This window comes from Phoca vitulina, unplaced genomic scaffold (assembly GCF_004348235.1).
Source record: "Phoca vitulina isolate PV1807 unplaced genomic scaffold, GSC_HSeal_1.0 scaffold39, whole genome shotgun sequence".
NCBI classification, from domain to species: Eukaryota; Metazoa; Chordata; class Mammalia; order Carnivora; family Phocidae; genus Phoca; species Phoca vitulina.
In genome coordinates, this window is record NW_022589742.1 from 1,043,423 (window position 1) to 1,115,511 (window position 72,089).

The following is a 72,089-nucleotide window of genomic DNA, read 5'->3' on the forward strand; positions in this document are numbered from 1 at the left end:
GTTTTCTTTCTATAGGATTGAAACGCATTCTGTAAAAATAGCTCATGATATATTAAGGCAGTCCACCACATCCAAGTTAAAATAGTATGGGGAGTGCTTGATTTCAGGGATAGAAATATAAAAACCAGCAAAGACTACATTATGTTGACTAGACTGGGGTGAGAGCCAAAGGAAGTTAATATGGAGAAAGTTTTTGAACAAAGACCATTCATTTAGGGTCCCAGACACAGCTCCCCGCCACCCCACAAAAAAAGGCAGTTCTACATTTCAAATCAGTAAGAAAAACCATACATTAAGAAAGATTTGGCTGTTACTCAAATGGATATTTTCCCAGACAGGTGATCTTAAATTACACTATTTAACTTTAAAATGTTCTGGCAGCATAGAATGAAATATGTGTTTCTCTTTGGAGAAGTATGAGGATGGTCCTTTGGGGTCAAAGTTCCTAGGAATAGGGTAGGGAAAAAGTTCAGGCTGCTGGTAACCATACTGTGAAGAGAATTCTAGGCCATGGTGTTGTCAAGAGCTACTCCATAAATCAGTAACTAACCCAATGTTAAAAGGCAAGAAATTATTCTGAAATAGGCAGAACTCTGTTTCCATCTGAAAAGAATACTTCATCATCAATTCCCTCTCTGGCATCCCAGCTCTCTAAAGAACCCATCATAGTGGCTGAGAATGAAAGTCTAGGATTTATTTTTGTTGGTGACATCTTCGGTAATAGAGTAAACCCAGAGTGTGCCAGTTACTGCCATTTCTCTTTAGTTAATACCCGGCACCCTGAGGTTTCAATGAGAAACCAAGAAGCATTATCATTTTGTAGCAGAAATCAAAAAATCAAGAAGCTAAGAAATGTGTTCAAATTTCACATTAATTCTCTGCTGAGGCTGGAAAAGCACTTGACTAATGACTCTGTTTGAGCTAAAGGGTTCTGACATAATCACATTCATTATTTAAAAAAAAAAGTATCTACCAATAGGTTCTTGTTGATATTTATCTTCCTTCTGTATGTCTTCTTCTCCAACTGAATAGTAAGTCATTTAAATAAAGTTATTTCCTTTACAACATCCTTAAAAAGTGGGTGCCCTTCTCTGATTAAGTACCTCAAATGACATAGAATTCACTACCACCTCACAGAGTAACCCAAAAGGGGCAGCTATAATTGTCAATCCCACTGCAAACACCATGCACACACTCTTCCTTATATCAAACAAAATCTGTCTTCTGGTTTTCCCTGAAGATCCTAAAATTGGCTAAATGTGTCTCCATGTTTGATGCCCAAAACTAAGCTTGGCATTCAAACTCATTTGTTCATTTATTCATAAATTTATTCATTTAACCAATATTTCCTTAGTGGGAACTCTTTGGCATTGTAATATGCATAAAGGATATAGCAACATGAGAAAGAGACATGGTCCTGCCTGCAAAGGACTTATAAAATGTGAGGAAATAAACATTTGACTATAATTATGCAAATAATTATTTAGTAGCAGTATTAGTTTTCTGTGTTGTGTAACAAATTACCACAAACTTAGAGGCATAAAACACACACTTATCTCATAATTTCTCTGTGTCAGGAGTCTGGGCACAGCCTACCAGGGTCCTCTGCTCAAGATGTCTCTCAAGGTTGCAACCAAGGTGCTGACCAGGACTGAGATCTCATCTGAAAGCTCTACTGGGGATGGATCCACTTTCAAGGTCCCTCAGGTGGCTGACAGAATTATTTTCTTTGTAACTGGCCATAGGATTCATGGTACTTTGTTTCTTAAAGCCATCAACAGAGAGATTCTAGGAAGACAGGCTAGATATACAATCATGGACATGTGATCATGTACATCCTGTCACCTTTGCTATATATTCTACTGGTTAGAAGCAAGTCACAAGCCCTGCTCATATTCAAGGAGAGAGGATTATAAAACAATGTGATCACCAAGAGGTGGGGATCATGAGGACCACCTTAAAATTCTACTTACCATAGTGACAAAGTTAAATAGTGTTATGAATGAAAAGCTCAGAGTGCTATGATGGTAAATAATCTATTTTAGCGAGGAGGAGAAGTCATTAAGTTTTGAGTGTATAGCTTGTCGCACCCTAATCAGATCACAAGGTAATGTTTAAGTCAAGACTGTGGAGCTAGCTGGGCAAATGCAGGGATTGTTGGGTATTAAGAGGAAAAATCTTCAAAAACAGGGCAACAGGAAAACAACAAGTACAAAGACCTATCATGGGAAGATCCCTGATGCAGAAAGTGAAGCGACAAGAACCTTAAGAAGTAGGTGAGCACCAAAGTCAGGATCCAAGGCTAAGTTTGGGACAGCCATCTCTTTATTCCCACCACACCCTCTGCAATATACAAGGCTCACTCAAGTTTTCTCATTGTGGCGACTCTTGCACAGAAAATTCAAAGTTGCAGAAATTAACAAACAACCAGAATGAAAATCTTCCAGGGTATTAAACTGCCCACCGAGCAGCCCAGCACATGGAAACCAATTCTAACCCTTCTTAGTGGGGGCACTGAGGCATGTCCTAAATCAGTAAATATATTAGAAGGTGCCAAAGGACCTAATGAAGTAGAAAGTCCCTAGAGCATCATTAGAAAACTATACAAAATGCATTCCACAGGAGTCAACATTGGCAGGACAGCATCATTATGCAGCCCTTCTGGTGCTTATGAGAACTCAAACTCCTTGCGTATTCTATTCTAATGAAGGATAATAAGACTCTTGTGAACTCAAGCTCACAGGCTGATGCTTAGTGTTGCTACCAATTACCATGACATTGTAAGTATCTGGGAAGGTTGTCCTCTTTGACTGAGCCCAGAGCAGCGAGGAAGGAAGGGGACAGCCTTCTCATCAGCTAGAGCAGCTGAATCAACTCTGGTGAGAGATGTCACAGCCCTCACATCTGAGCCTCTGTGAGTAGAATACTGGCTGGTATTTTGTTAACTCAAATAAATTAGGAGAGCAAGAATCTCATTTAATTTCCAGTGAGACACAGCAAGGTCTTACGAGTCTCAACTCTACACCTGTCCTGATATTGGAATAGGCTATCAAATGTTATTATAGAATTTTCCACCCCTAGTGAGCAATCATCTATCATGGAGAATTTAGGAAGAGAACTTAAAAGCAGAGGCTGGGTTCAATGATCTCATGAAATTTCCTCTAGTTCTGGGATTATACAAAAATCAGTGTACTTCAAGGTGGTTGTACATTCTGGAGGGCCAATATTCCAACAAGGTTTCTCTGCGATTATACCAGGGTTTTTAAAAAAGACTTTGAAAAGGTAATGAAGCAATGACCAAATAAGATGACGTCTTTAAAAATGATCAATCCCTTCAATTGTTTTAAATGAACCTTTTTTACTTGCAATGATCCAAGAATCGGTTTCAGACCTAAAGGTGACACTTCAAATCCAAAAGTAGAAAGGGACAGATATTGGCTAGCAGCCAAATTAAGAAACCAAGGGCAATGGTATTCACTTAATGAGAGGTCACTTAATCCAATCTCCTAACCAGAGCTAGTGTGAGCAGAGAAGAGCCCAGGGAGATCATAAAACATGTTAACACTGGAATAAATAATTGGAAAATTCCTAAGACCCTCTAGGGTCCAACTTCAAGGTTATGTCCAAGGAGAATCAGCGCTCTCCATCTGCATTCTGCACTTCCTCAAACAGAGATAAGCAGAGAGTGAAATGCAACTGAATCCCAAGTTAGGACAGAAGAGAGTAAAAACAAGGCCCATTACTGGCTGCAGATAAAAGTATTGCAATATGTGAAGACAAAGGGGGCTTTGTGATAGACTCACCAGGAAAATGGGAATCTTTCAGTTTATAATTCAATATCCTCACTCATATTATATCCACTCAGCTCAACACAGGAAAGTACATTGGGATTAATTATAAGGTTGTTTTGTTTATAACATAGCAAAATTTTAAAAAACTGAATGACTATGGCTATGGTCAGAAGCAAATGACCATCATTTCCATCCATTTCTTGCATTAAAATGTAAATGAGGGGTGCCTGTGTGGCTCAGTCGGTTGGGCATCCGACTCTTGATCTCAGCTCAGGTCTCGATCTCACAGTCATGAGTTCAGGCCCCATGTGGGGCTCCATGCTGGGTGTGGACCCTACTTAAAATAAAATAAAAAATAAAATGTAAATGAGATAGTTTGTCTACAGTATTGGAAGAAATGCTGACTCGTTCCCCTTGCAGGATTTCCCAGAATGGAACAAGTTCACATGTAACCTAGCAGCTTAATCTACTCAGGACTGCCCAGGGGGATGGGGAGTGGGCAACCGTTCCCTCCTGGAGATGATGGCTCACCAGTGAGGAACCTTCTTTCCTCTCTTTGGCTTTCATGGTTTCCCAACACAACTTACTTCTTCCATTGCTTCCCCACAAGAGGAGTAATGTTCTGAGTGTCTATACAGGGCTGAAAAGTAAAATAACCTTCCCAAAGTCACACAGCTTGTGAGTATCAAGACTGGGCATTAAAAGCATCTGTGACTCCAGGGTCAATGTTTCCATAATTAAACAATGCCCTGAAATGGGTAGAGGTGCATGAATACATATCTGTGTAGGTGCCCACATGCACATGTGTGTAAGTACAAGCACACACGTATACTTCTCACACTGGGTTTCCTCAAGACACAAAACAAAGTTCACTGGTTAGATAAAAAGAAAATGAATGCCAGGAAGTTCACCAGTTAGATAAAAAGAAAATGAATGCCAGGAGGTCATTTTAAGATATTTAAGAAGAATAATGTAGAAATGACATTCAAGAACAAAAGTGGTACTGTAGAGATTAAGCCATATGTAAATTAAGTCAATGGAGCATCGGGAACTTGTAGGTGAGGCCTTGTTCTTTTTTTCTGACTTTCAAAGTACCCTATAACAGAATGTCCTTGTGTTGGTATCCATAGGAGACTTCTGGGGGGCGAAAGTTAGCCCAAAATGCACATGATATAAAGGTAGAAAGCAACTTGTCACAGGTCATCCATTACACCAAGAGTCATGATGGGATGTAGAGTCCAGTGTCTTAGAAGCCAGTGGTCTTCCCACTGACTAGACTACGAACATTCAAGAAGAGTCAGGACAGCAAGAACATGAATGACAGAAAAGTCTTCGGTGGGAAGTACATAGCCTAATAAGAAAAGGGAACAGTAAAACAGTGTTGCTTGAGCATAGGAAAGATGAGCACACAAAAAAGGATGAGCAGACGGGGAGGTGGACCTCTGGGGAAAGAGGGCTGTGAGTGCCATTTCTGACATGATCTGACTCTCTGGAGTCAAGGGCTGGGAGGGTGAAGGGAAGAGACCATCTGCTCCACCCTCAAAACATCTGTTATAAAATAAGACTGATGGCATGTGTCATGTCAGGAGGATCTTGTGAAAGAAACTGCTGAGCCGTACATGATCTGAGCTAATGGAGAACTCCCCAAGGTTTGGAGACCTAGATTCTAATCCCAATTCAACTGCCAATTTACTGTGGAACACTGGGAAACTGCTTAGCCCTATTCTGTCTCAAGTTCTCCATTGGTAATGGGGCGGTAAAAGAAAATGCTTTTGGGGGTACTCCAAAATCACATTCCTCTATCCCTGATAAGTACAACATGACTACGAAGTCCTAACATTGTTCCTCTCTTTCCAGTTCAAAGGGGTCCCTCCATTTCGGCCCAAAGAAAAGAAACTGAAATCTTTCTTTCTCTGTCAACTCTTGGAGAAAAATGCAACAGATCAGTCTTCCATCCGAAGAGAGAGTTTTAAGGAACTAAGAGAAAAATCACGAACATAATTACATGGTTATGCTTACACAGGGAAGAACAATATCCATTTTGTCATATCTATGATCTCATATTGAATATTCCCTACTAAAACACAGAGACAGAGTCCATGCCAGAGGTTATACAGTTTTAAAAGTTGTCCAGTTCTTCAAGCCATAAATCCCCTTAGAAAGAATAAAAAAGGGGACCTATCACCTGCCCCTAGATTCTTCATGCTAACAGGTTGTGCTCAACTGAGATTGGATGTATTTTTTGGAAAGCTCACAAAAAAAATAAAGTCAAATGAATTGACTGAACACTTATTTGGTATTTTCAGTTCTAGGCAGCCAACCCTAAAGGAGCCAGCAGTCTTATTAAAGGGAAACTGCTCATCATTATCATTTCTAGAACAAAGAAAGAAATTAAAGGCATATTAATTTTTCACATTTTGCCTCTGAATGGCCATAAACATCCCCACTCATCAGTATGAAACAGATAAATTTATCTAAAGCAGAAGATCATTTTTTCTGTCAATGGCTACTTATTCATAGGACAGGAGGTGGGTAAAGGAAGAGAATCTTGAGGAAGACCTGGGCTTTTGTTTGTTTTGTTTATAACTAGAAAACTGGATCAAGAAGGTCCCGCTGGCAGAGTATCGCTCAAGTTTAGAGGTCACAGTATGGAAAATGTCACCCTTAAATCCATCCCTTTGAGTTAACTGTTGCTCCCTGCAGGCAATAAATTTTAAAATGCAGATATTTCTGAGAGGAATAACACATTGAACTAAGATCATTTTAGTGTGAATTACTCTATTGGATGGCTTTGTCACTCAAGTAAAGCCTGTGGGAACATGATTTGAGAGCATCGGACAGGGTCTGAGAGGGAAAGGATGCATTTAAAAAGAGGGCTCTGAGAAAGTCCCAGGCGTAGCTTCACTTCTTGGCCATTTGCTTGAAGTCAGCCTTGAGAAGCTTGGCAAGGTGATGGTATCCTTGGGAGTTAATGATGGAATAATAGAACTCCAAAGGGGAAGTTTTATACTAAATACACTTGCATTAAATAGCATTAGATGACCCTGGCGTTCTTCTAGAGCCGCACTATCCAGTAGAAAGACAACGTGAGTCACAGAAGCCATTTTAACTTGTCTAGTAGCCACATTTTTTAAAAGTAAAAGGAAACAGGAGAAAATAATTTTAATATTGTTTTTTCTTTAACTCTGTATATCCAAAATATTATCATTTCAAATATAATTTATAGAAAAAATAATTAAGGAGACCATTTACATTCTTTTTTATACTAAGTCTCTGAAACCTGCTGTGTATTTTACACTTACAACACACCTCAATTCAGATGCTAAATGTTCATTGGAAATATTTGATCTAGATTTAGATCTCATAACATTTACTGTTGGTAAAGTAGTTTCACATACCCAAATTGTTCTAAATACACTTAAAAGCTTTCCAATAATTGAATCAAATATCAGTTTTAAAATATGAATTAATCACAACTAATTATATGGAAATGAAAACAGGATCTGAAAGAGATATCTGCATTCCCATGCTCATCGCAGCATCATTCACAATAGCCAAGACATGAAAACAACCTAAGTGTCCTTTAACAGATGAATGGGTAAAGAAGATGTGGTGTACATTGACCAGATAAATAGAACTATCTGAATTATCTATGCAGCATGGGGTTTTTATTATTTTTACCTAAAGACGTCTCTCTTTGGTAATGACAAACGTGTTTTGTTTTTTTTTTTTTTTTTAAACTGTTTTTTCTCAATACACCTTTAAAGGTTTTTAAATTGTTTCATATCTGGTCAAGTTGAGATTTTTAAGGACCTCATTTTTAATTTGTAATAAAAAGTTTACAACTTGATTTTTTCAAAAAAAATCAACAAATGGCAAGCACCCGTTAATAAAGGTCTTAAATAATTAAAAAAAAAAAAAAAAAAGAAGATGTGGTGTATATACACAACGGAATATTATTCAGCCGTGAGAACAAAGGAAATCCTCCCATTTGCAACAATACGAATGCACCTTGAGGGCATTGTGCTAAGTGAAAGAAGTCAGACAGAGAAAGACAAATACTGCATGGTATCACATATATGTGGAATCTAAATAAAAAGTCAAACTCACAGAAGCAGAGTAGAGAATTGGTTGCCCGAGGGTGTGGGAGTGGTGGGGAAGATGGAGAATGTGGGTCTAAGGGTACAAACTTTCAGCTCTAAGATGAATAAGGTTTTTGTTTTTGTTTTTTTTTTAAAGAAAAGCCGTAAGATGAATAAGGTTTGAGGATCTACTGTATAACATGGTGACTATAGTTGATACCATCCATTATATTGTATAATTGAAATAAATGTTTTCATTAATTAGAATTCCAAATCCAGTTCCTCGTTGCCCTAACCACATTTCAAATGCTCCAAAACCACATGTGGCTACTGTATTGGACAGAGCTGTTCTAGGGTGTAAGAAATGGGGAGCCAAAGCCTTCGTGTATGAGTCACAGCTTCACAGTGAGTATTGCTAAGTTCATTTTGCCTTTTTTGGGGGCACAGACTATATTTGTATACCTGGCCAGTCACTGAACACATGTTCTCCACAACTCATGAGGCAGCCCTAGCAGAAGATAATGTGGATACCCATAACATCAGCCCTACCTACTGCTTGTAAAAACAACTTCTTGAGGGGCACCTGGGTGGCTCAGTTGGTTAAGGGTCCAACTCTTGATTTTGGCTCAGGTCACGATCTCAGGGTCCTGGGATGGAGCCCTGTGTTGTCGGGCTCTGTGCTCAGCAGGGAGTCTGCTTCTCCCTCTTCCTCTGCTCCTCCCTCTGAGTGCGCACTCTCTCTCTCTCTCTCTTAAATAAATAAATCTTAAAAAAAAAACACAACTCCTTGAGGGTAGGAGCTAGCACAGATTCAACCCATCGTGCCTTGCCCAGTGCCTGGCATAAACTAAGCATCTGGCCAATTCTTATTAAATGAATGAATGACTGCTCTCCTGACAGGTGACCATTAGACTCCTTTTGATGTGCTTTCTGATGAGAGCCTTGTTCACACTAGGCATCACTTATTTATCCAGTCAACAGACTAGGAACTCATGAACACTGTGTTTAATAGCTGCTCAAAGCAAGCCTACTGTCTACTCTCTGTCTCCTAAACATGTGCCTACTGACTGATGCCGGAAATTTCAGAAGTCTAGTTGGCCTATTAAAATTAAACGTCCCCATCGGGAGTGAGATGCTATAAAATTCTCTTGATGTGAGTAAGTCAGACCTTGAGCAAGGCAGAAACTAAGCACTTGAAAAAAGAAGAGAAGAGGCACTACTGAAGGTGGATGAAGGAAAGATACAGAATGGGGACGTAGAGGCATAAAGGCCGAACAGTGCCTCCTTCCCCATGTGGCCCTCGGCCAGCAATGGCGCTACAGAATGCCTCTGCACCCTGTACAGTACTGCAGACTTCCAGAGTGGGGCTTTGGGAAGACATTTAGAGTAAAAAAGAATTACACCCACTAGGATGGCTACAATTTGAAAAGTGGAAAATAATCAGTGTGGGTGAAGATGTGGAGAAGGTGGAACCTTCATACACCGCTGGTGGGAATGTAAAATGGTTCAGCCACTGCAGAAAACACCATGGTGGTTCCTCAATAAGCTATTCATAGAATTACCATACCTATGTATGTGTTTAAAAGAATTGAAAACAGGCGTTCACATTAAAACTTACACACAAATGTTCACAGCAGCACTATTCACAATAACCAAAAGGTGGAAATAACCTAAGTGTATATCAATAGATGAGTAGATAAACAAAATGTGGTCTATCCACACAATGAAACAGTATTCAGCCACAAGAAAGAATGAAGTGCTGAGTACTGATACATGCTACATGGGTCAATCTCAAAAAGTTTACGCTAAATGAAATAAAACAGTAGCTAAATGCCACATATTGTATGATTCCATTTATATCATATATCCACAGTAGGCAAATCCACAGAGGATTTAGAGGAGAGGAAAGTGGAGAGTAACTGCTTAATGGGTATGGGGTTTCCTTTGGGGTAATAAAAGTGCTCTGGAACTAGATAGTGGTGATCAATGCACAACATTGTGAGTGTACTAAATACTGCTGGACTGTACACTTTAAAATGGTTAAAATGGTAAATTCTATTACATTTTATCACAATTTTTTTAAAGATTTTATTTATTTATTTGACAGAGAGACACACAGCGAGAGAGGGAACACAAGCAGGGGAAGTGGGAGAGGGAGAGGCAGACTTCCTGCGGAGTAGGGAGCCCGATATGGGCTCGATCCCAGGACCCTGGGATCATGACCTGAGCTGAAGGCAGACACTTAACGACTGAGCCACCCAGGTGCCCCATTATCACAATTTTTTAAATGTCAAAAAAAGTCTGAAGAATGACATTTATTTTTGTCCAAAATAAGATGGAATTTTAATCAATAGGAGACTGAAACAATTCTTTCCTTTCTTCCTTCTTCTTGGATTTTCTTTCCTTTCAGCTTATTTTTCCTATATAGTATAAAGCTATCCCTAAATTCCTTTGTTTGCATTACAGCTCATAGATGCCATACCCTTTTATTTTTTCTTTTATTTAAAGCAATTGAACCTACCAGTACAAGTCACATTATTTTTAATAAACTTTTTTTTTTGCAGTTTTATACCTTTATTTGACAATCAGTGGTTAGTTCTCATCCACATTAACTGTCTGTAGATCTTTTTTTTAAGATTTGATTTATTTATTTGAGAGGGAGAGAGTGTGCATGTGCACAAGTGAGAGGAGGGGCAGAGGAAGAGGGAGAAGCAGACTCCCCACTGAGCTGGGAGCCCAACTCAGGGCTTGATCCCAGGACCCTGAGATCATCACGTGAGCCGAAGTCAGATGCTTAACAGACTGTGCCACCTAGGTGCCCCTGTAGATTTTTGAAAGTGGTGACAGGTACATAGGGAACCAACCTATAGAACTTGTTTGGTGAATCTTCATTCTCGTTTACATTTTCTGGACAGCCGCACATGGATACAGTATAAAACATTCCTTATTCCTTTGGCCCAGACAGCTTTGTTGAGCCTGGTGTCAGTGCACACATCTGGAGTTCCCATCTACTCCATGGCACATTTCTGGATCTCTTTGAGTCCCCAAGGGGCACGCGTCTAGAAACCCACTCCATGGATGTGCTTGTGAATGTTGATGGTGTTTTCTCTGGTCACTACCTCATTGATGGCAGAACGGCCCTTCTTCTCATCACCCTTCTTCCTCATTCTGCCCAGCCCTGGTTGGAAAGGAAGAGCTAAACAAACTTGTATTCTAATAGTGCCTGCCTACCATGTGTCAAGCACCATTCCAGGCATTTGGTAAACATTTTCTCAATTAATATAGGAGACAGAGGTTTTTAAATTAGAAACAGCAACAATATTGCTTGAGATCAATCTTGGAAAGGAGAAACGTAATTAGAGGTACCAAAGGTGAAAGACCAACAAAATGAATCTAATTTGGAAATGCTCATTTTCATCCTAACAGATGCATTCATTCATTACTAAAATGAAAATTTACTGAGTATCTACAGTGTGGCCCTGGTGGAGATAGCAGAATGATGTAACAGATTCTTCCTGAAGTCAATTTTGAGGGAACATTACCAGTCATAGAGTCATTGAAACAAATGTAATATTAGTCTACAGATGTGAAGGATTAAGCAGAAGAATGTGTTAAACCCCGTTGGAGGGTGGGTGGACAAGATCATTCCCTACATTTCCATATTTGTGTGTGTGTGTGTGTGTGTTTCTTTCTATGTAATACACAGGAGTCTCACTGTTATACCATCCTTGGGGTCAGAGCCAGAGAACTGCTTGGTTAGTGGTGAGTCCATGATTCACCAAGTGTTTCTAGCACTGCCAGTAACTGAATACCACATTGGACCTGGTCCAAGGTGGGTTATGCCAAACTCTGTGCTATGTAGTGTATAGAGAGGATCATGTGATATTTGGAGACCCATATGTTGTGTTCTGGCTCCAAATTTTTTACTTTTCTATTATTGTGTAATACAAGATCTTCCAGACAAGAAAAAAGTTGAGCTATCCTATTACTCCTGATGCTCATGACTCTTAGGTATATGTTAGGAGGACACATACAGTACAAGAAGAATATTCTTAAAGCCCCACACATGCACATCACTGGAACTTGAAATTAAGGAAATAATGAGAAAAACAGCAACCATGAGTTCTCTGCAGAACAAGGCTGGTCTGCAAACAGAGCAAAAATTACATGAAAGACACAAGTGAACCACACCCCAAATCTGAGAGTTTCTGCTCAGTGATGGAAGCTTCTGATAAGTTCCTCTGTTCATGCTTTTATTTTTATCATTTCTAAGCTCAACTATGAAAACAAGACAATAAGTCAAATATAAAGCAAAAATGGGAAGCAATTGTTGAACAACCGAACAAGAAGAAACCTGAATTGGAAAGGGCTAGAAAGAGCAAGGGCTCTGTAACGTACAGAAAGCCTTGGGATACTTTCTGGATTTTTTTACTCTCTTTCTTCACACAGGCTGAGTGGAAGCATTTGGAAGTATTTGCCATTTTGGCTTATTAGTTAACCTCTGCTCACACCTTCACTTCAGAGACATGCATGTATACATAAAATTGTCAGCCCCAAAGAATAGATTCAAACTATGTAAGATTTGAAACATTATTAGAAAAATACTATCTTGCTGTGGTGGGATTCTAGAGTACATAAAGGGCATTCATATCCATTGTCTCATCGGATATTTAACCTAAATAATTTGAAATCTTTTCATCATATGTTCTTCTGTTATGTGTCTGTTCACACTAGTATTTTCTAAAGAACTGCATTCTGTATTTCATAGATGCTATCTGTCACTGTCAGTAAATTAACTTTCACAGTAGCCTTAAAATGCCAATCCCTACATGAAAGGCAAAATTAAAAACAACAACCTCCAATTGAAAATCCTATTGAAAGCTATAAAAACCTTTGTTAATGGCTTGGTATTCAATAGCAACAATGGGCACAGTGGTTCCATATACTAGGTAAGTGCAGATCAAGCCCCTCCGGGGAAATAAAACAATAGAACCTATGTCTGGGGGACCCAATTTTCATGCCAGCAGTTAGCTTCCTTGCACTTCTAAAAATGCAAACACCTTAGCCTCATGTGCAGCGCACCTGGTTGGCTAGCTAACTTCTCACTGTGACCGGAAGCCCACCTAATGGCACCTGTATAAACAGAAACCTGGTTGTGATTGCTTTCTGAATGGGGCTCATCCAATGTGCAGTATTACTATGGACATGTCCCTTCCTTATTCAGGCACACAAGTCACTAAGGACTTAGAGGAAAGAGCATTTGCAGTCTCATTTTGCAAGGGTGAGTGGGGGCGGGGGGGCGTTCTTTTACTACTATGATAAAGGAGGGGTAAAGGAAGAGAGCCTTTTTCAATAAATATACTACTTATAAGAAAACCTGAGTACTGAAACAAAATTGAAAAGGAAAGCACATTTATCGGGGGGGGGAAGATTTATTTAAACATTAAAGCTCTCATGTTACCTCTGTTTTCGTTTGAGATACTTGTATTTTAGTACCTCTGCGTTCTAGCTTCTCCTCTTACTGGATACGAAGCTAAGTTTCTACCCCGTGCTCATGATTATGCTGTCAGCTAAATGATCAATCATGCTATCGCCAATTTCACATTGAGACTTCACGGCAGGGTGAAATCAGAGAACAAAATGGCTGTGGGGGAAGAATTTGTTTAAATACCGCTAGTTTGGGGAGCTGGCAAATTGGTAAAAAAAAAAAAAAATGATGGAAAACATATGAAGTGTAAATGCATCTATCTTTAAGGCAGATCCATTTCAAAGCTTTCCACAGCACGAAAGTCATTGTGTGATACATCTCAGTGTTTAGACTAGTAAAATACCATAATCGGGTTGCAACTAAATGCCAATATTTCAGTCCATCGACTGTGAGCACTGATTTGTATTTACTGCATGTCTTTTAACTATGTGAATACAATGAATACACTGAAGGCTACTTCTGAAATGAATCTTGATTTTATATTTATAACCAGAAAAATGTTTTAAGAAAACCCAATAGCCACAAATGCCAAGCAAGAGAAATAAAAGCAATCAGAATGAAGCCCTGTAATATTTTTGAGTAACTGATGTTAGAACCTATTCTGTATGTGTGAAGTCCCATTTGCAACAACAGGAGCTGGAAGAGAGAAGGAGCTCTATGTTACGAATACTCCAGCAGCAGTTTGGAAGCAAGATATTCAAGGAGAAAGCAGGCAAGCCTGGGTTCTGATTCAGAATGGAATCTCTTCCATTTCACTTCAGTAAGCAAGCAATGCCTACTTCTTTTAATATTGATATTATATTTAAATGCAAGTTTTGAATGACTGCTCTCTAAAGATTCAACTGATGGAAATGATCTACTACTACAAGGGCAGATCATTCTTGCTTAAAATCAATCATTTTAACTCTACCTTTGTAATACATTCATGATATAAACAATCCTTTCTTCAAGGAAGGCCTGCCATTAATTCTAATCTTATAGTGCTCTCTACTGGTGATAAATTATGGGAAACCTCATTAGATATCGAAAGGTCTAATTAACGTCTCATCTTGGGCTCGTATCACCATTCAAGTCCAGCGTGGCACCTCCTAGTTCACCACACTAGGCGGAATCCAAGGCACACCAAGAATCTCCCTCCTTGAGAGACATATGCATCTCCCTGTGAACCACAGCATCAGAGGCTCTCCACGCGGGAGAAAGGGTCCCTGACTTGGAAACAGGGAACATTTAGGCAGTGTGGCTGCAAGGCAGGTTGAGTAAAAATCAGTGAGTGAGGAATCAAGAACTGGATTGGAATCCTGGCTTTGGGCCACAATAGCCCTGTGACTCTGAGTAAGTCATTTTACCTTTTCGAGCTTTAATTTTCTCATCAGTAAAATAGAAATGACAATTCTCATGCTACCTATTGTACTGGGCTATTGTGACAAATGAGATCATAGGTAAGATCATACTTAGTAAAAATTATTATTATTATCATTATCATTACAGTAAAAGAGACACTATTTTCATTAAATCAGTGAGCTTTAAAGCTTTTAAGGTTTTGATCAGTGAGATTTTTTTTAAAACATAATCTCAAATGGAGATTTAATATATCAAACCGATTTTGCTAGGTGTATTATACGAGTTCAAAGGTGAGACTATTTACTTATTAATCAAGTCCGTTAATGACAAGAACAAAACTGTCTGGGATATACAGGAAGTTTTGAAATCCGGTGTTGTGATTGTCAGTTGAACTGGCATTTGCCTCAACATCTAATTTGTTTCTGGACTTCTTTGGTTGCCTCGTCTTGGAAAAATGATAATTCACATAGCTAAGGATCTGTACACATGTGCTGAGTAGTGACCTCACGTGTGCTATTCTATGGGCAGGAACATGCCTCAGCTTGACATTTCAGCCCCTCTTAATCTCAAGTCTAGCTCCTGTTAATCAGCAACATATTCAAAAACTTTAAACCAATAAATACACGCACATCCAGAGCAGGAGTTTGACCGCAAAACCTGCACAAAAAGTGTTCTGCACAGAGCACGAAGAGTAAGTGTTGCTGGGCTCCAAGCCGCCTTACCCCTTGCTCTGCTTGGACTCCCCCCGCCCGCCGATGCCTCAGGAGACCCCAAGGAAGCAAATCTGGTGGCTTTGGAAGGTAGGACCACCCCTCCTTTCCTCTGGGTATTTAGAAATCTATTTAGGTCCCACTGTAAGCTTTTGGCAATTATTGGTAACAAGGTGTTAACCTGGGGAAAATGGAAATATATGTAATATTTTAGCACTGGGGACGGATTAAAAACTCCTTTGTTGGTTTAGCAGTGTTAGGAGGTATTATTTATAATTTGGCATCTTTATAAAATTACCACATATGGTATATTTACAGTTATGAAAACCCAAAAGAGTAGAGAAATGATGGGGAAATATATTATCTGATAATAAAATGATTCATCATCATTAAGCCCTTCCTCCTTTGTCTTTTATCCCTTGCCCACCAGTCTGTTTCTAAAGAACAACAAGTTACAGAGCATGCAACTTTTGATCTCGGGGTCTTGAGTTTGAGCCCCATGCTGGCCGTAGAGCTTACTTTAAAAAAACAAAAATAAAAATAACGAAGACTGACTTAGAAGTCCTTGAAATTCTAAATTTGGCTTTACATAAAACCAGTCTATTTCCCACCTGTTCTATTCAATGAATTATAAATGTGACAGATTTCATTAAAATACATATGTCACTTTCACATATGTGTGACAACCCCTGCTTATAAACACTGCAATAAAGTTTGTAACATATATAAAAGGAAACACTGATACAAAATGATACTGCTAATGACCAAATCAGAGTCAGAACCAGGAATACATGAGACCAGTGATGAGTTGTTTAAAAAAATGAAATTATATACAACTAGGTTATATATTACTAAAACACACTAAGATTACTAGTTATTTAATACTTCCATTCATTCTGACATTTCAAGGTATTCTAACCCCCAAATGCTCTTTTTGTCAAAGTATGAACTCTCAGATGTTGATTGTCATCAAACAGAAAATCTCAAGCAAATGACACGCTCTGACATCTTAATCTATTCAGGTGAGGAGACAAAAGAAGACTGCAGTCTATCCAACCAGGGTGAGGGGCACTGATCAAACTGTAGGGTATTTGTTAGAGCAGCACGCAGGCCGATGTCTCAAGGTTAAAGGTTAAAGGAACTCTTAAATGTAGGGTTTGGTGAAGGAAAGAGTCAGTATCTGAGTATAAGAACTGAGCCAAAGTGGGCAGGTATTGAAAACAAACTTAGTCCCAGTGGGAAACTCAAAACCAAACCATGAACTCAGGCACAGAAGCCCAGTGGACATGGTGGGAGTGGGAACATTGCGATTTGGTAAGCATCTGAGAGAACTAGGAACACCACCAAGCACATTAGACATTCAGGGCCAATGGAAATGAGGCTAATTCTAGAACCCAGCAACCACAAGGATCTTTTGGCTCTGCTCCCATTGGAGGGGCTCAGAAACTGGACTGAACCTTCAAACCTGAGAGCTCTCTCCAAAAGATGATGTCCTGAGGACATCAGGAGATCCACATTTGCAAGCACAGACATCATGAGTGTGCATGTGTGCACACACATACATTCATGCACGTGTGCTTTGGAAACTTAAATCATTTTGTTTTACTCTTCAGACTGACTCCGTGAATCAGACGCTCAGAACACCTTTCCTCAGATGGATACACCACCACTCTTGACTCCATCCAGCTCAACTACTCTGTTAGCATTGCTCTAGTTGCTCCCTTGTCCTCTGAATAGCCCTTAAAACCCTAAATTTGGGCCTGCTCTTGTTAGGTTGATACTGCCAGCAGCCAGAGAATGATTCCTATTAAGAATGGGTGACTCAAACCTAATGAGCCAATATGGGAGAGCACAAGCACACAGTTCCTTTGCTGTCCTTGGTTCTTGGATTGGTACATTGCCCTTGTTCGAAAGAACCTGAACTTCTGCCAATAGCTTTGGCACATCCCTGGTTGACAACTTTAAAGCAGGCACTCAGCAGGATTTTCGTTTCACTTGACTTCTCAGGCATACATCTCCTTGGCCTAGGCCTAAGCTCAAAAAGCCTGCACTCCCCAAAAATATATTCTCTTTACAATCCAAACTTACATTCGGAAGTTACATGGGACAATGAGAAGACTACACTGATACAGGGAAACATGGTGACTTCCAATTTCAGCCACGCCAGTCATTTGGCATCAAACTGTACACCAGCTGTGAGAGTTTGGATCTTGATAAGTCAGAGGATACTGGAAAGCTTACAAGATACTGCTGTGAAAATGGTTTCAACCCCTTAATGTCTGCTCTGCCCCCTTATTTTCATATTTTGTTCCCTGTGTACAGGCATAATCTATAAAGAAATGAATACAAAATCCCATGAGTCTGTGCACAGGTTAGCACTGTGCTTTTGCAAGGCCTTGCAGTAACTTCACCAGTGGACATGGTCACCCTTAATCATCTGCCAACATGTTTCCTCTTAAATGGCTCTAGCAGTAATAAAACTGATCATCATAATACATGTACCATAAAAAGAGGAGAGGAAAGTGAATGAATTTACAAGCAGGAGCTTCTCTGAGACTTGATCTTCTCCTCCAGAAGTTGGTGAATTCCCCATGGATTTCAACAGGCAATTGGCCTGCTGAGGGGTTATGGGTGGTATGGCCTTAAATGGGGCTTATGAGCTACAGTTCCAAGTCCAGGACCACTCTGCCCTTGTTCATTAGTGCTTATGAGAAAATAAAATACTTCTTTTAATTTTGCTTTTATTGCATTTTTGTGAAAGGAAAAATTATTTTAAGTTTGTGGGGGATAAATACTTTTTCTTCCTTATTATTTATTCATATGAATATTAAATCTCATAAACTCAAGTTGCCAAATTCTAACCTGCTGATGAGGGTGAATCTTCATGCTTTCCATCTGTTCAACTGAGTCGACAAGATGCTCAGGCCTTGGCCTGTGTTTCCACAATCAAAAACCAGTGGGGGCTGTGCACAGACCAATTACCTTCCTTTTCTTCACACACAACAGGGCAAGGGAAAGAGGATAAGGCTTCAGACACAACCAAGTAATAATCAGGACAAAAATTCTTCTTCCCCACTCAAATGAACCTTGTTATAGATCAGAACTGAGCCTATTATCTAAACAAGAAATTAATTGATTGTTTTTAGTTCCAACTGCCTCTTAATGTGATTTTATAGGAATTCCATGTTGGAAGTGAAAGGTGGTAGAGACAAAGGTATTTTCTCAAGCAGTTTTCACAGGACTTGAGCCTCTCATCCAGGGCAGATTAATTGATTTATAGGCAGCATGACGCTGGCGATGCTAACAGGAAATATAAAGAGAGGAACTTGCATTATATCTTGGGCTCAGGCAATTTGCATTAGGTAAAAAAAAAAAATCATTCCCAGAATTGTCTGTCAGCCAAAGCACAGTTTTTAAATCATAAAACCAAGCCACAGATGCAAAGGTCACCCAGCATAAAATTATGAGCATAACTAGGGAGGAAAAGCCCTTTATGTGTCAAGAACAGGAAGCGATTTTGTGTTTCTCTACAAAAATTTACAGTCAGCAGCTGAAGGCAGAAAAAGCAATAAATTACAACAATTAAATCCAAAGTAACTTGCTGTTTCCATTCAAGGTCACAAAGCTCGATACAAAAGTCATGGCACAATATAAGACAGCAAATAATGTGCAGGGTAAACAATATATATACTTTTGATTTTTCATATTTATTTCTTGTGTACAGGTCCTGTTAATGTCACTTAGGAGACAAGAAGGAAGGATTGAGAAAGGATCTATTGCTCCCCATCTGCTATCCACTGACAAAGGTGAGTAGGTCTATAAACAAGCCCATACTCTTCAGTGAGTATTCAAGAATGGACTCATTTCATGCACCCTCCATTTCTGGCATCTCTCCTGATGGTACTGCTACTATTCACAATAATACAAACTCCAGTTTGTCAATCTCCTACTATGTTCTGGGCACTGTCTGAAGTGCCTTCCATAAGATATCTCAAACCATCCTCACAAAGCTTTGGGAGGTAGATATGCATACCCTCATTTTATAGATCACACACACACACACACACAGCAGGTGGCCCTAGTCACTATTTGAACTCAGGTCTGTCTGAGCTCAGGCTCTTATTCCCAAGACCCTGTTGGTCTTGAACAAAGTAATAGTGTGTCCTTTTCCTGGGTCCTAATTGATAGCTTAGAATCACTGAGTCTGTAACTCATGGTTGGAATTATTTCTCCCTACATGATTTATAATAGTCTCCCCTTTATCCATGGAGGAATGTTCCAAGACCCCCAGTGGATGCCTGAAACTGCAGATAGTACTGAACCCTGTATATATACATATATATATATATATATATATATATATATATATATATATACAAAATGGTGTGTGTGTATATATATATATACACATATTTATATGTATATAAAATATATATAAAATGGTGTGTGTGTATATATATATATAAAATGGTGTGTATATATCCATTTTTCCCTATACATACATACCTGTGATAAAACTTAATTTATACATTAGGCACAGTAAGAGACTAACAACAATAACTAATAATAAAATAGGACACTTATAACGACATATTGTAATAAAAGGTATGTGAATGTGGTCTCTCTCTCAAAAATACTGTATTGTACTCTACTCACCCTTCTTGTGATGAAGTGAAATGATAAAATGCCTATGTGACGGGACGAAGTGGGGAGAATGACGTAGGTAGACATGTGATGTAGCATTAGGCTACTTTGAACTTCTGACAATACATCCGAAGGAGGATCATCTCTGCTGCTGGACCGCAGTGGACCACGGGTAACTGAAACCATGGAAAGTGAAACCGCTGATAAAGAGGGACAATTGTGTAATGTCGATTATACAAATTCTTTGATTTCTCCTCCAAAGAACAGGAGGGGCAAGGCTCACCTGTCATTTCTGTATTATTCCAATTAGGTTATAAACTCTTTGAAGGCAGGCACTGTATTTTGGAAGAACTCTTCTCTTCTACTCCCCAAGTTCCTGTCTCAGTCAGGACATTTCTGTTATCTCCGGAGCTTATGAGAAACTTTCCATTCTTTTCTCCAGCCCTCCCCTGGATCCTCCTCGAGGAAAGAAGAAAGGTTCATCAGATTGCTAGGTATGAGGCAGAAGTCGCTGGGCAAGCAAAGGGATTCTCTTACTCCCTCTCTGGCAGTAAACTGTCTCTGGCAAGCGACTAAATAGGTCTCTTTCCCTGTTGACTGTCAGGAAGAGGTGGAAGCCTGATCTTCAGCTGCTCTGCTCATGACAGAGAATGTGATCGTTAATTTTATGTGTCAACTTGGCCAGACCACGGTACTCAGATATTTGGTCAAACATTATTCTAGATGCCTCTGTAAAGGTATTTTTTTTAATGAGATTAACATTTAAATCTAAAAAAAAAAAAGAAAAAAATAAATCCATAGACTTTGAGTAAAGCAGAACACCCTCCATAATGTGGGTGGGCCTCATCTAATCAGGCTTTCAGAGAAAAAGACTGAACTCCCTGAAAGAACAAGCAATTCTTCCCTGTATCTACAGCCTGACAGTCTACCTTGCAGATTTTGGACTTGCCAAGCCTTCACAATGGCATGAGCCAATTTCTTAAACTAAATATCTTGATAGATAGATAGAGATATAGATTTTAAAAAGCTGATTCTCCTCATGTAGGTTCTAATTCTATAAAAAAAAAAAAAGCAGGTGTAAGAAATCAGCTGCCTATAAAACCCTCCATCATATCCTAAATGATTTTATGTATCACTGAGTACTTTACACATAGTAGACCTCCAATAAATATTTGTTAAGTGAATGAGCTTGTGTTATAAACACTGCTAACTTCTATTTTCAATGTGAAATCCTAAAGAGCTGATTTTACCTGTCTTTTAAATAAGGGAATTGAGATGACTGAATTTAAGAAAAACCTGGCCATATGGTTTCATGCCATATAAAGAAAATTGCAGAGCTGACTAAAAGTTGGCAGGCAATCAACCTTCTCCCTGATATGTGAATAAGATATATTAGTTTTTTATTGCTGTGTAACAAATTACCACAAACTTTGTGGCTTAAAATAACACCCACTTATTAGATCACTGTTCTATAGGTCAGAATTCTGAGCAGGCTCATCTGAGTTCCCTGCTTATGTCTCCTTAAGGCCAAAATCAAGGTATCAGGAATTGAAAAAATAAAGGTGAACTAGCCTGGGCTCTTCTTGAGAGACTCTAGGGGAAGACTCTACCTCCAAGTTCACTCAAGTTGTTGGCAGAATTCAGTTCCTTGCAGCAACAGGACTGAAGTCCTGTTTACTTGCTGGCTGTTGACCATGGACTACTCTCAGCAACTAGAAGCCACTCTTAGATCCTTCCCACCTAGCTCCTCCATATTCAAATCAACAATGGTACATTAAATCCTTTCTCATTCTTTGAATCTCTCTGACTTCCTTTTCTGCTACCATATGGGAAAACTCTGTTTTTAACAGGCTTACATGATTGGGATAGGCCAGCCTCCACAATTTCTTTACCTTACGGTCAACTAGTTAATGACCTTAATCACATCGGCAAAATTCCTTTTGCCACGTAAGCAAAATTCCTTTTGCCATGTAACACAATAACCATGGGAGTAACACTGGGGCCTGGGGGTCGTGGTGAAGGTTGTGGGTGCTATCTTAGAATTCTGCCTACCACAAAGACACATGCAGACTGTCAAAGAGAAATTATTCTGGCACTTGTTAAAATGGTAAGGGAGAATTTATTCAAGATTACTGCAATAAGGGAGAGACAATCACGATTAGGGGGTGAGACTGAACGCAGTTTCCAATATGGCCAAGACAGCTGGGGCTTTGTAGCAAATGAGAAGAGTGAAGAGAACAGTGAAGGGAAAATTACAAAGAGGAACTTGATTAGATATCAAGAGTAGAGACTCTTACTAAACTGACTTAATAGGATTCTTGGAATGAGGAGTTGATCACACATAAACAATAGGAAAAGAGGAGCTTGGTTAGATTCCAAAGGTGAGGGGATTCTTGATAAATTGACTTACCAATATTCTTTGCTAAAACTGGGCTCAGCCAAGGTCAAGGCCTAATCAAGAAGAAGACTCAGAGGAACCTGAATAAAGTTTGGTTAAGGAGAAAACCTTTGTCAAGACATCTGACTGTCTTACAAGTAGATAGGCCTATTAAAGGCTCAACATGTAAGTAGGTAGAATAAGTGGTTATCCGTGTAATGATATTCAAGAGATTCTAGTAAATTCCTTGCCAAAAAATATCTCCTCTTTCCAGATGACTACGTGGTACTTCCAAGGGAAAAGAGAATAAAGGGGACAAGGATATAGAAAGGGAAAGTGAGAAAGTATCACAGACAAAACTTTCTCTTGGCCAATACGCCTAGAGACAAGCCTGGTCATCTGCTATGATGAATCATCTTCATTGACATTTCATAACAGCTCCCTCTTCTAGGGCCTTGTGTTCTTTCTTACTTCTAATCACCATGCAGCTAAGAGGTCTCATGCAAATCAGCACAAGGCCACGCACAGCACAGACACTTGAATGCATTTTCATTACAAGCCATTCTTTAAATCAGAAAAAGTAAACACAACACAAAGAAAAAAAAGTTGACAAGGCCCACACCTTAGCATCTTTGTCAAAGTTAAGAACTATCAAAGAGTTCAAACCAACACCTTAGAGCTGTGACATTGAGACAGAAATTGAGAACAGATTGAAATACCTAGTGATACCTTTCAGCTTGAAATATACCTCCTTCCTTTAAGGTTTAAACATTTCTATCTAATTACCTACCTTTCAAACCTAAACATGGAAACTAAAAACATTAGGGTTGGAAGAGCCCTTAGAAATGATCTAGCTACCCAAACCTCTTAATATTCAGGTGAAAACACTTGGCTTAGGAGGGGTCTAAATCCTTCCATGTGGGAAATGACAAATTTTCAAGCCTATTTGGGTTATTTTAGAGAAATCCAGCTGCTGAACAGCTATAATGTGAGCTCAGATTAATCTATTTAGGCATGTGGAAGATGGCACTTATGAGCTATAACTTCCCCACCCCCATGCTATCCTCAATCCTCACTGTTCTCTAAACAAACCATGACCTTTGATTGCCTCCATGATCTTGCTCATGCTGTGACCTAGGTCTGGAGAGGTTATCTCACCATTCAGACTCATTCTTTAAAACAAAGTTGAAATGTCATCTCCTTTCTATATGTTACCTGGACCTGTCCCTCCATCTCACCACTTTTCCAGGCAGAAAACATGGTTTCCTTTATTTTATCATTTATCATATAATATTATTTCTTTAAATGTCTGTCTTTTCCTCAAGACCAGGGACCTTACGTCATTAAATTTTATACTATCCTCACCTAGCACAGTATCTGGTACAAAGAGCTTAAGAATTTGTGGAATTCAATTGATTTGTTGGTTGGTTGCTTGCTTGCTTGCTTGATTGGTATTCAGGCAAATTGGCTGCATGGTGGGTAGACTGGCTCATTGATTGGTAGGTTTTCCTAAATGTAAGTAGATGATTCTTCAGTTCTTTCCAGGAGGTATAACCAAGTAAGGCCATCCATTCATTGCTGATGATGGATAGAAAACATAATTGTGAGGTCTCAAGTAAGCTGGGTCTGGATTCAAATTCTGATGTCATCCCCCATGTACTCTTAAGAAACTGCCTTGGTGGAGTAGCTGGAGGTCACAGACTTGGCAGGACTATCAATAAATTTTATCATTCTATTGAGGATCCAAAGTCTGGCTATTATTTGTAGATACTGTTTAGGAACTGTCTCAATGTGACAATGGACTTATATATACAAATCATGTTTCATGGTATTCTGTAGTCCCTAGAAGCCCTGCAAAATAGTGTTACATTTAGAAGCACAGCTCCATTCACACTACTAGTGGGTGGTTACCCCTTGGATTGTTTGACTGCCCCAAACTTTTTCTTACTAAACTATATACTTAACCACAATCAGAACCCAAACTGTGTAGCTGGTATTTTCATTCAGCTCCATGATGAGAAAGCCACACAGATTCCACCTGTCAATAGTTTACCGAATAAAAACAAAAGGTTTTATATTGGTGCTTTTTACTATGAGACAAAGTCCCTATATAGGCTGAAAATAACTTTAGAATACTTTCAACTATGGGGCCTTCACTGTCTACTTGTATAACAAAAGGGAGATGCGGGTTTTCAATTACAGCCAGTGCTCCAGGCTCCCATATACCATTACACAAGTAGTTAGTCTTAATACCTACCCTGTCAGAATGATTCTTTACCAACTCCATTTAACTCCCCCCAGCAGTTCCTCACCTACCCCAAATTTGAAGCCAAGTTAGGGATGCTTCTCAATACTTTTCAGCTATGAACAAAAGTGTCACAACCAAGTGATTGTCACATGCACAAAGCCTTGCTCAGAGATGTTTATGGAGAATGAAGTAATGATTTTTATGTTCCTATTTACAGCATGTAATGGAAATGGGAAGGCCCAGCCATTGCTTGGTTTCTCTTTCACTGTCAGGACCAGAGAAGGAGACAGTAATATGCTTCCATGCTTTTTCTGAGGTTGGTCTCTACATTTACCACTCAAGAAGAGGTTCATTTCCCCTTTACCTTCCACAAAAAAAGGGAGGGGGGATTTCCTCCTAGAGAAAACACAAAAATGGAGCAGCAAACATGAGAACTTAACTAACTCTTCTACCCCAGCACTTCTCAAAGTTTAAAGTGAGAACAAATCATCTGCAGAGCTTGTTAAAAAGCAGATGTAGATTCAGTAGATCCAGGATGGGGCCTGAGATTCTGCATTTTAACAAGCTCCCAGATAAGGCCTGGGAATACCATATTCTTTCCTACAAAGGAGCCCATCTTTATCACCACAGATGGACACGGCCTTTGTCACCTCATTTATTTATTTTTTTGCCATATGTTGGCAGATTATTTCTTGTATTCTATTCCACATGTCTATTTATCTATTGTTGCTTCTCATTAATGTTGCCTGTGCTTTATCATTATTTTATTTGTAGTGAAGGACAGGAACTACGTATACCCCAAATAAACTGGTTGTCGCCTTTGAGTCTGTAGAATCCCATCCAGTCCCAAAATGCAGCTGCCTACAAAGAGCAGGGGCAATCCAAAACTCTGCCCAAGAGAAAAATATTCTTAATCTCCTAGGCACTCAAAGAACTACAGCAAGAAGTTTCCTGTCTTATCTCTAGGATCACACAATTCCTAGATAAGAAAGTCAAAATCTGTATAAGCCTCCCAACAGTGCAGAGAGAGCGGACTTCCAGTCCAGTTCCAAGTTCAAGGGTTTTCTGTCTCCTTAATACATCAAAAATGTTCCCCTAAATTCCAGTATTTTGTCACTCAAAGGCACTGCCTTTCATACCTAGATGCATCACAAACACCTTTTCTCATGTGCTCTGAGGTTTATTTCAGAACATTTTCAAGGCTTAGGAGGAAGTGAAAATTTTCAGCCAAGAAGCCCCTCTGACTAACCCCTCCTCTTCCATTTCCTTCTCTGAAAAACCTAGGGCTTCATGGACATTTCTATAAAGACTCCTTTGAGGAAGGCATGATAGAGGTTCCTGCCCTGAGTTATTGGATTCGCACTTAGGTGGACCTGTCTCTAGAATATATTGAATGAAACTCCTCCCACTTTCTTCAAGACAGGGCTTCAAAAGGCTTTTCAAAGAATGACATCTTTCCCAACTCCTTTATCTCATCATGAAAGAATCTACAAATCAGTGATGGTTATACACTCATTATTACTCTCCATATTACGAAAAGAAAAAGCCAATAACCTAGCTTGACAACTAGGGCTCACAGACTTTTAGATCAGTAAAAACCTGAGTTCCAGTTGTGGTGCTGTCACCCACCAGCAGCAGGAACTTTGGAAGAGAACTTACCTCACTGAGATCTCAGTGTCCTCATTAACTGTTGTGAGGATTAGATGCATGTAAAAGAATTACTGAGCCCAGAACCTGGCAAAGGGTAAGTAGTCAATACTGGTTAGCTAGTATCTTCTCTGTATCTCTGTTTCTGTTTGTGAAAACAAGGATGGTAGATAGTTCTCCTGAATAAGGTAAGATAGGTAGCCTCTACCTCACAAGGTTAGGGAGATTAAATACCTTGATAGATGTATGTCAATATAATGTATTTAGAACATTGCCTGATAAATAATAAGTGCTATATAAGTGTTAACTTCATTATTCCATTTTAAATATTGTTAATGATGATAATAATAACAGAGCCCCTTGAGAACATGGGACTATAATACCTGACTGTATTAAGCTCCAGCTTCCTATTAAAGAGTCTTTTGAGGATCTGAACACAGTAGATCTAGCTGGTTCTATCTAGAGGGAAGTATATGCCCTAGTGCAGTGGCTCCCAACCCTTCTGCTTCAGAATCACCTGTAAGATTTTTAAAAATAAGCTGTCAGAGCCCACCAGCAGATCTACTGAGTCAGAATCTTCAGGGTGGGTACAAGGCATCCTTATTTGTAATAAGAGCCATTGGTGATTCTGAAGCACACCACATTTTTTTTTTTTTTTTTTTGACGCTTAACCAGCTGAGCCACCCAGGCACCCCTGCACACCACAGTTTGAAGAACACTGCCTTAGACAATCTCTCATGCATCTTTCAAAACGTAGGAGACCATCATTCCATTATAAAAGGCATCCAGAGGGGTCCTTGGGTGGTGCAGTGCACTGAGCGTTGGACTTTTGGTTTTGGCTCAGGTCATGATCTCAGGGTCTTGAGATGGGGCCCCATGTTGGGCTCTGCACTAAGCATAGAGTCTGCTAAAGTTTCTTCCTCTCCCTCTGTCCCTCTCCTCTCTTGCTTGCTCTCTCTCTAAAATAAATAAATAAATCTTTTTAAAAAGGGGGGGCATCTAGAGTCATACTCATCAATGGGCAAAACAGTTCCTGATATGAATTAGGGGCACTGGAAAGAGGGGATTAAGGTATAAGAAAATATGAGCTACAATGAAAAGATGAAAAGATCTGTAATTACTTTAACTTGAAGCAAGAAAGCCTAGGGGGGAACTTAATCTTGAAGTAGTGAATGAAGGAGAACTACACAGAAGTGAGAATGGCTATCTATTCTGGGTGGAACAAGACAAATAAACCAACAGTCCATATAGACATGCTACAAAAGTCGATCAGCAGACATTTAACCAATCTGCAACCAAGTTCTGCAAAATCTTTATATATATAAGCTAATACTCATATACCACTTACCATGTGCCGCACACTGTTCTAAGCACCTTAAATATTAACTGTTTAATGTTCTTAGCATCCAATGATGCATGTACTACCATTATCATCATCTTCCCTATTGTTACAGATGAGGAAACTAAAGCACATAGAAATTAAGCTACTCGTTGAGTATCACACAGCTAAGAAATGTTGGAGCCAAAATCTGAACCCAGACAGTGTCATGCTAGAGGCCTGTTCTTAACCACTATTTTTTTGAAACATTTTTTTAAATTTTATTATGTTATGTTAATCACCATATGTTCTTTTTTATTATTATGTTATGTTAATCACCATACATTACATCATTAGTTTTTGATGTAGTGTTCCATGATTCATTGTTTGCATATAACACCCAGTGCTCCATTCAGTATGTGCCCTCTTGAATACCCATCACCAGGCTAACCCCCCCAACCCCCTCCCCTCTAGAACCCTCAGTTTGTTTCTCAGAGTCCATAGTCTCTCATGGTTCGTCTCCTCCTCTGATTTCCCCCCCTTCATTTTTCCCTTCCTACTATCTTCTTCTTTTTTTTTTAACATATAATGTATTATTTGTTTCAGAGGTACAGGTCTGTGATTCAACAGTCTTACACAATTCACAGCGCTCACCATATGTTCTTAACCACTATTTTATACTGCATCTCATCCTACTAGATTTAGGCAAAAGAAATGAAAAATAAAATGTCTCTGGTTTCCTCCAAACCTTCACTACTGTTGTTTTTTGTATTTCCATCACATCAATACCACTCAGAAGTTGCTTACAATCAGAAATGTAGAATTATATGCTACTTTATTTGTAGGATGTTGACACATTTTTTTCTATGTCTTGATTTCTATACCTGTAAAATGGGGTCAACATTTTTTAGCATTTGGCTAAATATTCATAATGATGTGTAAGGCTGGTTGGCATGTACAACCCAAGAGATTTATGAAGAATTACGTATAAGCTAGATGCATGAATGCACTTCAGATCCTTATTTCTCCCCAGAAAGGTGCATTCCCACATCATAACAAAACTGTTTTGCTGCCTTCATTTTTTTGCATTAACTGTGGCAAATATTACTATATGCACTATCTGTTTGACATATATGGATTGCAAACTGTAAATTAATCATGAAAGTTCTTCGGGCATTATCACAAGCTGTCACAGTGAAGATTAAGTGGTTGGTAATGATGATTGCTCTGTAAATTGATTGATAGCAAAGTAACTCATCAACCTGGTCTATAATTAATACAGCACACACTTTATAAAAATCTCGATTGCTGATAAAAGAACAATAAAAACCACTTTGGTGACTTCTAGAAGAGTGCATTGAAAGTGCTTGGACTGATAACTGTATCATGTTCTTGCCTTGCTCTTTTCAGAATTTGAAAGCATTTAGACAGTAATTGGTAGGATAGGGAAAATAAAGCTGTTAGGGGAGATTTTCTTCTTAAGAAATCTGTCAAAAAGTTCTTAGTGTTCCAATGTCAACCAGTGCACTCCAGGGAAAACAAGAGGTGAATTGCTAAAGTACCTGTATGAGACTGGGGTATGCAGTCTCGGGTCGGGCTTATACATGTAGAAAGGGAGCTAGATCCCAGTGGAGGCTGTGATCCCCTCTCTTCTTTCCTGTTATTTATGGTGAAACAGATCAAGGTTGCCAAAGTGCAAGCTTTTGTTTTGCTGTCCTGGACCTATGCATTAAAGCGTACTTTAATTAGTCAGAAAGGGATTTTGGGGGTTAACTGAATACTTGAGAACGCTGACAAGATTTTGTTGTCGAGCATGTAAATTGTTTTTATGCATGTGGTAAACCACAACTGTATGCCATACACCATTGGATCCTCAATTTTTGAAGTGAAAATGTAATATATATTACTGAAAGTACACTAGGTGTAAATTCATTTTAATTTGATGATTTGTAAGATAAAACAAAATCTTGTCTTATCTCTGGTAGACTGTTGTCTTTTCCTTATCCAGTGCTAGAAAAGCAGGTAAAGTAGGTAGAAAAGAAGTAGGAAGAGTAAAGGAACCCCTGTACTGAGCCCAGGAAAATCCCACAAAGTCTCTTGCTTACAAAGACCCCTGAAAGCTGCATTTCCAATATCCAGCTGGACATCTTCCACCTTGATGTCCCAGCAATACCTCCCACCAGTACCACCTAGTCAAAAAGCTTCCTTCCCAAACCTGTTCCTCCTACTGCGTTCCCTCTTTGGGTTAATGAAAGGGAGATAGTCTAATTGGATAGTATGGGAAGAGGAGCAATTGAATAAAAGTGGTGTAATAATAGTCTGAAACAGCCACAGAAAACCAACAGAATGGCAGCCACTCCTTGAGACCCATTACAGGCTGGGGGCATGGGAGCATGGGTCCCACTTGAGAGGGTTGCAAAAAAAAAAAAAAAAAGGCTACCCTCAGAAATGTAATCTTCAATCGAGGCAAGGCAAGACGTGGTTAGAGAAAGCAATGAGATTATAAGGAAGCTGCTTAACAGTGAAATGCGAGTTCCCAAAGACAAAGAGGAAGGGCTGAGAAGTGGGAAAGGAAGGAAAATGTGGGCTAGGGTGAGACTACTGAAGAAAAGAGCTGACAGAAGAGGTTTGGGCTCCAAAAGGGGATTGTGACTCTTAGATTTTGAGATCCCAGAGAGCAGGATTGTGTCTCATCTCCCAGAGTCTACACAATCACCCAATGGTAGGCACCCAGTGGTGAACTGGTTAATGTTGAACAAGTGACTCCCCAAGAGAGAAAGAAGTCCTGATGTGTAGTGTTTGCTGATTTCATGGCATAAATATTCTTACAATGGCTGACTTCAGACTACTAACACTATGTCACCGAAGGCAGAGTCAGGAAGAGGTACGTGCAATCAGCTCTTGCTGGAAGGTATGAGCAGGCTCTAGCCCGACACTGGCATTCATTAAACATCTCTTCAATTCACAGAATGACTTTAAATCTGGAATTGCAGGACAGGCAAGAGGAATGAATGTCATTTCCTCTAATTAATTATTGTTCATTTGTAAGATTAATCATGTTCATCAAACAAAAGCAGATCCTGGTTCTAGTTATGATGCATGATAACTGAACTCAGAAGGAATAAATATGATCATTTTCTCCCTCTATTCTCTTCCCTTTCTCACGCATTTTCTTTTCTTTCAAGTAGAGAATGGCGGGACCCTACAGGGTGCGGTGCCTTGTTCATGTACCCTTTGTGTTTTCATGCCTGGCCACTGATGGATGCGGCCTAGACGCCATCTTCGATTTTACCTTCAAATAGATTAGAACTTAATCTTGCAGTTTCTCCTATCTTGAGTTCCCTAGGTTAAAATGGCTCTTTCACGAGGCTGTGCAGCTATGGGTTACGACAGCTTTTGTATTCTACTTCAGGGTAGCCGACACCACAGATCAGGTGTTGTTAGAAGCCAAGACCAGAAGAGTAGCAAAGAAAGGAATGGCACAGGGCCAATGCCAGCCATCAAAAAGAGGCTGGGAACCCGGGCTTCTGGAAGCATAAAGCCAGGCAGAAGGCTTATACACCAAGAGATCAAGAAAGATCTAGCAGAAAGATTGGAGCTGAACAAGAAATTGAAGGCCTTCTGAGGCAGAGACACTTTATATATTTCCTGCCCAAGACTGGACTCTCAAAGCAGAGGAGGCCCTGCAGCCTGAAGCGGGAGATGAAGCCAGATCAGTGCGACACCACTAAGGTACAAGGAATGTTTTCATAGCTGCTTACAGAGACTACAAAAAAGGCATCAGCCAAGGGATGAATGTGGTGAACAGTAGTGTTTTACATCTCTCCATACTTCACTTGCAATTTCTTGTCTATTCTTCTCACTAAACTGTGTAAAAACTTCTGGTCTGTTTTTACAGGTAAAGACCCCATCAGGAGGATGAAAAACAAAGCTACAAATAGGGAGAAAATATCTGCAAATCCCATATCTGAAAAAGTTAACCACTTTAGGACTGGAAGCCCCTGAACCCTTAGCCCTGTCTCTACATTTTATATAACTGTACTACAATATCAAAATCAGGAAACTGACATCAGTACAACACTGTTAACTCAACTACAGACCTCAAACAGAATATATTAAATATTCTCAAAATTCAACAGTAAAAAGAAAACAATCTAATTAGAAATTGTGCAAAAGACAAACAGACATTTCGCCAAAGAGAAGCTATGGATGGCAGATAAGCACATGAGAAGATGTTCAAGATTAGCCAGCAGGGAAATGGACATTAAAACGATAATGAGATATCACTACTTACCTATCAGAATGGCTAAAATAAAAATAGTGACAATACCAAATGCTGGAGAGGATGTGGAGCCTGGATCACTCATACATTGCTGGTGAGAATATAAAATGGTACAGCCACTCTAGAAAAGAGTATGGCAATGTTTTACAAAACTATATATCCATTGGAACAGGAACAAGATGGCGGAGGAGTAGGAGACCTAGATTTCGTCTGGTCCCAGGAATTCAGCTGGATAGGGATCAAAACATTCTGAACACCTACGAACTCAACAGGAGATCGAAGAAAAGAATAGCAACACTCTCCGAACAGAAAAGCGACCACTTTCTGGAAGGTGGGACGTGTGGAGAAGTGAATCCGAGGCGATATTCGGGAGGATAGACGGCGGGGGAGGGGCCTCCGTCGGCTGCTTCTGGCAAGTGATAGAGCAGCGGAGCACAAAATCGGAATTTTAATTTTTTTTATTTTTATTTTTTTAAAGATTTTATTTATTTATTCGACAGAGAGAGTGAGAGAGTACAAGCAGGGAGGAGTAGTAGAGGGAGAGAGAAAAGCAGGCTTCCCGCTGAGTAGGGAGCCTGATGCGGGGCTCGATCCCAAGACCCTGAGATCATGACCTGAGCCGAAGGCAGACACTTAACCATCTGAGCCACCCAGGCTCCCCAAAATCAGAACTTTTAGAAGTCGGCTCTGCTGTGGGACGTCGCTCCAGCGGCTAAGCGGGGGGTGGAACCCTCATGGGACAGTGTGGTCTCAGGACCCTCGGGGTCACAGAAAGACCGGGGGTGACTGAGTGCGGCAGAGCTCCCAGGTATCGGAGCAGGGAAGCCGGCTGCAGAGACGGAGCCCAGGCGTGGGCTCTCAGCTCGGGGTTGCCATAAACCGTGACCCGTGGCACAGTCGGGCCACCGCTCCTCCAGCAGGGACCCAACAAGCGGCAGATCCGGGGAGACTCACCTTCTTCCCCGGGGAGGAGAGGTGCGGGAGCGCACCGCGGGGATCTGCTGGGTTTGGAGACTCCACCCGGGGTCGGGGGCCAGAGATAGAAATGCGCGGTCACAGGCGGGGTGAGCACGGAGTGCGGCCGGAGACCGGGGAGACGGGAGTGACTGACGGCTTTTCTCTGGGGGCGCACTGAGGAGCGGGGCCCGAGTTCTCGGCTCCTCCAGGGCGGAGACTGGGAGGCCGCCATTCTCACTCTCCGCCTCCAAAGCTGTACGGAAAGCTTGCAGGGAACAGAAGCTCCCGAGAGCAAACCCGAGCAGATGACTTAGCCCGGACCGGCAAGGGCGGGGCAATTCCGCCTCCGGCAAAGACCTTTGGGAACCACGGCAACAGGCCCCTCCCCCAGAAGATCAGCGAGAACAGCCAGCCAAGACCAAGTTCACCGATCAGTGAGAACGGCAGAACTCCAGCGCTAGGGAAACACTGCACATAGAATCCATGGCTTTTTTACCATGATTCTTTAGTCTTTCAAAGTTAATTTTTTTTAACTGTCTTTTTTTTTTTTCGAATTTTTCTTTTTCCCTTTTTCAACCAACATCTTATCAATCCCTTTTTAAAAAAAAAAATATTTTTTATTTTTCATTTTTAGAGCCATATTCTATCCCTTCATAGTAGTTACCCTTATTTTTGGTATATATATATGAGTGTTCTCTCTTTAAAATTTTGAGATACAGTTTCTTCTAACAGATCAAAATATACCCTAAATCTCTAGTGTATGGCTTTGTTCTAGTCTCCTGCCTGATCACATTCTCTCCCTTTTTTTCTTTTTTTTTTTTAAATCCTCTTCTTTCTTTTTTCAACCAAATTCTTATCAATTCCTTTTATAAAATCTTTTATAATTTTCATCTTTACAATCATTTTCCATCCCTTCATCGTATTAACCCTTATTTTTGTACATACATAAGTTTTTCTTTCTTTAAAATTTTGAGAGGCACTTTCTTCTAACAGACCAAAATACACCCAAAATCTACTGTGTGGCACTGATCTATGCACCAGCCTGATCATATTTGATCATATTCTGTTTTTTGTTTTGTTTTGTTTTTGTTTGTTTTTATCTTTTTCTTTTTCTTTTTTCTTTCTTTCCCTTTCTTTTCCCCCGGTTTCAGGTCTTTTCTGATTTGTTTAGTGTATATTTTCTGGGGACGTTGTTACCCTGTTAGCACTTTGTTCTCTCATGGATCTATTCTCCTCTGGACAAAATGACAAGATGGAAAAAATCACCTCAACAAAAAGAACAAGAGGCAGTACCAACTGCCAGGGACCTAATCAATACGGACATTAGTACGATGTCAGAACTAGAGTTCAGAATGATGATTTTAAAGATACTAGCTGGGCTTGAAGAAAACATGGAGGTTATTAGAGAAACCCTTTCTGAAGAAATAAAAGAACTAAAATATAACCAACTCGAAATCAAAAAGGCTATTAATGGGGTGCAAACAAAAATGGAGGCTTTAACTGCTAGGATAAATGAGGTAGTAGAGAGAATTAGTGATATAGAAGACCAAATGATGGAAAATAAAGATGCTGAGAAAAAGAGAGATAAACAACTACTGGATCACGAGGGCAGATTTCGAGAGATAAGTGATACCATAAGACAAAATAACATTAGAATAATTGGGATCCCAGAAGAAGAAGAAAGAGAGAGAGGGGCAGAAGGTATATTGGAGCAAATTATAGCAGAGAACTTCCCTAATTTGGGGAAGAAAAAAGGCATCAAAATCCAGGAGGCACAGAGAACCCCTCTCAAAATCAATAACAATAGGTCAACACCCCGACATCTAATACTAAAACTTACAAGTCTCAGAGACAAAGAGAAAATCCTGAAAGCAGCTCGGGAGAAGAGATCTGTAACCTACAATGGTAGAAACATTAGATTGGCAACAGACCTATCCACAGAAACCTGGCAGGCCAGAAAGGACTGGCATGATATATTCAGAGCACTAAATGAGAAAAATATGCAGCCAAGAATACTATATCCAGCTAGGCTGTCATTGAAAATAGGAGAGATAAAAAGCTTCCAGGACAAACAAAAACTAAAGGCATTTGCAAACACGAAACCAGCCCTATAAGAAATATTGAAAGGGGTCCTCTAAGCAAAGAGAGAGCCTAAAAGCAACATAGACCAGAAAGGAACAGAGACAATATACAGTAACAGTCACCTTACAGGCAATACAATGGCACTAAATTCGTATCTTTCAATAGTTACCCTGAATGTGAATGGGCTAAATGCCCCAATCAAAAGACACAGGCTATCAGATTGGATTAAAAAACAAGACCCATCAATACGCTGTCTGCAAGAGACTCATTTTAGACCCAAAGGCACCCCCAGATTGAAAGTGAGGGGGTGGAAAACCATTTACCATGCTAATGGACACCAAACGAAAGCTGGGGTGACAATCCTTATATCAGGCAAATTAGATTTTAAACCAAAGACTGTAATAAGAGATGTGGAAGGACACTATGTCATACTTAAAGGGTCTATCCAACAAGAAGATCTAACAATTGTAAATATCTATGCCCCTAACATGGGAGAAGCCAATTATATAAGCCAATTAATAACAAAAGCAAAGAAACACATTGACAACAATACAATAATAGTGGGGGACTTTAACACCCCCCTCACTGAAATGGACAGATCATCTAAGCAAAAGATTAACAAAGAAATAAAGACCTTAAATGACACACTGGACCAAATGGACTTCACAGATACATTCAGAACATTCCATCCCAAAGCAACAGAATACACATTCTTCTCTAGTTCCCATGGAACATTCTCCACAATAGATCACATCCTAGGTCACAAATCAGGTCTCAACCAGTACCAAAAGATTAGGATCATTCCCTGCATATTTTCAGACCACAGTACTTTGAAACTAGAACTCAATCACAAGAGGAAAGTCGGAAAGAACTCAAATACATGGAGGCTAAAGAGCATCCTACTAAAGAATGAATGGGTCAACCAGGAAATTAAAGAAGAATTTAAAAAATTCATGGAAACAAATGAAAATGAAAACACAACTGTTCAAAATCTTTGGGATACAGCAAAGGCAGTCCTAAGAGGAAAGTATATAGCAATACAAGCCTTTCTCAAGAAAGAAGAAAAGTCTCAAATACACAACCTAACCCTACACCTAAAGGAGATGGAGAAAGAACAGCAAATAAAGCCTAAACCCAGCAGAAGAAGAGAAATAATAAAGATCAGAGCAGAAATCAATGAAATAGAAACCAAAAGAACAGTAGAACACATCAACGAAACTAGGAGCTGGTTCTTTGAAGGAATTAACAAGACTCATAAACCCCTGGCCAGACTTAACAAAAAGAATAAAGAAATGACCCAAATAAACAAAATCATGAATGAAAGAGGAGAGATCACAACCAACACCAAAGAAATACAAACAATTATAAGAACATATTATGAGCAACTATATGCCAGCAAATTAGATAACCTGGAAGAAATGGATGCATTCCTAGAGATGTATCAACTACCCAAACTGAACCAGGAAGAAATAGAAAACCTGAACAGACCTATAACCACTAAGGAAATTGAAGCAGTCATCAAAAATCTCCCAACAAAAGCCCAGGGCCTGATGGCTTCCCAGGGGAATTCTACCAAACATTTAAAGAAGAATTAATATCTATTCTTCTGAAACTGTTATAAAAAATAGAAATGGAAAGAAAACTTCCAGACTCATCTTATGAGGCCACCATTACCTTGACCCCCAAACCAGACAAAGACCCCATCAAAAAGGAGAATTACAGACCAATATCCTTGATAAACATGGATGCAAAAATTCTCACCAAAATACTAGCCAAGAGGATCCAACAGTACATTAAAAGGATTATTCACCACGACCAAGTGGGATTTATCCCTGGGCTGCAAGGTTGGTTCAACATCTGCAAATCAATCAATGTGATACAACACATTAATAAAAGAAAGAACAAGAACCATATGATCCTCTCAAAAGATGCAGAAAAAGCATTTGACAAAGTACAGCATCCTTTCTTGATCAAAACTCTTCAGAGTATAGGGATAGAGGGAACATACCTCAATATCATAAAAGCCATCTATGAAAAACCCACAGTGAATATCATTCTCAATGGGGAAAAACTGAGAGCTTTCCCCCTAAGGTCAGGAACACGGCAGGGATGTCCACTATCACCACTGCTATTCAACATGGTATTAGAAGTCCTAGCCTCAGCAATCAGACAACAAAAAGAAATAAAAGGCATCCAAATCGGCAAGGAAGAAGTCAAACTCTCACTCTTTGCAGATGATAGGATACTTTATGTGGAAAACCCAAAAGACTCCACCCCAAAACTGCTAGAACTCATACAGGAATTCAGTAAAGTGGCAGGATATAAAATCAATGCACAGAAATCAGTGGCATTCCTATACACCAACAATAAGACAGAAGAAAGAGAAATTAAGGAGTCGATCCCATTTACAATTGCACCCAAAACAATAAGATACTTAGGAATAAATCTAACCAAAGAGGCAAAGAATCTGTACTCAGAAAACTATAAAATACTCATGAAAGAAATTGAGGAAGACACAAAGAAATGGAAAAACGTTCCATGCTCATGGATTGGAAGAACAAATACTGTGAAGATGTCAATGCTACCTAGAGCAATCTACACATTCAATGCAATCCCCATCAAAATACCATCCACTTTTTTCAAAGAAATGGAACAAATAATCCTAAAATTTGTATGGAACCAGAAAAGACCCCGAATAGCCAGAGGAATGTTGAAAAAGAAAAGCAAAGCTGGTGGCATCCCAATTCCGGACTTCAAGCTCTGTTACAAAGCTGTCATCATCAAGACAGTATGGTACTGGCACTAAAACAGACACATAGATCAGTGGAACAGAATAGAGAGCCCAGAAATGGACCCTCAACTCTATGGTCAACTAATCTTTGACAAAGCAGGAAAGAATGTCCAATGGAAAAAAGACAGTCTCTTAAACAAATGGTGCTGGGAAAATTGGACAACCACATGCAGAAGAATGAAACTGGACCATTTCCTTACACCACACACAAAAATAGACTCAAAATGATTGAAAGACCTCAATGTGAGACAGGAGTCCATCAAAATCCTAAAGAAGAACACAGGCAGCAACCTCTTCGACCTCAGCCGCAGCAACTTCTTCCTAGACACATCGCCAAAGGCAAGGGAAGCAAGGGCAAAAATGAACTATTGGGACTTCATCAAGATAAAAAGCTTTTGCACAGCAAAAGAATCAGTCAACAAAACCAAAAGACAACCGACAGAATGGGAGAAGATATTTGCAAATGACATATCAGATAAAGGGCTAGTATCCAAAATCTATAAAGAACTTATCAAACTCAACACCTAAAGAACATATGATCCAATCAAGAAATTCGGGGCGCCTGGGTGGCTCAGTTGGTTAAGCGACTGCCTTCGGCTCAGGTCATGATCCTGGAGTCCCTGGATCGAGTCCCGCATCGGGCTCCCTGCTCGGCAGGGAGCCTGCTTCTCCCTCTGACCCTCCCCCCTCTCATGTGCTCTCTCTCTCTCTCATTCTCTGTCTCAAATAAATAAATAAAATCTTTAAAAAAAAAAAAAAAAAAAAGAAATGGGCAGAAGACATGAACAGACGTTTTTCCAAAGAAGACATCCAAATGGCCAACAGACACATGAAAAAGTGCTCAACATTGCTCAGCATCAGGGAAATCCTAATCAAAACCTCAATGAGATACCACCTCACACCAGTCAGAATGGCTAAAATTAACAAGTCAGGAAATGACAGATGTTGGTGAGGATGCAGAGAAAGGGGAACCCTCCTACACTGCTGGTGGGAACGCAAGCTGGTGCAGCCAGTCTGGAAAACAGTATGGAGGTTCTTCAAAAAGTTGAAAATAGAGCTACCATATGATCCAGCAATTGCACTACTGGGTATTTACCCCAAATATACAAATGTAGGGATCCGAAGGGGTATGTGCACCCCGATGTTTATAGCAGCAATGTCCACAATAGCCAAACTGTGGAAAGAGCCAAGATTTCCATCGACAGATGAATGGATAAAGAAGAAGTGGTATATATATACAATGGAATATTATGCAGCCATCAAAGGAAATGAAATCTTGCCATTTGCAACAACGGGGATGGAACTGGAGAGTGTTATGCTGAGCGAAATAAGTCAATCAGAGAAAGACATGTATCACATGATCTCACTGATATGAGGAATTCCTAATCTCAGGAAACAAACTGAGGGTTAGCTGGAGAGGTGGGGGGTGGGAGGGTGATAGACATTGGGGAGGGTATGTGCTATGGTGAGTGCTGTGATTTGTGTAAGACTGTTGAATCACAGACCTGTACCTCTGAAACAAATAATACATTTTATGTTAAAAAAAAAGAAGAAGAAGAAGAAGAAGATAGCAGGAGGGGAAGAATGAAGGAAGAATCGGAGGGGGAGATGAACCATGAGAGACGATGGACTCTGAAAAACAGACTGAGGGTTCTAGAGGGGAGGGGGTGGGAGGAAGGGTTAGTCTGGTGATGGGTATTAAAGAGGGCACGTTCTGCATGGAGCACTGGGTGTTATATACAAATAATGAATCGTGGAACACTACATCAAAAACTAATGATGTAATGTATGGTGATTAACATAACATAAAAAAAAAAAAACTATATATCCATTTACCATAAAACCCAGCAATTGCACTCTTGGGTATTTATCTCTGAGAAATGAAAACTTCTGTCCATTCAAAAACATATACATGAACATTCATGTAGCTTTATGCAGAGTAGTTGAAAACTGGAAGCAACGAAAGTGTCTCTGATACGAACTCTGATAATATACCCATAATGGAATACTACTCAGCAATAAAAAGGAGTGAAATAGTGATACATATGTTAACTTGAATAGATCTCAAAAGCATCATTCTGAGTGAAAAAAAGCCAATTTCAAAAGGTTACATACTGTATGATTGCATTTATATAACTTTTTTGAAATGACAAAACCATAAAGATGGAGAAGAGATTGATGATTGCCAGGGGACAGGGACTGGGGCAGATGAGTGTGACTAAAGGAGTAGCACAGGGGAGTTCCTTTGTGATGATAGAATGGTTCTGTATCCTGACTGTGGTGGTGAGTACACACGTCTATATGTGGATCCAATGGCCTAGAGCTACACACACACACACACACACACACACACACACACACACACACACACAAATGAGTACATATAAAAACTGGTGAAATCTGAATAAAATCTGTAGTCTAGTTCAGTATTGTACCACTGTATGTCAGTTTCTTGGCTTTGATGTTGCACTACAGTTACATAAGATGTCACCAGTGAGAGACTGGGTGAAGGGCTCAAGGGACTCTACTACTTACTACTTTCCAACTTCCTATGAGCCTATAATCATCAGACTACGAACTATATTCTTTTCAAAATAAAGAATTACAGAAATGCTGCCTAGAAGAAATAGCACAGCAGGCATGTTTGTATACTGTTGTTAAGGGTAAACTGTTGCAACAATTGGGCCATAGATATCAAGATGCCTACAATTATTTCTACTCTTTAATCCTGTAGGATTCTATCTTTGGGAGTTAATCAGATATTTATTCAAAACGCATGTACAAGAATGTTCACAGCACAATACCAATGAGACAGAAACTATTTAACAATGGAGTTATGGCTAAGTAAATGAACATTATCCATAGGGTATATTATCATACAGCCATTAAAAACCACGATTTTGAAGAATATTTAGTACATGTGTAAATGCAAGGTAATAATCGGGATGCACAGTGGTATGTATACTGCAATGCTAATTTAAAAAAATAAATTAATGAATAAAATTCTAGAAAAGTATCATACTCACAGAGGCTAATTCTAGTGGCTGGATTTTATGTGATTTTTATTTCTTTACAGTTCACTAAAATTTCCAAATATTATACAATGAATATGCATTACTTTGCAAGAATAAAAGTATGTGTGTGTGTGTATATGTGTGTTTATAGGTATGCATTAAAGTATGATCTAGCTTAGTATTTCTCACACTTTCATGTGCTCTTGCTAAAATGCAGATTCTGATTTAGCAGGTCTGGAGAAGGGCCTGAGATTCTGCATTTCTGACAAACTCCCACACTGTGCCTGTATTGCTGGTCCACTTTGGAGGAGCAGGGGTCTAGCTGAGCTAAGCCCAAAACGATGAGCAAATAGTTCTTTGGAATAGAAAATAATGAATCATGGAACACTATATCAAAAACTCATGATGTACTGTATGGTGACATAATAATAAAAAAAAGAAAGTATGTGTTGTTCCATTTTGAATAATTTTATTAAGATACACTGCAGAAAATTTACATCATAAAGGCCTCGTCACAAACCTCTACCCACACCAGATTCTGATGCATCAACTCCCACAAACATCAAAGCAAAGTTTAGAAAAATTCTCATTCTCAGAACTGACAAAAAAAAGCTAGGGGATGTTTCGGGGCGCCTGGGTGGCTCAGTCGTTAAGCGTCTGCCTTCAGCTCAGGTCATGATCCCAGAGTCCTGGGATCGAGCCCCACATCGGGCTCCCTGCTCAGAGGAGAGTCTGCTTCTCCTTCTCCCTCTGTCTACCACTCTGCCTCCTTGTGCTCTCTCTCTGTCAAAACAAACAAACAAAAAAAACAAAAACAAAAAACAAAAAGCTAGGGGATGTTTCAACCAACCAAAAACACCCATTCAATAAATTGTGCTGCGAAAGTGTCTAGCAATTCATGTAGGAGAGCTATAGCATCATTCCAAAACAAATTCCACAGGGAGGGCGCCTGGGTGGCTCAGTAGGTTCAGCATCTGCCTTTGGCTCAGGTCATGATTCCAGGGCCCAGAGATCAAGCCCCGCATTGGACTCCCTGCTTAGCGGGGAGTCTGCTTGTCCCTCTGCCTCTGCCCCTCACCCCCACTCATGCTGTCTTTCGCTCGCTCTGCTCTCTCTCTCAAATAAATAAAATCTTAAAAAAAAAAAAAACAAATTCCGCAGGATTAAAGAGACAAAGGTAGAAAAAAATAACTTTAAAAAATGTGTGTGTGTGTATAATATATGCTAAAATATATAAAATATGGATGGGTATTCTCTGGCTGAATGAAAAAGAATGCCCATGGATAAATGCAGTAGAGGAATAATAACTAACACTGAACACTTACCATGTGCTAGGTACTATGCTAATTTACTTTATAAATAGTAAAGATTTTGTCAAGTTTTTAAATTTATTTTATTTGAGTATAGTTGACACACAATGTTATATTAGTTTCAAGTGTACAACGTAGTGATTTAACAAGTTTATACATTTTGCTATGTTCACAAGTATAGCTACCATCTGTCCCATTACGTCACTATTACAATATCATTGAGGGGTGGGTGAGGGGGAAACAAAAAAAAAAACATATCATTGACTGTATTCCTTATGCTCTTTTTGTTCCTGTGACTTACTCATTCCATAACTGGAGGTCTGTATCTCCCTCTCCCCTTCACCCATTTTGCTCAACTGCCCACCCCCCTCCTCCTCTCTGGGAACCATCAGCTTGTACTCTGTATTTATAGATCTGATTCTGTTTTTTGTTGTTTTATTCCTTCTTTTAGATTCCATTTATGAGTAGAATCATATGGTATTTGTCTTTCTTTGTCTCACTTATTTCATTTGGCATAATACCTTCTAAGTCCATCCATGTTGTCTAAAATGGCACAATCTCCCCATTTTGTATGGCTGTGCATTTTCCTTATCCATTCATCTACCAATGGACACTTAGGTTGCTTCCATGTCTTGGCTACTGTAAATAATGTTGCAATAACCATAAGGGTGCATATATCTTTTCAAGTTTGTGTATTCGTTTTCCCTGGGCAAATACCCAATAGTGGAATTGTTGGATCATATGGCATTTCTATTTTTAATTTTTTGAGGAAACTCCATACTGTTTTCCACTATACCAATTTATATTCCCACCAACAGTGCATGAAGGTTACCTTTTCTCCACATCCTTACCAACACTTGTTCTTTCTTGTCTTATTGATTTTAACCATTCTGATAGATGTGAGGTGATAATCTCATTGTGGTTTTGATTTGCATTTCCCTGATGATGAGTGATGTTGAGCATCTTTTCATGTGTCTGCTGACTATATGGATGTCTTCTTTGGAAAAATGTCTATTCAGGTCATCTGCCAATTTTTTAATCGGACTGTTTAGTTTTTTTGGTGTTGATTTGTATATATTTTGGATATTAACCCCTTATCAGAAATATCATTTGCGGGGTGCCTGGCTGGTTTAGTTGGTAGAGCATGTGACTCTTGATCTCAGGGTCATGAGTTCAAGCCCCACACTGGGCATAGAGCTTACATTTAAAAAAAAAAAAAGAAGAAATATCATTTGCAAATATCTTCTCCTATTCAGTAGGTTGTCTTTTAGTTTTGTTGGTTGTTTCCTTTGCTGTGCAAAAGCTTTTTATTTTGATGTAGTTCCAATAGTTTATTTTTGCCTTTGTTTCCCTTGCCTTAGGAGATGTATCTAGAAAAATGTTGCTATGGTTGATGTCAGAGAAATTACTGCCTGTGCTCTCTTCTAGGATTTTTATAATTTCAGGTCTCACATTTAGGTCTTTCATCTACTTTCAGTTTATTTTTGTGTATGGTATCAAGAAGTAGTCCAGGTTCATTCTTTTGCATGTAGCTGTCTAATTTTCCCAGCACCATTTATTGAAAAGACTGTCTTCTCCCCATTATATATTCTTCCCCTCTTTGTCCTAGATTAATTGACTATATAAATGTGGGTTTATTTCTTGGATCTCTATTCTTTTCCATTGATCTATGTGCCTATTTTTGTGCCAGTACCATACTATCTTGATTACTACAGCTTTGTGGTATATCTTAAAATCCAGAATTGCGATACCTCCAACTTTGTTCTTCTTTCTCAGGATTGCTTTGGCTATTCAGAGTCTCTTGTGGTTCCATACAAATTTTCATATTATTTATTCTAGTTTTGTGAAAAATGCTGTTGGTGGTTTGATAAGGATTGCATTGAATCTGTAGATGGCTTTGAGCAATATAGACATTTTGACAATATTAATTCTTCTAATCCATGACCATGGAATATCTTTTCCTCCATTTGTGTCATCTTCAATTTCTATCATCAGTGTTTTATAGTTTTCAGACGACAGGGCTTTTACCTCTTTGGTTAAGCTTATTCCTAGATATTTCATTCTTTTTGGTGCAATTGTAAATAATATTGTTTTTTAAATTTCCTTTCCTGTGACTTTGTTGTTAGTGTATAGAAACACTACCATTGGGGCGCCTGGGTGGCTCAGTTGGTTAAGCGACTGCCTTTGGCTCAGGTCATGATCCTGGAGTCCCTGGATCGAGTCCCGCATCGGGCTCCCTGCTCGGCAGGGAGCCTGCTTCTCCCTCTGACCCTCCCCCCTCTCATGTGCTCTCTCTCTCTCTCTCATTCTGTCTCAAATAAATAAATAAAATCTTTAAAAAAAAAAAAAAAGAAACACTACCATTTTCTGGGTATTAATTTTGTATCCTGCCATTTTACTGAATTCCTTTATTATTTCTAGTAGATTTTTGGTGGAGTCTTTAGGATTTTCTATGTATAGTGTCATGTCATCTACAAATAGTGACAGCTTAACTTCTTCTTTACCATAATGGATGCCTCTTATTTCTTTTTCCTGTCTGATTATGGTGGCTGGACTTTGAGTACTATTTTGAATGAAAGTGGTGGGAGTGGACATCCTTATCTTGTCCCTGACCTTAGAGGGAGAGCTCTCAGTTTTTCACCATCGAGGATGATGTTAGCTGTGGGTTTTTTTATATATGGCCTTTATAATGTTGGGATATGTTCCCTTTAACCCCATTTTGTTGAGAGTTTTTTTTTTATCATGAATGGATGTCAAATCTTGTCAAATGCTTTTTCTGCATCTATTAAGATTACCATATGATTTTTATCCTTTGTTTTGTGGATGTGGTATATGATGTTGATTGATTTGCAAATATTGAACCATCCTTGCATCCTAAGGATAAAGCCCACCTGATCATGGTGAATAACCTTTTTAATGTATTGTTGTATGCCTATTTGCTAATATTTCGTTGAGGATTTTTGCATCCATGTTCATCAGGGATATTGGCCTGTAGTTTTCTTTTTTTGTGGTGTCTTTGTCTGGTTTTGGTATCAGGGTAATGCTGGCCTCATAGAATGTACTTGGGAGCTCTCCTAACTCTTCCTTTTTTGGAATAGTTTGAGTACAATAGGTATTAACTCTTCTTTAAATGTCAGGTAGAAGTCACTTGTAAATCCATCTAATGCTGGACTTTTATTTGGGGGGAGTTTTTTATTATCAATTCAATTTCATTGTTTGTAATTAATGTTTAGATTTCCTATTTCTCCCTGGTTCAGTTTTGGAAGATTATATGTTTCTAGGAATTTATCCATTTCTTCTACATTGTCCAGTTTGTTGGCAGATACATAATTTTTCATAGTATTCTCTTATATCCTTCATATCTATGGTGTCAGTTGTTATTTTACCTCTCTCATTTCTGATTTTATTTATTTGAGTTCTTTCTCTTTTTTTCTTGATGAGTCTGGCTCAGGGCATATCAATTTTGTTTATCTCTTCAAAGAACCAGCTCTTGGTTTCATTGATTTTTTTCTAGTGTTTTTTTTAGTCGCTGCATCATTTCTTTCTTTTTTTTTTTTTTAAGATTTTATTTATTTATTTGACAGAGAGAGAGACAGCGAGAGAGGGAACACAAGAAGGGGGAGTGGGAGAGGGAGAAGCAGGCTTCCCGCTGAGCAGGGAAGGACCCTGGGATCATGACCTGAGCCGAAGGCAGACACTTAACGACTGAGCCACCCAGGCGCCCCACATCATTTATTTCTGCTCTGCTCTTTATTATTTTCTTTCTTCTACTCACCTTGAGTTTTGTTCTTCTTTTCTGGTTCATTTAGGCACAAGTTAGATTTTTTTATTTGAGGAATTTCAGGTAGAGGCAGGGAGAGTGTTCTCATAGCTTCTCAGCCCTTTTAAAACCCAGCTTCTTTTTCTGCACCCCAGTACAATGGGGACTGGTATGGGCTTGTGGACCCTGGGCTAGCTGAAGTAGCAAGCTCATTAAGACAACTGGACCTAACCATTATGGTGTCCATACCCTGCTCTGGCCTAGGCTTTTAATGTGGGGTGGGAACGTAAACCAGGTCATTCTCCAGTCCTTCTGACCTGGAGAGCTTTTCCACAGCTCCTACACTACTTGCCAAAGTCCTAGTGTTGTCTCTTTTATATGCTAATTGTTCTTTTAAACTGCGGCTTTTCTCGGGGTCCCTGGGTGGCTCAGTCGGTTAAGCGGCTGCCTTCGGCTCAGGTCATGGTCCCAGGGTCCTGGGATCGAGCCCTGCATCGGGCTCCCTGCTCGGTGGAGAGCCTGCTTCTCCCTCTCCGTCTGCCGCTCTGCCTGCTTATGCTATCTCTGTTAAATAAATAAATAAAAATCTTAAAAAAAACAACAACAACAAATAAACTGCGGCTTTTCTCCATGCCCAAGGACAGAAGAATCTGTTCCCAGTCCCTCAGTACTCTCCCTCCCCACTGCCATTCACAGTGTTGGAGGTGGGGGTTCCCTTTGTTACCATATCTACATCTCTCTTGGCTGTTGTCTTGCTATTCTCTGTCTTTGGTTGTTCAGTAGCTGTTCAGCTAGCCCTCAGTTCTTCTTCAGGGGGAGTTTTTTATTAATAGGTGTAATTTGGTGTGTTCTGTGGAAGAGGTGAGTTCAGGGTCTTCCTACATCTCTTGAACCAGAACCACTATGCTAACTTTTCACATGCATTATTTTCATTTAGTCTTTACATCAAAGCTATAAAGTAAAGGCTATATTTTCCCCATGTTATTAAGACATTATTTATAATCTTCAAAAACTATAATTTAGGTATTGTTATCCACATTTTACAGCTAATGAAACTGAGTCACAGAGTATGAGGTTACTCAGAGTCATACTGCTAGTAGCAATTGGCAGAGTCCAGTTTCTGACTCAAAGCTATGCTCTTAACAGCATTGTCTTTTTGAAAGAGCCACACATTGGCTATAGGTAAATATACTCCTGCATGCCCAATATCATAAACAAAATTAAAATGCAAATAATAAAGTAGGAATATAATAACAAATGTGGCAAAAGAGAATTATTCCTTAATATATAAAGAGCAATACACATTGAAAAGAAAAATGTTATGACCCTAATGGAAAAAGAGATCAAGGGCAGGTATAACAATTCACAAAAGTGTGTGTGTGTGTATGTGTGTGTGTGTGTGTGTGTGTATGCACGCGCATGCGCACATATGTAATATATGATTAGAAGAATATTGGTCAAAGCATTAACAAGTATCTTAGTGGTGAAATTATTAAATTACTTATTCATGGCTTTATACTTTTTTGTGCTTTTCATATTATCTACAATAAGTATATATATTATTTTTATGATCTGAGAAAAATAAAAGCTACTCGTGTTAGCTTCAGATAACCCTGGTCTCATTGTAATTTCTAATCTCGTGATCCATTGTCCTCTGGAAGTTCACATCTACATTTGACAAGTTTCTCTGGGACAACATTTACTCATTTGTTTGTTCATTTGTTCGTTCATTCATCCATCTAGTATAATATTTATTGAGCATCTACTAGTGAGCAGCCAGGCAATAAGTAAGTAAAATATGCAGACACGAGCTTTGCATACAAAAAGCTACATTAGGAGATAAACTTTATGTAAATTACATGATTAATTAATCATTAATGGTGCTTAAGATATCCTAAGCTATTACAAATGGTTCCCTATAGTCTGCTTATTCCTTTCATCTCTATATAGGCTGTGTCAAATGATCCTAATTCACTAAATAAGCTATCAGTCTTTAGTAAGAAGGTGATGTCTTATGAAACAAAAGAACAAGGCATTTCATACAGTTACTGTCCGCAATTATATTTTTAATTGAAATATTTATTGAGATAATTGCAGATTCACACGCAGTTGTAAAATAATACAGATTTTCCATGTACCTTTTGCTTAGTTCCCCCTGATGGTAATGTTTTACAAAACTATAGTACAATATCACAACCAGGATATTGATATTGATATAGTCCACCCAACTTATTCAAACTTCTCCAGTTTTACTTGTACTCATTTGTGTGTGTTTGCATGTTGTGTACACATGTGTATTTAGTTCTATGTACTTTTGTCACTTTGTGACACTGCCAGTCAAGATACAGAACAGTTCCATCACCACAAGGATCCCTTGTGTTGTGTCCATTTATAACCATACCCACCTTCCTCCTCCACCCCCTCCCACCCCATCCCTAGCCCCTGGCAGCCACTAGTCTCTTCTCCAGGATATACATGTGGGCAAAGGATATGAAGAGACACTTCAAGGAAGAGGACATACAGATAATAAGCACATAAAAAATGTTCAACATCATTAGCCATCAGAGAAATGCAAAATAAAACTACAAAGAGATGTTACTACAAACCTATCAGAATAGCTAAAATTAAAAATAGTGACAACAGAAAATGCTGGCAAGGATGCAGAGAAACTGGATCACTCATCAATTGATGGTATGAATATATTATGATACAGCAACTCTGGAAAAAAGATTGGCAGTTTCCTACAAAACTAAATATGCAGTTATCATATAGCCCAGCAATTGCACCCTTGGGAATTTATCCCAATTCGGTGAAAATTTAAGTTCACCCAAAAATCTGTACCAAATGTTCATAACAGCTTCATTTGTAATATCCCCAAAGTGAAAAAAATCCAAATATCTTTCAACAGATGAATGGATAAACAAACTGTGGTACATCCATACCATGGAATACTATTCAGCAATACATAGAGCATCTTGGATGAATCTCCAAGACATTATGCTTAGTTGAAAAAAGACAGTCCCAAAAGTTTATACATTGTATTAGTCCATTTACATAACAGTTCTTAAATGCAATACATTGTAATTACTTGTTTTTTTTTTTTCTTTTGGCTCAATTCTTGTCAGGATCTTTGACAAAACCATGCTTGTAAATAGTTTAGATGATTTTGGCATTCTCTAGCATAAGGAATGTATCATATTTGATTATTGAATCCAGCTTGCTGTGAAGTACACCCAATATATATAACTATATCATAGAGTTTCAAGGGGCACAGAAAATGTTTAACCACTAGATATAACTATCTCCACCCTACAGATGATGAACTGAGGTTCAGAGAGTTTAAATATTTTGCCCAGGATTACACAGCAAGTTCCTAGTGTAGAATCAATATCAGGACCATGGAGATATCCTCACTCCAAGCAAGAATTCTCCACTGCTTCACTCCAACACTTCTACTTGGGTGCAGTGCCACTGTTTTCACTGTTTTCCTCCTACAGCCAGAGACACTTCCTTACTTCTTGAAGAAACCTCTGCTGCTGCCAATCAAGACACTTGCTGGAGATGCCAAATGAAAAAATATATATATACATCAGCACAGCCCTGCTCGCTGTTTGTGCTTAGTTGGCAATGGTGATGATGATGGTGACAAATGAAAAGAACAGTGACTGCTAACATGTATTGGGGGCTTACTATATGCCAGGCTCTATTCTATTTAACATGTATTAACTCATTTAATCCTTACAACAACTCTATGAAGTGGGTGCATAGGGTTTTATGTTTACAGTACTTTTTTTACCTGTTTTTTTTTTCTGTGTGTCATGTGGCACCAGTGTCCTCTGCTGTGTAGGGAAAGTCTCTCTTGGAGATTAGTCTGGAAATCATGGAGTTTTAACATAATACTTGCTCCCAATCCTCTGAATTGCCATTTCACTGTTATCTTTTCACAAGACCTGTGTGTTTTTGAAAGTGAGTACAAGTTCATGAAAAGATGTTCAGCAATGCTCATCATCAGGGAAATACAAGTCAAAACCATGATGAGCTATCACCTCATACCTGTCAGAATGGCTAAAATCAACAACACAAGAAACAACAGGTGTTGGTGAGGATGTGGAGAAAAACTCTCTTGCACTGTTGGTGGAAATGCAAACTGGTGTAGCCACTCTGGAAAACAGTATGGAGGATCCATAAAAAGTTAAAAATAGAGCTACCCTATGGGCCAGGAATTGCACTACTAGGTATTTACCCAGGACACAAAAATACTGATTCGAAGGGGGCACATGCACCCCAATGTTTGTAGCAGCATTATCAACAATAGCCAAACTATATGTAAAGAGCCCAAATGTCCATCGACTGATGAATGAATGAAGAAGATGTGATATATATACACCACAGAATATTACTCAACCATCAAAAAGAATGAAATCTTTCCATTTGCAATGACATGGATGGAGTTAGAGTGTATTATGCTAAGCAAAATAAGTCAGCCAGAGAAAGACAAATACCATATGATTCCATTCATGTGTGGAATTTAAGAAGCAAAGCAAATGAGCAAAGGGAAAAAGAGAGAAACCAACCATAAAACAGATTTTTTAAAAGATTTTATTTATTTATTTGAGAGAGAGAGATAGAGAGAGTGAGAGAGCATGAGCAGGGGGTGGGGAGAGGGAGAAGCAGGTTCCCCACTGAGTAGGGAGCCTGATACGGACTCAATTCCAAGACCCCAGGATCATGACCTGAGCCGAAGGCAGACACTTAACAGACTGAGCCACCCAGGTGCCCCCATAAAACAGACTCTTAATAATAGAGAACAAACTGAGGGTTGATGGAGGGAGGTGGGTGGGGGGGGATGGGGTAACTGGGTGATGGGGTATTAAGGAGGGCACTTGTGATGAGTAGTGGGTGTTATATGTAAGTGATGAATCACTAAATTCCACACCTAAAATTTTACCGTATATATTAACTAACTAGAATTTAAATAAAAATTTGAAATGAAAAAAAAAAAAGAAAGTGAATACAAGTTAAACAGTGACAGCTATAGCCATACTCTTGGATTGTTGATGCCTAGAAACTTGCACAAGGGACATCCATGAGGTGATTCCAGCTATTTCTGTTCCTTCTTGGTGGGAGAATTATTTCAGTGTAAGGCAGGAGCATAGCACAGTGGTTCAGAATCTCAGCTCCACCACTTCTGCATACAGGACCTAAGGTAAGGCACTTATTACATTGGAGCCTCAGTTTCTCCATCTGCATAACAGGGATAATAACATCCACCTTGGAGGACTGAGGAAGGGATTGGAAATGATGTATATAAAGAGCCTGACACAGTGTAGGTAGTCAATTAATTGTGGCTAGTATTAGTAAGACCCTCTTTGGTTCCCTGGGAGCCACCCATGTACAGCCATTCATTTGTCAACAAAATCTATTCCCTCTTTTCCTCAGTATAAGACTCCTTACTGGAGAGCACTCTTCCTTAAGCACACCAACCCTGAAAGTCCAGAAGATCATTTTTAAAGGGCTGTGTTACCGTTCAATGATGGTACTTGAAATACACATTTACTAAGAAGGGGAATGGATGTTGAGTACTTCTTTTTTTATTATTTTTTTTTAGTACTTTTTGCTTTAAGTACATCATCTTTTCATGTTGTTTTTAATCTGCTTTAGGCTGCTGTTGCTGTTCCTGGCTTTCAGCCATTCTAGAAGGTGCTACAACTCCCTTTCCTGATCTTAAACTCTAGCTTCCTCCACAACATCTTTCTGAAGGTTTTGCTAATGGTGTAGCTCATTTAAATCCTCAGCATCACTTGGTCCATTTCCTCTTCACACTGTTTCCTCAAATCCTCTTTCTTCTTTTTAAGCACATTCAGCCATGTTGCTAAGTCATTCCACATTTATTGAACACCTACTTGTCACCAGATACTATTCTTAGTCAGATTAAAGGGATGAACCGTATGGACAAAAGCCCAGCCCTCATGGAACTTTAGTCAGAAAATCTACCAAATTTCTATTATGAATTTGGCTGAAATTTAAAGCAATTTTTACATTGCATATTATTTTGGAAATTGTCAACAGTTGAGGGGAATATTCTAGTTTATAAGGCAATGCCAAAACTATACCTGAGTCCCCAGTTTCAACAGTTCTGCTGCATGCTTTTAACTTGTACCCTACCACCTTGAGAGCCAAAAAGGAGGAGCCAAGAGTACTCCCTTCTACTTCAAAATCTCCTTTCAATTTTTAGGAATCGCTCCTCACTTGCTTCTTCCATCCCTGCCTGGTCAGCTTCTTGCTCTGTTCTCTGACCCCTACACCATCAGTTAGGTTCTTGGCCCAGCCCTTGCTCCCATTTGTTACACTTCATGATTTCAGCCCTTCCAGTCCCTCCCACCCTCCACAGGCTGATTTGTCCTAATTTGAAACTTGTGTAACCCTTCAGCTCTCCAGTTTGGTGTGTAGAAAGCTCATTCTTGGCACTGCTTCCTGGCTTTCAACCCATGACCTTAAATTCTAGGTACTACTCTTGTAGCAGACAAATTCCTGGCTCCCTCTTAGGGACCATCCTTGTGGTAAAGAGCAGTCTTCTGTATATTCCTCCCAGCTATTAAACCTCTCTCTTGGTTCAGGAATATTCACCATGGAACCCTCTCCCAGCCACATTGGACTACTGCCCCAAACTCAATCCCAACAGGCTTATGTAGGTACTAACTACAGCATCATCACCTCCCTCCCTACATCCTTCTCTAGCTATTGAAATCACATTCTCTCTTTTTCCCTTTTTCTTTTTCTCAAACCTCTCCCTTTCTTTCCACTTGAATTCAGTCTTCCTAAAGGAATCTCCCACATTTACTTTCTTGTCATACTTACTCCTGTATTAATCAGGGCTCTCCAGAGAAGCAGATCAAAGGCCTTTTCAGGCAAGGACACTATGTGCACATCTTTCTGGAGCTGTAACTCCAGACTTCAAAGTATAGATTTGCCTGAGCTCACAAGTTAAGAAAACTAGGCACACTGAGCTGTAGTGGGGATTTCCTGACCCTGTTACTGCTCATGTATTTCAATTAAATATAGTTTTGAAATGATAGCATCTTTTTCAAAAATTCATTCTGCTTGTCAGGACCAAAATATTTAAACCCCTGCTCTGCAACACACTAGCTATGGGACTTTGGGAAAGTTAATTAATCCCTGCAAAACCTGTAAAATGAGAATAATAATAGTGTCTACCTCACAGGGTTATTGTGAGTATTAAGTGAAATAATGCACATAGAGTAAGTACCACTCATATATCATAGCTATCATTGTTCCAAAGCAACATATTCCCACATTGGCACATGATTCCCATGGAGAATTTCTAGAAATAACACCTGGATTTGAAGTAACTGTTGAAAAATTCAGATAATTAGAAGCCAGGACTTGGAGGTTAAGATCTATAACACTCTCCTTGTCTACCCACTACCTCCTTATTATCAAGAGCACTTTTGTCCATTATCTGTTGATGGACATTTACATTGTTTCCACATCTTGGCTATTGTGAACAGTACTACCTGAACAGAGCAGTGCTAATATCTCTTCAAGGTTTTTGATTCTTTTGGATGAAAACCCAGAAGTGGGATTGCTGGATCATATGGTAATTCTATTTCTAATTTTTTTAGGAACTTCCATAATGTTTTCCATAGTGGCTACACCATTTTGCGTACCCACCAACAGTGTAGGAGGTTTCCAGCTCTTCCACATCCTAGACAACACTTATTATCTTTGGCTTTTTGACAATGGAATACTATTCAGCCTTTAAAAACAAGGAAATTCTACAATATGTGACAACATGGGTGAACCTTATACTAAGTGAAATAAGCCAGTCACAGGAAGAGAAATACTGCATGATTTCACTCACATGAGGTACCTAAAATAGTCAAATTCATAGAATCACGGAAAGTGGAATGGTGGCTGTCAGGGACATGGGAAGTTACTAATCAGTAGGCATAGTTTCAGTCAAGCAAAATGAGTAAGTTATAAATAAAATAAAATAGAATAATAAAATAAAATGAAGTAAAATAAAATAAAAATAAATTACTTTTATCAAAGGCACATCACACCCTCCTAGGTATTCTCACAAATGAATACTTGACAGTGTATCTGCCATCTGAGAGAGTGGACTATTGAGGTGGACATGGGTAAGCCACAGCAGTTCCCAAATTCTGCTATGAAAATACCATCTAGTGAGTCCAGAGACTTGGTATCCACCACAGAAAACAGACTTTCACTGTTTCAGTATCATCAACCCCCCACCCTTCCCATCCTTACTCTATACTAGTCACACTGGCCCACATTTCAGTGCCTCCAAAAACTCACGTTCTCTCTTGCCACTGGGTCTTCTCTCACACACACACACACACACACACACACACACACACAAATGGGGTGAGGGTGGAGGGCTGCCATACAATTGGCATTAAGAAAATATTTCTTTGGTGAATAAATGGAGTTCTGATTATATTGGGATGGGGGAGTCCAGAATCCCTTCTGTGTGGCTCTGAGAAGTATCCTCAGAGCCCAATTGGATAAACACCGTATTAGAAGTTCTCTAGGATCCTTCCCACATCTACCAGGCTGTGATCCTGCAATAGATTTTTTTAAAGGGATGAAAAGGGAAAAGCAAAGTATCAATACTGGAGATCAGCAAAGGAGTCAGTGCATTCTGTGGGTTGTTTCAGGGTCACTTTCATCTGTTTACATTTTCTGAGCAGAGAATGTGACTGACCATTACAAAGGTGTGAGAGATGCATGTTGACCCCAGGACCTGTCCTCTTTTCAGTTAGATCATTTGCATTCTGTCAGATGACTTGCATTGTGTGAAGTTAGAGGATATTCCAATGAGATGTACGCTGCTTGGTCCCCTGACTTCTATTTGCCCATCACCATGCTCATGCCCTGTTACCTGCCATCCACATATCTAATCAGTACCCATTTGAAGATCATGGAAAAAAACCTATGGATGTGCAGAATATTTTTAAGGGATCAGACTTGAGAGCATGAGATCCTTACCAATTTAACCCTAGCCAAGAGAGAATTCTCTCTCTGGACATACAAAGAAGCAATGGTGATGAAATTGTGTTCACTCACCTAGAGTGAACCAGATTGGTTACTGGGAAGATGCAGCCTGGTGAGAGGTTTCCATGGTTAAAGAAATGTGTTTTGTGTTTCAGTCTCCAGGACTGATTTAGTAGCTGAAGATCAGAAACTATAAGTGGACAGGCCGACATTATCTGCAGTTGAACTTTTTACAACTGTGAATGCTAGAAAGGGCAAATCGGATAATTAGTGCAAGCCAGGGTCTTAAAGATAATTCCTTTATATCAAGACAACTTTGCCCTGAGAATCCCTTGGGACCACTGCCCAAAAAAAAAAAAAAAAAAATGCTCATTTTTTTTTTTAGCAATATTCCTAGCTGCCCTCAAGAGCATTTTATAAACTGTTTTATATGAACTGGAAATCAGAAGAGTTATAAGTAGGATTCTGAGTACGATAGATATATTGAAAGCAATGATTGCTCCATCAAAAGGCCTCACTCGTAAGTATGACCTGTCTACACTGCCATCCAGGGAATCAAGGGACAGCCTGTGTCCTTTAATTCCTAAGTAGACCAAGTTCTAGCAATAAATAAAGCCTTATCTCTCTTAGCAGCATCTCTGGTAACCAGTAGAAATTTTGAGTGGCTTGTCCTCTGGGCCATCAGCAATATATGTCACTGAACCAGAAGCAGACACTGAACAACTGATGGAAGTAAATGGTTTGTTAATGTGAATGGATTTTTGAGTTGAGCAAAACTATCAGAACATTCCAGTATTGTTTAGAGAGCTATGAAAATACTTTTTTCAAAATAAATCTCTATAAATTCTTAGAGTTTTCATCTATATCTTCTAGATTTTCTATTGGTGCTCACTAGCTACCTCCCCCTCCTTACATATATCAATGCAAGTTCAACTAATACAAATAACAATACTTAGAGCACCTTGTTTATCCTTCTATAGCATATCTATATATAATATATGTATTTCACTAGAAATATAATATATATAGTTATATATATTTAATATATTTATAATAGGTATTATATGCCTTGTGCCTGGAATATTTCCATTATGCAATGTATCTTGAAATATATACATAGTGTATGCTTATTTTTTTTAAAGGTTTTATTTATTTGAAAGAGAGACAGAGAGGGTGCAAGAGAGAACAAGCATGAGCGGGGGGGAAGGGGAGAGGGAGACAAGCAGACTCCCCACTGAGTGAGGAGCTTGAGCTCCAAGCTGGGCTTGATCCTAGGACACTGGGATCATGACCTGAGCCGAAGGCAGACACTTAACCAAATGAGCCACCCAGGTGCCCCGCATATGCTTATATGCCTATAACTATGCCTTATGTGATGAATGGAAATATATAAGCCATGGGAGAAGAGAAATGGAGACTCATGCTTTATATATGACTGTTTAAGCAGCAAAATCACCTCAGTAGTTCTATTTTGCTAAGGTTAATATTACAATAAATGGTAATTTCTTATTTTTTAGCTAAATTTTAAGAACAGCTCTTTCTTACATTTTTGTGAAATATAGCATACATAAAGAAAATGAATTAATAAACACCTAAGTCAACTCAACTAAAAATATTTAGACCCCAATTTCTATTCATGGGGTTAGGGGTTTCCCCCCCACACACAATTTTCTAGACACCAACTGGGTGTCCTACACTACAACTCAATTTTGACACTTTCTACCCGGAGACAGCATTAGATTTCACAGGTTAAGGGTTCAGTCCTAGAAGACTGCCCCCTACCCTTCAGCAGTCAGCTGCAAACCCAGGTTGTTCCCTGAGCTTCTGACCGACCAGCTACAGATTGGAGATTCCAACAAACCCCTTTCCAACTCAGAATGCCAATCACAAGTCCATGTTATCACCTATACTTCTGACCAACTGGCTATAAAGCAGAGGTTCCCAGAACCCCCACCACAGGTCCGATTAATTGGCTAGAATGACTTACAGAACTCAGACAAACATGTTACTTACTAGATCACTGGTTGGTTATAAAACGATATAAGTCAGGAACAGCCAGATGAAAGAGACACAGAGGCCAAGGTATAGAAAGGGCACACAGCTTCCCTGCCCTCTCCAGGGCGCCACTCCCCCAGTACCTCCTCGTGTTCACCAACCTGGAAGCCCTCCAAACGCCATCCTTTTGAGTTTTTATGGAGGCTTCATTACATAGGCATAATTGATGAAATCATGGGCATTGGTGATTAAATTCAATCTCTAGTCCCTCTTCCCTTCCCTGAGGTCTGAGGGTGAGGCTGAAAATTCCAACTCTTAATCACAAGGTTGGCTCTCCTGGCTACCAGCCCCCATCCTTAGGTTACCTAAGGGCTTTCCAAAAGGATGTCATTAACATAACAAAAGATATCTTTATGACTCTTTATCACAGGAAATTCAGAAGGTTTTAGGAGCTGTGAGCCAGGAACCTTGGACAAAAACTAAATAAGTATGAGAAATATATTTTGGTCATTTGAATGACCAAGTATGTATTTCTTATAAATCACAATTTTGCTGTCCACCCCCTGGCCTTCAAACACGGATCCCTTACAGCAAAACAATCATAAAGGTCAAAAGATGCTGGCACATTACTAAAATCTCATTCAGCCATTAATAATTATCCAGCCCATAATCATATCTTATGAGTATGTCTCCCAGGACAAGGCCACTCAGGTTTGCAGGCTTCTATTCTATCTGGTCAGGTTCCAAAATCAGGAGTGGTATCAGCAATATATGGATTCACTCTTCCGTGCATCTGCTATACCTGAGCCAAGAGGCCGTACCATCTCTCACTCTAAGCCTCTTTTGAGGTGTTAATGTAATACTGGATTTCCCTCATTACATAACCTATTTATTCATTCCCTTCCCATCAGTTACTATTTTTCCTTCTCTCCATTTATACCCAAACTTTTGCTACCTCTAGAAGGGATATTAGGTTCAGCCACTGTGCTGTTCTAGTTAGCAGCAGCAGTACTAGTCTACAGTCCACTTGTATTCAGAGAAGGTAAGCTTATGCAGGTACAGAACTAGAGGGCTGTACCACCAGGCAATATAGCTTCATTCACTGTTAGCCCCAGTTTCACCAGAAGGGGTAAAGGCACATCCTGTCCCATCAGGCCCCTAGGAATTGTGACGTAAAGGTTAAAAACAGTTACAGTTCCTGGGAATCATCCCTGCTTCCAGCCCTTCCAGGTCCACTGCATCAAGTAGAGGGGAAAAAGTTGAGGCGATGTGGGAATACCAGCACCACCCCACATTCTCTTCCCCAGCTCCACCAGGAAAACGGAGAAATCTATCTAGTGGAGACACTCCTTTTAGCCGCACTCATGCTCATGTCAGTGTGAGCATATACTTGTGAAGGTGTGTAAGCCAGCCCTTCATGCTTTCATCTCCCACTGCTTTAGACAACTGATGTTTTAATTGCCCATTCCAATTCTCTATTAAACTAGTAATCTCAGGAGGATAGCTCTCTGCCCATTGTTGGACATTATAGGCTATAAAGTGTGTTCCTTGGTCTGAAGAAATGACGCTCAGCGGTCCAAATTAGTGCAATATCTTCTACGCCGGTTCTTTTATGGCACTTAGAATATTTGCATCTACCACCAGGTGAGCAAAGCCCAGTCTAGGGTCAGTGTCTATTCCTGTCAAGACCCATTTGTAGCCACCCAGGGCTACTAGCCTCAGTCTCCCTTGCCAGCTGTGCTCGGGGCGTTCCCACCGGGGAATCTGCCACATAGCCATCTGCACTCTACGCTCTGTCTCTTTTGCTGGCAGACAGAACTGTGCTTGTTGACATTTGGTGCCTCAGAGGGTGCAAAAGGAGTAGGTGTAGATTCAGTCCGTCTCTGCATTGCTGCAGACCCCCAGTGTCCAACTCTTTCATGGACCCAGGTAGCTACCTTAAGCGAGCACATGGGAATAGCTGCTTAGCAATTCCAATCAATCACCTTCTAAGCCTAGAAGGGGTTCTTCTGATGGGCATCAACATGGCGTACTTTAACACACCCCTCAAACTTCCATAGGGCTGTACCCCACATGTGCATCCCTTTTATGAGCCAGATTTCCATTGCTTTCCTCCCTGACCATATGGCCAGATGATTGGCCACTGCCTATAAGTCAGTAAATAGCCAAACACAGCGGCTTTTCCCACTGTTCAATTCTTCCAGCGCTACTGGGAAAACAGCATGCGATTCAGCCCACCAGGCTGATCTGTTTTTACCTCCTATCAGAGTGGTGGCCTCCCAAACAGGATGTTGTCCGTCCACCCTGGAACTGCCGTCCACAAACCAAGCAGCTCTTTGTCTGTTGAGAGCTGTTTATAGGGCACTGTCCAAGTGATGATAGAATCTAGTGCTTCCTCATGCAGTTCCAGACTCAGTCCTAAGGGAAAAGAGCCTCCCTGTTAGTGAGTATCCTCCTTGCATTCCCCAGGCAGCATAATCCTATATAAAACAATGTCCATTTTATTGTGGAACTCTTCTGGGCACTGCCATTCCCCGGTACAGTGTTCCTCTGACATCACCCAAGGCATTGTGGGTATTTCAGGTTTTCAGGTCATTTTGTGTTCTTCAGTCACAGAGGCAGCCTCAGTTAATAATGTCCAACAGCAAGGTAGTAAACGCCACTCACATGGAAATTCTCTAGTCCAAAGTCCCACTGGGGACTTTGTCACTGGGAGGGGCTCACAGATTTTTGCCATAAGCCCATCTATACCCCCACATAAGTCTATCACACAGAGAATCTGTTCCTACCAACACTCTGGCTTCTATTCTACACTGTGTGGGCTCAGGCAATCTGATTCCCATTTAGCCTGTCCAATTAATATTGCTCCAAGGACGGATTTACATGCCTTCTGTTTTACAATATCACATAGGGGAGGTGTTCTCCAGTCAGATACAGTGTCCATCCCCATAATACAATCAGGTAAAAGAGACACAAACACTTCACATAAAGCCTGTTCAAACATTCCAATTCTCCTACAAACATTTACCTTAATTCCATCAACCCTTACATTCCTAACTGTAGCACCCATTAGGACTTCATCAACAGGTTTGAGTTTTATAATACTAGGTAGGGGAAGTACTCCATAGCCAGACATAATACCCACTCGCATAAAACATTCAGGTAAAGTTAACACAACTTCTGTACATAATACCTCCTTAAACATTCCAACTTTTATAATGCTGTCAACACTTAAGACTTTTACATTTTCTCAGTGTAATTGTAGCCCAGGTCAGGGCTTCACCAATGGGATTTGGTACCCTAGTTTGTAGGGTTCCTGTTACCAAAGAGTACTAGAAACTTTTCTTCTCTACCCCCTGATCATTATTTTACCCATTCCTGTGCCCTGTGCAAAAGGCTTGGAGTCCTCAGTGAGGGATCCAGCCAAGAGACCCTGGCCCTTTTATCAATCCTTTTTTTTTTTTTTTTTGTAATTAATCTCTCACACACAACATGGGGCTCGAACTCACAACAACAAGATGGAGTTGCATGCTCTACGGACTGAGCCAGCCAGGCACCTCATCTTTTTTCAATCTTTATCTTGATTATTTGGCCTAACCATTGCCTCAAGTGATTACTGGTCAGGTTTTTCATTTTAATTTTTGTCTTCCAGCCTTTTAAAAATTCCTCCAAACAGGTAAATAAGAGCAGACTTGTTTGCAGCCTTTTACTGCTGGAAGACTTGCAGGGGGTCTCATTGGTCCTCCCAACTTTTGATAGGGCTGTATTAAAACCTTCGTTTTGGGGTGCCTGGGTGGCTCAGTCATTAAGCATCTGCCTTCGTCTCAGGTCATGATCCCAGGGTCTTGGGATTGGCCCTACATCAGGCTCCCTGCTCAGAGGGGAGTCTACTTCTCCCTCTACCTGCCCCTTCTCTCCCTCCCACCCCCCGCTTTTGAGTAATCTCTTTCTTGCTCTCTCTCACTCTCTCGCTCTCTCTCAAATAAATAAATAAATAAAATCTAAAAAATAAATAAATAAAACCTTTGTTTTAACCCCATCAAATGTCCATTTTTATTCATCACATTTCTTAACAGCCATCTAAAAATTTCTACCCTGCTGAGATGAGGCCTGTGACTCTCCCTTTTCTGTTTCCTTTCTGTTTTGCCCCTTTATTTTTGAATATTTGCTTTATTTACCTTATTTCTTTTTTTATTGAATTATAATTGACATACAATATAAGTTTCAGGAGTATAAGACAGTGATTTGGTACTTTTGTACATTATGAAATGATCACTACAATAGGTCTAGTTACCATCTGTCACCATACAAAGTTATTACAATATTATTGACTATATTCCTTATGTTGTATATTACATCCCCATGACTTATTTATTTTATAACTTAGAAGTTTGTACCTCTTAATCCCCTTCAGCTATTTAATTTGACCCCCATTGCCTCTCCTTATTTCTTTTTCTCCCCTTATTTCTTAACAATGTTTTTGTAGTTTGAAGTTTTTATGTAAATTTATTTAAATTTCAGTTAGCTAACATACAGTGTAATATTAGTTTCAGGTGTAGGATTTTGTGATTCATCACTTACATATAACACCCTTAACCCCTATCACCTATTTCACCCATGCCCCTGTCCACCTCCCTTCCAGCAACCCTCAATTTGTTCTCTATAGTTAAGAGCCTGTTTCTTGGTTTGCCTCTCTCTTTTTCCCTTCATGTTCATTTGTTATGTTTCTTAAATTCCACATATGAAATTATATGGTATTTGTCTTTCTCTGACTGACTTATTTCGCTTAGCATATTACTCTCTAGCTCTATTCATGTCATTGCAAATGGCAAGATTTCATTCCTTTCTATGGCTGAGTAATACTCCATTCTATAGATGATATAGATATAGACAGATATATAGATATATCTGTGATTTATAAGAAATATATATATACCACAACTATTTTTTTAAGATTTATTTATTTATTTGAGAGAGAGAGAATGCACGTGCATGTGAGAGTGGGAGAGGGGCAGAGGGAGAGAATCCCAAGCAGACTCCCCACTGAGTGTGGAGCCCATCATGGGGCTCAGTTCCAGGACCTATGAGATCATGACCTGAACCGAAACCAAGAGTTGGACGTTCAACTGACTGAGCCACCCAAGCGCCCCTATATACCACAACTTCTTTATCCATTCATTAGTTGATGGACATTTGGGTTCTTTCCATAATTTGGCTACTATTGATAATGCTGCTATAAACATCAGGGTGCATGTATCCCTTTAAATCAGTAGTTTTGTATCCTTTGTGTAAATACCAAGTAGTGCAATTGTTTAAAAAACTTCCACCTTGGTGGGGGCTCCTGGGTGGCTCAGTAAGTTGAGCATCAGCCTTCAGCTCGGGTCATGATCTCAGGGTCCTGGGATCGAACCCTACATCAGGCTCCCTGCTCAGCGGGGAGCCTCCTTCTCCCTCTCCCTCTGTGCTCTCTCTCTCTCAAATAAATAAATAAAATCTTTAAAAAAAATTTCCACCTTGGTGGGCAGAGTCCCTTGACTCTCCCCTGGCCTTTCCCATTCCCTTGTTAATTAACCTCATGTTTTTATTAGCATCTGTAAGGCCCATGTGTTGAAGCTGAGACAGCAAATTTACTAAGGCTTCCAGATCTGTTTTTTCGGTTTTGCAGCAATAGGGTTAAAAGGGGTGCCCAAGTGACAGGGGCCCCATTAACCACAGAAGTTACCATGACCTGGAAAATGGGTATATTCAGCGGGTAAATATCCTGGTCATCATAAAGCCAGTCTCACGTGGCTTGCCTACGAAGCATATTAGCTGCTTCATCTGAGGAATTCCACTTGGCATTCATAGGAGGTGATAGAGAGTTCCCCTTCTCAGAGTAAACAGACTTTACAGTGGTCTACCAGGCTGGCTGTTTCCTCAGGAATAACCTGCTTTGTGTCTGGATCATGCATAGTGTCAAAAACTAAACTCTGCATACTGAATAAAACAAAGCAGAAAGATGAGTTTATTGCAAGGCTTTCAACCTGCAAGCCTAGAAACTCAAGGCTATGGGAACAATGAGCTCCAAGCTGCTCACAGACTAAGGGATTTTTATGGGTTAAATGCAGAAGTTATTTGGCTTTTTCAGTTGATTGGTTAATTAGTGGTCTTCTTCCCTATTTGGTTCAAGGTAGCTGAGTCAGAGAAACAAGGAAGTCCAGAGTTCTTTGTGTGAACAGACTTGACATTTGGGGATTAGAGGGTGTCCTCTGCTGATTTCTGAGAAGAGTTGCAAATTCCTATAAGGTTACATTTCCTTTATGCATCTGTGTTGACCATCTCCATTTTGTCCTTGACATAAGTGACTCCAGTTTGGTTCTACAATAGTCCATCTGTGATTGTTCCAAAGTCAACTGTGTGAGAAATATATTTTGCTCATCTGAATGACCGAATACGTATTTCTTATAAATCACAATATCGCATCAACCAAATTAAAAAAGATTACTGCTATTGTGCGGAAGCCCATCTGTAGCCCCCTTGAAAGAGGTCATTGTCCTAAACTGTATATAACTTTCCCTGCTTTTTTTATGTTTTAACTGTATGTATGCAGTTCCAAACCTTTCAGTATGTTTCCCAAACTTTTCAGTATAGTTATAGGTTTTGATTTTTCTATAAATGGAATCACTGTATGTTTCTTTGTGGTCTTGCTTTTTTTCACTCAGCATAATAGCTCTAAGACTCGCCTATGTTTTGCTTGGCTGCAGTTAATTCATTTTTATCATGGTATATTATTCCACAATTTACTTACACATTCTACTGATGGTCATTTGGTTTGTTTCTAGTTTTTGGCAGCTTAGAATAATATTATCATGACTATAAGCATGTGTTGATTTAGGGAATATACATAGGAGTAGACTTTCTGAGTCATTGTTATACTTCATTTCCTACTTCATTAGAAAACGTCAAATTATTTTCCAAAGTATGTGTATCAGTTTTTACTCTCACTAAAAGTGAGATCTCATTTTGTTTGGTTTGAATTCAGGATTTCTCAGCCTAGCACATGTGCCTGGACTTTTAAGATCTCCAGGAATATATAAGAGCTCTCAAAGCTCCCTATTGACTTGTAGTTCCAGATCTTCTGTTTATATATTTGGTTATGTTCTTATTTGCCCCAACTGCTATCACAGCCTCGTGTAGCTGTGACGTGAAACAATCCCTCCTGACTGTTTTCAATAAATGTCCTGGGGTTAGGGCTTTTCTCGAAGAGTAAACACTCTGAGTCTGGTCAAACATGACAAGCCCTGTGAATAGGTCTTTTCCAGGGACCTTCCAGACAGGTCAAATAGTGATAATTCTCAGGGGATGGGATTTTTTGAGGAGCTTCAGTGCTGCAAGGCTGCTGTTTTTCACAACTTCCAATGGTTGTGAGGCTACTGGTTTTCAAGGCTATCATGGAACCGTGGAGAGGGAGATAGGGATAGAAGTTTAAAAGCCACAAACCCTGCTGTCCTTATTGAGATTCAGCAGGTTTTCTTGAATAAACACTCCTAAAATTGTTGTCATCCTTTGATTAATTGTCAGAGCTCTAAAAAAGTTGATTTTGACATTTTTTTTGCCAGAATTTTTGTTGTTTTTATGGAAAGGCAAGATTTACGGAGGTCCTTACTCTGTCATTCTGGACATCTCCACTTCTACTGTATGAATTTAATAAATACCTATTTTTCAGATTAAAGTTTTTTCTTGTATTCCTAGTTTGCTGAGAATTTTTATCATAAAGGATGTTGAATTTTATCACAATTTATCTGCATCTCTTGAGATGATCATATGATTTTTCTCCTTTGATTTGTTGATGTGGTAAATTATATTGTTTGGCTTTCTAATGGTAATCTTGGATTCCTGGTATACACTCTATTTTGTTGTGATGATTTATCCTATTTTTTATTGCTGAATTGTATCTGCTAATATTTGCTTAGAGTTTTTGCATCTGTTAAAATGAAAGAGGTTGTCCTCCATTTTTCTTTTCTCTAAATGTTTCATCCATCAGTATCAGGATTACGTTAGCCTCATGAAACAAGTCAGGGAATGTTCACTCATTTTCTGTTCTCTGGAAGGTTTTGTGCAAAGCTGGAATTTTTTCTTGCTCGAATATTTGGTAGAACTTGCCAGTGAAGCCATCTGGGCCTGGAGTTTTCTTTGTGGGAAGGCTCCTGATTAGTGATTCAATTTCTTGGTTTCTAACTCTTGTCAAATGAGTTTTGGTATGTTTATATTTTCTAGGAATCCATCCATTTTATCAAAATTTTGTAGTTTATTGGCATACAGTTGTTTATAATCATTTCTTATTATTTCTTTAATATTTGAGGCATCTTTAGTGACATCTTTTTCATTTCTGATAATGGATATTTTACTGGGCAGGTACAAAAAAACAAAAAAATAGAGATTTCTCTCTATTTGTAAAAAACTTTTATTCTGATAACTGAATTTTTTATAAATACAACTTACTTTTAAAATTCCTGATATTTGTTCCTATTCTAAAGGTAAATATTTCTGGAGTTACCTGAACTCAGTGCTTCTTCCCAAATAAGATATCAGATGGAAAATTCTAACTAAATTATCACTGGTTTTATAAGATTTCTTGGAATGTTTTTGAATTCATTATTTGCTAATAATTATTTTTCATGCAATTTTCTCAGTCTTCTTTCTAACCTTCCATTCCTCTCTTACAAACCCTACATTCTAGCTCTATTTCTCTGGTACCGTCCCACAAACACATCACACTCTCTCATCTCTAGTCTTTGCTTCTGCTATTTCCTCTATCTCTATGGATTTTCCTCACCTATCTCCATCTGTCAGAGTCCTAAACATTCACACATAGGCAACTATTCCTCCTAAGATGAGAGAATTTCACTCTCCTTCCTACAGTCCCTTTATCATCCCCCAAAGGAACAGCTACATCAGACATGATTTCAGGGAGGCAGAGCTACACAGGGAGGCAAAATGGGAGGATCAAAATGAAACAAGGAACATGGAGATCTGGGAGATGTTCCCAGTCTATAATAGAAATAGAAAAATTCCATCTTCCCTAGTTTTTGTTCCTATGCGTTCTACTGTGGGTATCTCAAAGCAATCTCCCTTTGGGAGAGCACTGTCTCCCTGTGACAGTGACATAAGGATTTGAAGGTACGAGTTATTTGTTTCTCATCCTACCTGAACATCTTGCTCTTTCAGAAAGTTTTGATGCACAAGCAATATCAACATCTGTTTCAAGGATCTCTGCTGGAATTGCAGCTTCACACAGCCAAATTGCCTATGCTTCCATCAAGGAAATGGCTATTTATTTTATGCAGCCATCTGGGCTCTAACTAGGATGTTTTGTCATTTGTGGTCTTGTTTTTTGGCTTTTTCTTTTAAGGATAAAAATTTGATGACTTCATAAGCAATTTCTTCTGTCAATAATATATATATACATATATATATATATTAATTTATGAATAAACGTTCCCTAAGTTCTTTATAATGTCATTGTGGTGATAAATATTTTGATCTAGAATTCTCTCTTCCCTTTACCTCCCCCCCCAACTGCTGTAATTTGGATCTACAACATTTACACTTTGGTGAAAAACAAGTTAATAAACTTCACAGGGCCCATATGCAGTTGCCTGAAGACTTTTTGCAGGACTCCGCTTCCTTTGGAAAGGCAGGCTGTTTGGAGACTCAATATGCTACCAAATGGGATTCTTCCCTACCTTCCTGCCTCCTGACAGTCTACCAAGGAAATGGTTTATCTTATCATTTTAATAAACACTCTTTATTATCTCAAACATTAGAAACTTTTCTGCATTTTTTATGGTGGCTTCTCAAAAGGAATATCACAAATGACTTGTGGTCTAGAGTATAATTTCTATCCTCTACCAGGGTAGAGGATATTAGGGGTAAGGGGGATTGATCTGAAAACAATTTGTTTTTTAAAATGCTATTCCCACCCTCACCCCAGTTTTTGAAGTAAATTTACTCAGAATTATGACTTTTATAAAGTCTTTCAAGTATTCTTATTTGAAAAGAAAACACATGATACTCCCATTGACAACACATTTACTTTCTCATCTTTCTGGCAATCTCACTTACCTGGAATGGAGGCATATTTCATTTTCACGGAAGAACCTTGAAAGACCTGTAAGCAGCCCAAATAAATGTTGCAGAGTTCACACCCCAAAGCTTATAGACTTTATTCATAGAATAGTACTTCACCCACACTCTATTTACTCTTACATTACACACAATTATATCTGGTTTTCCAGCCCATTGCAGATTAGAATCAGCCAATTAGAATGAAGAGAGGAGCTGCCAAGGGAGAGTTATAAATGTTATCAATAGAAGACACAAAACTAAAAATTCGCAGCAGTTCTAGGGCATTTAAAATTGGGCAAAAAGCTCTTTACACCTCCATACCCATGAGAGCACACTATGTTACAACCCAGTGCAATCATCGATGTTTATAACGATAACTTGGAGTCATCAAGCGGATGCATTATGTACAGGATTTTCTCTGTAGGAGAGCAGAAAGTGTGTAATATATTTTAGGAAGATTTCCATCCAAAATGATTAACATTTTAAAAGGTAAGGTTCAGCAATATAGAATGGTTTACTGAAACCTGGATTATTGAAATCACCTCCTACCTGGTTTTCTGCCTCCAATCTCTCCACCCAACCCCCAACTACCCACCTCCATCAAGTCATCCTTTAGGTTACCACAAGATTAAGTTTCCTAAAAGCAATAGCTCTGATCAAATTAGTTCCACATTTAGGACTCTCCAATGGTTCCCCAACACCAATAAAACTAATAAAATAAAATATTCAACTTATCATTTAAAGACCATTCAACAGCCCCAACCTGTCTTATCTATCTTTCCAGCTTTATCTACCACCATTCCTTCCAAATACACTGTTCTCCAGCCTAGTGTTTCTCACAGTGTGGTTTCTAGACCAACAGCAGCAGCATTACCTGGGAACTCATTAGAAATGCATATTATTAAGACCCACCACAGAACTACTGAATTAAAAACTCTAGGGGTGGGGCCTGGCAATCTGGGTATTTTTTATTTATTTATTATTTATTTATTTATTTATTTACTTACTTACTTACTTTTAGAGAGAGAGAATGGCAGCGAGAGGGAGGGGGAGAGAGAATCCTAAGCAGGCTCCACACTCAGCACAAAGCCCAGCACGGGGCTTGATCTCATGACCCTGAGATCATGACCAGAGCCGAAATCAAGAGCTGGATGCTTAACCGACTTAGCCACCCAGGTGCCCCCAATCTGAGTTTTAATAAGCCTTCCAGGTGATCCTGATGTGCCTCAAGTATGAAAACCACCAATCTAGCCAATATGAACTGGCCATTACATAATTATACTTCACCACTCCTGCCCCTGAGGCTTACTTATGATATTGCCTTTGTCTGGAATTCCTCTTGCCTTTTCACCCTTATAAAATCTTACAATATTCTTTTTTTTAAATAATTTTTTAAAGATTTATTTATTTTATTTTAGAGAGAGAGAGGAGGGGCAGAGGGAGAGAGAGAATCCCAAGCAGACTCCATGCACAGCATGGAGCCCAACTCGAGGCTCGATTCCAAGACCCTGAGATCATGACCTGAGCCAAAATCAAGAGTCAGTCACTTAACCAACTGAGCCACCAAGGTGCCCCTAAAATCCTACATATTCTTGAAAAATATCTCTAATGATATATCCTTTAGAGGGTGTCCTATATTCTACCTAGCGAGATGCAAATTCTTTCTCCTATAAATCTTCACAAATATTTAATTGTAATTAATTCATTCATTTTTTGTTCAACCAATATAGTTTTTAAAGATTTTGTTTTTAAGTAATTTCTACACCCAACGTGGGGCTTGAACTTACAAGTCCAAGATCAAGAGTTGCATGCTCTCCCAACTGAGACAGCTAGGCATCACTCTGTTCAACTAATATTCACTAAAGTTGGCTATGTGCCAGGAACAGGGCACTGGGGACAGAGATAGAACAAGTAAACAGGAAATTACACCAAAGTATTCCATGCAGGTAATTGTGAGAGCACAGAAAAGGGACATCTCTCCCAGACATGGAGGCTTGACAACACTTGTTACAGAAAGTGTCATCTGAACTGGGTATAAAAAAAAAATGAGTAGAGATAATCAGCAAGGAGAATTTTTTTAAAGATTTTATTTATTTATTTGAGAGAGAGAGTGAGCAAGATAGAGAGAGAGAGAGAGAGAGAAGGAGCAGGGGGAGGGGCAGAGGGAGAGAGAGAGGCAGATTCCCTGGTAAGCAGGGAGCCTGACGAGGGGCTGGATCCCAGGACCCTGGGATCATGATCTGAGCTGAATGTAGATGCTTAACTGACTAAGCCACCCAAGTGCCCCCATCAAGAACTATTTTAAGTAACAATTAATACATGACATAAAAGTATAGAGTTAAGTTTAGTGGTATAAGCAAATACTCTTACCAGAATGTCAAGGTCTCCTCAGGGAGCCTGTTCTTCCTTCCAACAACTATTGTTAACACAAAGATACTAGCCAATTAAATTATCTCCAAAGTATGTCAGCCATATTCTTGGCATCTCAGAGAGTTCCTTTCCTGAAATCCCTGAAGATTAACTCACATGTGGTCTATTTCTAAATTTTGCAGTCAGCTTTCCTGCCTTAAGCCAGCATAAACTATTGCTAGAACCACCGTATTCTCATTGCTATTTTGACCACCAAAGACCCTAAGTAGATCCTCACTAACCTCTCTATCGAATGTCGACTCTTATTAAAAGTATCAAGGCTACCCAGAAATTTACCTCTGTTCTGATGTTACATGAGGCAATTGATCTTCACCCACAGAGTCCCACAAATCTAAAATGATCTCTTCTTGTCAATTAGGCAAACTACAGTCTTGGATTACTCCAAAGTCAGATGACACCCCCAGACAGTCAAGGGTATGAGACCTCTGAGAACTGGTGTTTGAAGTGATTCCTGGGAGGAAGATAGCTATTTCCCAGTTCACTGGAGGATCCCCTTAGAGTGGGCTGAAAGTCATGAACAATGGGATCTCAAACTGCCTAGTCTGCTCAGAGAGCATGCGTTCCTCCCCCTTGAGTTAGCTATAGATTAGGTCCAGCTGACATGCTAATCCACAGACAGGTGTCTGACATCAGATCTAAAGGCTAGCCTCTAACCAAACACGCTTGTATCAGAGTCGTATATAAAAAATAACTTCTTTGGGAACTTTGCTGGTGCTGGAAAAAGACCACTGAACTCGGAGTCAGAGAAACCAGACTATTGCCTCTTCTCTGCCAGCCATCATCATCAGCCTTGTGACTTCTCTGAGCCTCACCCTCCCGAGCCACAACTTGAGGTAATCAGATGTAGCTATACAGCTGTGGCAGTGACTTCTCAGTGTCTAACTCATTATCCATTCTTGCCAAGTGCTAAACGAGCTACAATATAAGCACAGCTGACCAGCTTGGAACCATGCCCAATGTTCAAAGGGCAGCCAGTTGCATGAGTCTCCCCTGTTTCCCATGGTTTCAACAAATGGCAACAGATATTGATCCAGATCTAAAGTTCAGGTCTACCTCAGGGGTCAAGTTGCTCAGACTAGTTCATATACTATATGCTATCATTGTCCAATATTTTACTTCTGGACTATTTTTTACTTCACAAATTAGACATTGTCTTTATTAATTAATTAATACCACGGGGGTTTCTTCAGATTTATACAGATATTAACCAACATCTGTACTCACATTCCTTATCTTTTAGGCTTTCTCTCTGGGATCATTTTCTTCCTCTTTGAAGGATAGCTTTAAAGCTTTCCACTAGTGAGTTTTGTGATAATAAATGCCCAATTTTTGTCTTTCTGAAAATATCTTTAATTGCCTCATTTTTGAAAAATATTTTTGCTGTGTGTACAGCCTAGATTGATGATTATGTCCTCTCTGCCTACTGAAACTATGACTCCACTGCCCTCTCACTTTGATTGTTGCTGCTGAAATGGCATTCATCATTGGCATTCCTGTTTTGATGACCTATCTTTTCTCTCTGCCTGCTTCTAAGGTATGTTCTTTTTCTAAGATGTTCTGTTGGGTTCACTTCAATATCTCTAAATGAGGATTTTTTTTTTTCTGCTTTGGATTCATTTTGGTTTCCTGGACCTGAGGATTGGTTTTTTTCAGCTATATTGAAAAATTGAAAAGTTAATTCTTTAATATTGTCTTTTCTTCCATTATCTCCAACAAAACACCAATTACATCAAAACTCTCATTCAATTTTCCATGTTTTTGGTCTTACTTTCACATTTCCCATCTCTTTATCTTTCTGAACTACATACTAGAGAATTTCTTCTGGCCTGTCTTCCAATTCATGAATTTGTTTTCCAGCTGTGTCTAATCTTCTGACTAATACAGTCATTGAATTTTGAATTGCAATTGCTTTAAGGTGATTTTCTAACTTTCTTTTGTACTTGTTTGTATTGCTTAAATTATTTATAATTAGAATTTGTCATTTATATCAAAACAATTCAATTTGTTTTAAAATTTAAAAAACTGAATGAGGAAATAACTTTGGGGTCTATCTAGTATAATCATTTCATTTTATGTGTAAGAAAATGAGACCCCAGTCAGATGACACCATTTCAGGGTCGCAGAGTGAATTAGGTCAAAGCCAAACTTGAATGCAACTCTTCTGACCCCCAATTCCAGGTTCACTCCACTGCACTCCAATTCTGAAAAAATACTCAGGTTCATTAACACAGAGAAAAGGTACTGCCACCTCCCAAACCTGTGCTTTTTTCTTTTTCTTTTCTCTAGACCTATTTTAGAATAGTCTAATTTCTCTTAATATCAGCTCAATCTCTTTTAAGCCCTGAGTTCAAAGGCCCCCTTTTAACTGATTTCCTTTTTACATTCAAATTTTCTTTTCCAAGATAACATGGAATGTACCTCAGAAAAGAGATCAGTTAAAATTCCCTACATGTAATTACTTAGACCAAGAATTTCTATGTAACATATCAAATTAATCATTCTAAATTTTGCTCCAATCTTGTAGCCATGCCACAATTCACAGATTACAAAACATCCTCACATCTATTATCTCTGGGCTTCTTACCAATCCTGAGGCAGATATGCAGAGGTTGTTATTACCCCCCAAATGGATAAGCTGGAAAAAAAAATAAACCAAATATCCCCTCTTACACGTAA